The 68706-nt window shown below is 40.8% G+C and overlaps 8 protein-coding genes and 1 long non-coding RNA gene across 11 annotated transcripts; 4 read left to right on the forward strand and 5 right to left on the reverse strand.

Annotated features, from left to right (window-relative positions):
* Nucleotides 1-1107: 1107 nt before the first annotated feature.
* Nucleotides 1108-14711, reverse strand: LOC148338542 (uncharacterized). Its single transcript, XM_088294837.1, has 8 exons — nt 14621-14711; nt 14296-14453; nt 11609-11868; nt 11369-11456; nt 10254-10366; nt 8957-9106; nt 8791-8857; nt 1108-1280 (listed from the first exon to the last, which is right to left on the reverse strand). The coding sequence occupies exons 1-8, from the start codon at nt 14709-14711 to the stop codon at nt 1242-1244; spliced, it is 966 nt and encodes a 321-aa protein (XP_088150963.1). The 3' UTR covers nt 1108-1241.
* Nucleotides 14712-15266: 555 nt separating this feature from the next.
* On the reverse strand, nt 15267-18914 carry leprotl1 (leptin receptor overlapping transcript like 1). Its single transcript, XM_088294723.1, has 4 exons — nt 18766-18914; nt 17756-17831; nt 17440-17626; nt 15267-17363 (listed from the first exon to the last, which is right to left on the reverse strand). The coding sequence occupies exons 1-4, from the start codon at nt 18779-18781 to the stop codon at nt 17247-17249; spliced, it is 396 nt and encodes a 131-aa protein (XP_088150849.1). The 5' UTR covers nt 18782-18914; the 3' UTR covers nt 15267-17246.
* A 459-nt stretch (nt 18915-19373) lies between these two features.
* On the forward strand, nt 19374-25169 carry srp72 (signal recognition particle 72). Its single transcript, XM_088294542.1, has 19 exons — nt 19374-19537; nt 19982-20102; nt 20276-20396; nt 20804-20947; nt 21039-21150; nt 21363-21394; nt 21543-21667; nt 21770-21827; nt 22020-22151; nt 22241-22369; nt 22444-22516; nt 22581-22645; nt 22764-22859; nt 22961-23064; nt 23285-23362; nt 23464-23601; nt 24142-24179; nt 24263-24422; nt 24709-25169. The coding sequence occupies exons 1-19, from the start codon at nt 19438-19440 to the stop codon at nt 24878-24880; spliced, it is 1998 nt and encodes a 665-aa protein (XP_088150668.1). The 5' UTR covers nt 19374-19437; the 3' UTR covers nt 24881-25169.
* A 462-nt stretch (nt 25170-25631) lies between these two features.
* Nucleotides 25632-27769, forward strand: LOC148338545 (snRNA-activating protein complex subunit 1-like). Its single transcript, XM_088294216.1, has 2 exons — nt 25632-26382; nt 27236-27769. The coding sequence occupies exons 1-2, from the start codon at nt 25768-25770 to the stop codon at nt 27674-27676; spliced, it is 1056 nt and encodes a 351-aa protein (XP_088150342.1). The 5' UTR covers nt 25632-25767; the 3' UTR covers nt 27677-27769.
* Nucleotides 27770-28353: 584 nt separating this feature from the next.
* On the forward strand, nt 28354-32168 carry arl9 (ARF like GTPase 9). Its single transcript, XM_088292357.1, has 4 exons — nt 28354-28767; nt 29939-30116; nt 30274-30449; nt 31737-32168. Exons 1-4 carry the CDS (start codon nt 28492-28494, stop codon nt 31908-31910), a joined length of 804 nt encoding a protein of 267 aa, XP_088148483.1. The 5' UTR covers nt 28354-28491; the 3' UTR covers nt 31911-32168.
* A 4731-nt stretch (nt 32169-36899) lies between these two features.
* hopx (HOP homeobox) lies at nt 36900-41452 on the reverse strand. The gene is made up of 2 exons (XM_088295003.1): nt 41165-41452; nt 36900-37204 (listed from the first exon to the last, which is right to left on the reverse strand). The coding sequence occupies exons 1-2, from the start codon at nt 41294-41296 to the stop codon at nt 37127-37129; spliced, it is 210 nt and encodes a 69-aa protein (XP_088151129.1). The 5' UTR covers nt 41297-41452; the 3' UTR covers nt 36900-37126.
* Nucleotides 41453-51190: 9738 nt separating this feature from the next.
* Nucleotides 51191-64237, reverse strand: sec24b (SEC24 homolog B, COPII coat complex component). Of its 3 annotated transcripts, XM_088294968.1 has the most exons (25): nt 64030-64236; nt 63810-63927; nt 61868-62476; nt 61375-61515; nt 60996-61121; nt 60552-60635; nt 59800-59954; nt 59534-59718; nt 59339-59441; nt 58305-58431; nt 58099-58208; nt 57590-57702; nt 57372-57490; nt 56612-56667; nt 56332-56538; nt 56120-56243; nt 55877-56035; nt 55633-55806; nt 54978-55088; nt 54726-54901; nt 54491-54628; nt 54308-54412; nt 53414-53506; nt 52826-52929; nt 51191-51787 (listed from the first exon to the last, which is right to left on the reverse strand). In XM_088294968.1, the coding sequence occupies exons 2-25, from the start codon at nt 63889-63891 to the stop codon at nt 51676-51678; spliced, it is 3513 nt and encodes a 1170-aa protein (XP_088151094.1). In that variant the 5' UTR covers nt 63892-63927; nt 64030-64236; the 3' UTR covers nt 51191-51675. The 3 variants fall into 3 exon arrangements, with proteins under 3 accessions (XP_088151094.1, XP_088151095.1, XP_088151093.1); XM_088294969.1 differs by having other exon boundaries at nt 59800-59927; nt 63810-64237; XM_088294967.1 differs by having other exon boundaries at nt 63810-64235.
* Nucleotides 56549-62244, forward strand: LOC148338549 (uncharacterized). The gene is made up of 4 exons (XR_015842978.1): nt 56549-59420; nt 59500-59736; nt 60574-60691; nt 61892-62244. It is a non-coding gene; the product is annotated as an uncharacterized LOC148338549 (long non-coding RNA).
* A 3183-nt stretch (nt 64238-67420) lies between the features above and the next one.
* Nucleotides 67421-68541, reverse strand: LOC148338550 (uncharacterized). Its single transcript, XM_088293499.1, has 2 exons — nt 67686-68541; nt 67421-67592 (listed from the first exon to the last, which is right to left on the reverse strand). Exon 1 carries the CDS (start codon nt 68539-68541, stop codon nt 67894-67896), a length of 648 nt encoding a protein of 215 aa, XP_088149625.1. The 3' UTR covers nt 67421-67592; nt 67686-67893.
* Nucleotides 68542-68706: the final 165 nt, after the last annotated feature.

A 68706-nucleotide genomic window follows, 5' to 3' on the forward strand; every position in this document is an offset into this window, starting at 1 on the left:
ATTTGTTCATGCAGAAAGTTGTCCTTTCGGAACAGGAATACATTCGGCAGTTCCTTTAGGGAATTTAAGTAATATTTTAACACTGATCATGGGCCACACTGGAAAGAGCACGACATGAGATTATATATTACAGCTGCAGCTGTTGTGAAATGCGCGATAAAAATACAGTTGTATTGTATTGTATAAATATAGCAGAATAAATTATGTGGAAAAAAAGCTTAATGTTTTTTTTTCTTGTTATATTTTGACTTTAATCTCATACTATTATGACTTTATTCTTAAAAATTACAACCCCATTCTTGTAAGACAATTTTACAACTCTAAAAAAAAAAAAAAAAAAATTATTCTCATGAACTATTATGATTTAAATCGTCTAAAAAATATGGCTGTTGTAAAAAAGAACGCGTCATTATTTTTTTTAATGATTTTTTTCCCTGGATACAAAAGTGACGACTATAAAACAGGGTGACATTATTCTTTTAATATGAATTGTTTCCCACTAAATTATGAATTTATTTTAAAAAAAAATCCTATTCTTTTTATTGAAGAAATATGACTACTATAAGTAAGCCATTCTTCTTGTAGCGTGACAATGAATTTCTTTCCTATTAAAAAACATGAGTACCAGTATTTAAAAAAGCCATTATTTTCATTACCATTTTCCTTAAACAACAAATTATAAAAAGTACACCATTGTTTTTTATAAATAGGATGTTCTCTAAACTTTATTCTGAAAACAAATGTGCCATTATTCATCACATAGTATGATGACATTTTTTCCTAAATAATAAAATAATTAATTCTTGAAAAAAAAACTATTATTCTTAAAATATTACTTTTTGTGACTTTCAGTAAAAAAATTTGAAATTATTCTTGGAATCATATAAAAAAATTCTTAAAATATACAACTTACCACCGTCATAGATGTATTTTTCTCTCTTGCGTTTTGAAAGAGGATAAAAAAAAATAGACAATCAAGCAAAACTACCGTCATCAGACACTTTATTACATCAGTCAGTTTAATTTTTGGTTCTACTTGACACAAAAAAAAAGCAAAGCAAAGCACGCTTGTTGCCACAATGTGATGATAGTTTTGTTTGACTTTTGAGGCGACTTTTTCCCCCACAAAATTGTGGTTGAACACCAAATTGTAGCACTTTTGTTCGCCACTGTCGCTTCCACTGTATTCCACGATGTGGTGTGCAAAAGAAGAAGCGTCCCGGCTGCAGACGTTTTAATCTTCAAGGAGGTTTTTCATATCTGTTGATAGGTCTCTCCGCCTGAGGGCAAAATAATAATCTGTGAGCGAGGATGATCAAAAACAATAAACAGAAAATATGCGCGTGACGGGAACTCGGAATAAGAAACATGCGCGCAACAGATATGTGCCAATAGGCGCCGAGAAGACGAGCAGACGCGGCCTCTGCTCACAAATTTACGTTCTCATGAAAGCAAACAGCTTCCTCAATTAGGATTCCAGCAAAACATATTTGGCTTCACGTGCAACATTTTGATAAATAACGGAGAAAGTCCGGTGAGTGACTGGGTTAGGAAAATAGTGTATTTTACAACCTGGAATCACTGTTCGATGCCTGTTTCCAAAAGGCTTAGATGAACTTTATAGCAGGAAAAGTTCTGGTTTGTAACAGCTTCTCCACTTTCCAGTAGCTCAAGTCAGTTTAAAAACCACGACAGTAAGCCACTATTATTTCCAAGGGAGACCTGCCGCGAACAGCGGGGGGAAAATAACCCTTAAAAATGCCTTTATTAGTATTGCAAACTGTAAATACAGCACGTAATATAATTTTTATCATTTCAACTCATCATCTTGTCAGAAAATAATAAATTGCTTAAAGATGATTTGGGGGAAGAAATTCACATGAATATGGACTGCAAGTGAAGACTATGTAACTTCTGCTAACAACCCGGACGAAAATGAGCTCCTCCCCAACGTATGAAGTTGCTGAGTTTCATCACTTCAACATGTTTATTGTAAAACAATTACTACTTTCCTATTAGCCAGTATAATATTTAGCACACTGCTGTGGTATCTTAAAGTGCTATAGAAAAATAAAGCAAGAGCTAGTTTACTCCAGGTGGCACGATGACCTCACAGTGCAGAGGTCGTGGATTCGATCCCGGCTCCGGCCTTCCTGTGTGGAGTTTGCATGTTCTTCCCGTGCCTGCGTTGGTTTGCTCCCACATTCCAAAAACATGCATGGCCGGTTGATTGGACACTCGAACTTGCCCCTAGGTATGAGCGTGAGCGCAGAGGGTTGTTCGTCTTTGTGTGCCCTGCGATTGGCTGGCAGCCAGTTCAGGGTGTTCCCCGCCTACTGCCCGAAGATAGCTGGGATAGGCTCCAGCACCCCCGTGACCCTTGTGAGGAGAAGCGGTACTGAAAATGGATGGATGGATAGTCCACGCAAAAACAGTCACGATTCGGCAGCATGGTGGTTACTTGCTTACTTACACTAATATATGAAGACAGTATCTTTACTTACAAGTGACTCGACAAACAAGTTGTAGAGGCAAAAGAAGTCGCCCGTTTTTTTTTTATTTTGTTTTTATCGACTTGCTAGGAAAAATACAAGCACTATATGGCTATATATAAAATTTAACTTAGCACAAAGAGAATATTAAATTATGTATTTAACCAAACTGTGTAACGTGGTATGATGAGAGTCCGCTAACCGAATGCGAGCACACGACGCAAAGCGTCATTGATATGTTGCTTGAACTGGCACTGATGTTGCGGCATTACACTGCTTTAAGCAACTGATACTAGAACACAAACTATACAGCAGCACATGTTGACAGACAGTACAACTACTCTCAGGCATATGTTATTAATACTCTGTAAAAAAAAAAAAAAAAAAAAAAACCAACAGCTCATATACAAATTCTGTTTGCATTATACTGCCCCCTGGAGGTCAAAGTGTACACACACTAGAAGGAGCAGCAATGAATTAATTATCACAATATGATTTTATTAAGTGCAAATCATTTCTGTGATTTTTTTTTATTTAAAAAAAAACACCTTGACAAAATGCTGGTGTTTTATGGGTGACTGGAAACAATTAATGGCACTTCCATGAATTTCAGTCAAAGAGCGAGGACATTTTTTGCAAAACCTTGTATTTGCGTCTATTAGAGAGTAAATGAAACTACAGCATTGATTTAATTGCATGGTATCAATAATGATCAACACCAATGCGGGGACTGACATAATCGCAATCGGCATCACAAAAATCAAGCAAAAATTTCCACCAGACAGACATAAAACCAAAGAAACCAATAAAACACTAAGAAAACGAATCTCCAACCCAGAAGTAATTACTTACACACACTGTTCAGTAAACCTCTCGGAGATTTACAGATGTCAGCAGTGATGTCAGTGAGGACTTTAATGTGGCAAAAACTTCATGAAAGTCCAAAAGATGGAGCGAGCATAAATCGCGCTCATGAGTTCACAGTAGGGTCGAGGTTGTGCGCAAAAACAGGGCTACAAATGTTTGGCGTGTAAACACCTGAATGCGAGACAGTACTTGTGTCAAAGTCAATTTCCCTATTTCAGCTCTTGAAGCTGCAGACAGACGTTGGATGACGTTTAAGTCGGGGGTGGGGTACACGAGCAGTCATCAACATGTCAGTCGGGGTCTCGGTGGAGCTATTTTCATGCTGCCTCACGACGACGATTAGAAATATTACCTAGATGTCAGTTTAAAAATATGCTAGCATCGCGTAACGCTAATCCAGGTGTGGGCAAACTACAACCCGGGGGCTACATGCGGCCTGTTAAACGTTTTAATCCGGCCCGCCAAACTAAAATAAATTGATAAACAAACATTGTTAATATTTTATTTTCTAAATACTCTGGTGTGTCAAACATATATTTTGTTGTAATGCTTTTGTTCATTTTTATTTAAAATTAAAAGTTTTTTTTTTTTTCTCCGATGAGGTGAGGTAACCAAAACACTCCATCCATCTGCTCCTGGTCTGGCCCCTCTGTCAAATTTTAGAACCCATTGTGGCCCACCAATCAAAAAGTTTGCCAATCCCTGCTCTAAACGCTGCTTTTTAGTCATAATACTACTACAAATTTGAAATTCAAAGGAAAACTGGGTGACAAATTGGAAAAAGTGAAAGTAGATCACTAACTTGACATGGGCCGGTTTACCAAGGCTTTAAAACATCAAGGTTTTAATAACCGCTAATACTGACTGTCTTCTTTTCTTTAGTTGAGGGAACTTCTAAAATATGATTGGCTGCTCGCTACTTGAAGTAAATTGCCTCTTATTGACTTTTTTTCCCCTCCGCCTCGGTGAGCAGAGAGGGGAGGGGTGAGCAATCACTGTGCAAACACTGATGCCATTCTGCACTGTTGATTAATGTGAAATATCCAAAAAATAAAAAATAGTGCCAACCCCTGAGGACAAAATCGTCCTGCAACAGATTGAGTTGGTCTTGTAAAGGTCTAGGAATCATGTCTGCATCTTGAACTTTCTTCCATCCTAACATTTTCCCTCCAGCGGTCCCTGTTCCTCCAGCAAGATTGTCTTGCTCTCTATCTTGAAAAAAATAAAAAAATATCATCTGCACTCAATCTAAATAATTATCCCGAGCAAATGCACAGCAGAGCCAGCGTAAGAGGTGCGGGGGAATGGAGCACGGAGGCTATTGGCAAATCAGCAGCCTGTGCTTATTAGTCATCTCGGCTGCCTTGGAAAGATGGTTTGGGATACACGCCACGAGAAACTGATGTGGCTCCAGTGCCCGAAAATCAAAGTCTGATGACTCAAGCTAGCGGCAGACATCGGCGTTAGAATGTCTATCAAACGTCTTCTTATTTAGATATTTCAACATTAGCTTTAAAAAAAAAACAAACTGAGGAAAAAAGATGACAAACTAGCTTTACAGTTGCTGTCAGGGTGTGAATGCCTCAGAGGAGCTTTTGTACCGCATTCAAGTTTCAATCAAAAGCCGCCCCACACACGGCGTAAACTAAAAGCTCCGATTGGACTCCAGGGCTCTGAGTACACAACAAATCCACGGGGGGAAACTGACAGCCACTCTCAGATGAATATCTTCGTGTTAAATTTCAACTTCACCCCCAAGAATTGCGCGCCGTCGCGTTCCGAACCTCTCCGAAAAGCCCCTTTATAGTTGAAGGATGGTCCCGAAAAAAGAAAATAATCAAAAGTCCTCCTAGACTCCTCGTCTTTATTTACGCAGCGACCTTTAAAGGAACGTGGTGTCGTAATGCGACCTTAAGATAACACTTTCAAGAATCATGTTGTCTTGGCTTGTAATAATAAGTCTGACGCGACGGTGACCTCGGATCACCTGCTCTCGCGGTCTGGTGTGTTAGCATTAGCGTCAGCGCTAGCGTTCCAGTTCATAGTTGTGTGATGTGTGTGTTCACTAAAACAATAAGGGAATGTTTATTTCCAGACATGATGATATAACACAGATGCGTTCTATTAGCGTTTGGCTCGACCGTCTTTAGCTTCTGACTACGTGTTTGTCGGTGATCAAATACACATTTATCACTGCTGTCTATTTGTATTCAAAACTAATGGAAGCAAATTGCATCCCAGAGAAGGAGGAGCAGAAATGAATGTTCCACGATAGGCAATGGTGAGAAGTAAAAAAGTACAAATACTATTCCCACAATGTAAAGAAGATGGAAGTCAATATACACACACACAATTCATTTCAGATATCATTCGGACAGACGTGAGGAAATTGACAGCTTAGGATTTTCTGTTTTTATAGGAGTTTCTATCCCGACTGCAGTCCAGTGCCAGTTTAAGAAACATAAATGTCATTAATGATATACTGTAGTTTTACTTTATTTTTACTATAAGGCACACCTGTATATAAGCCGCAGCAAATCTTTTTTTAGAAAAAAAACAAACAACAAAAAAAAAACAACACGATATACAAGCCACATCAGGCTATAAGTCGCAGTTTTCTATGTTGAAAAAAATTGTTCTTTTGTGCATGTACAGAACGATTTTGTACTGTGAATGCACAGATACATAAACAGATTATTAAAACAGTGGCTTTTAACACGGCAACAACTTTGCTCATTAAAGCAGAACAGACCCAAGAGAAAAAAAAAATCGAGATTTATTTAGCGTATTTTCTGAACTATAGAGCGCCCCTAGTGGTGAAAGAAAAATGCACAGAAAAGCTGCACCGTTGTATTAGCCGCATGGTTCAAAATCTAGAAAGGAAAAAAGTAGCAGTTTATGGTCCGGAAAATACGGTATATGGTATTATCAGGAGTATTTCTTCAAGTTGGACGAAATACAACTTCACTGAAGGCCTCGGTGTGAAATGCACGGCCCACCACTACATGCCGGAATTACTTCCCACCACTGGCATGACAATGAAATCATAAAATATCGTCTGGTTGCGTCATGCGGGCGTCTCCTGCCTGCTGAAGACAGTTTGGACTTCAGAGAGTTGTTTCCTCACGAACATACGCAGCCGTCAGACAAAATAAAAACAGCTCTTGAAAGTTCGGCCAGTTCCGCCGGCTTTCTATAGAGCAACAGATGGACTCGTTCTCTCTGTGTTGTCAACCTGCTTTCTCTCTCAAGGTCAGACTTTGTAAAACCGCAAAGTTGAGGTCCAACAGGACACGAGGCGAGATAAGCGCAGGGTGGGGGGGGGGGCACCAGCTCTTTGGCTTTGCGTTTTGAAAGATTTACAGTACATCAAAGCCAGTTGCCAAACGCAAACGCTCCACAAGATGGACAGCCGCCAACCACCTGCGTCGCCAACTGTACAAAACAGAACATCTTTTTTTTTTACCACCTTGAGACTGACTCTGAAATGCACTTAAGCTGTTTTTGTTTAGACTTTTGGCTTCTCCCGTCAAGATTTCCACAGCGAGCCACTAGCATGATTTTGTGTAGTACTAAAAAACTAAGAATTATGTTTGACTTTCAATCAAATACAACGGAGAGCTAGCAGATAGTGTCGCCATAGCTTTCCTAACAAATCATTCGCAAAGCTGACATCAAACAAGTTCCTTTAAAATGGTGATGGACGGGAAATAAATAAATAAATAAATACATAAATTAAAAAATATATATATATATATATATATTTTTTTTTTTTTACCTTATAAGTCCACAAGATCTCAGTCAAATAATTTACCTCTGTGTTTAACTAAGGATAGACTGAAATCAACCGTACAAAAAAAAAATGTTCAGATACTAACACAAGGTACCACTTAAAGAATAATATAAATAAATAAAATAAATAAATAAAAACAAACAAAACAAAATTTACATCAAGTATTTGTACTACTATGAGAAAAGGTTTGAAAAAAGTCATATTACTGGTGCAACTTTGCATACGTTGAAAAAAAAAACAAGCTTATTTTTGCAAAGGGATAGAAAGTACTGATTTTTTTTTTTTAATTGAAGACGGTAAAAGTAAAAAGTTGTCAGAAAAATAAATACTCTAGTACAGTACTTTTCTACTTCCCACCACTAAATCTTAATTAACATAAAAGCTGTGAAGAGATTCCAGTGCCCGCAAAGTATCAAAGACCACTTTTAGGTTAGGAAACGCTCCGCCTCGGAATACTCGTGTTTTTTTAAAGTCTTCTATTTCATTCCCGCAACCAAAAAACCCAGACATTCTCCACCGGTCTGCTGTCTTTGAAGACTTGTTCTTTTAATATTCTGGAACATTTCTCTCTTTGGTTCTTTCACCGTGTTTTTGAATGGTTTTATTTCCGTGTCTAAACGACGGGCGCGTTCGGATTTTCCAAGTCAAAGTCATTTTATGATCACAAAAGTCTTCCAAAAGACAATCATCTTCCATTGGAGTAACTGGAGCTCAGGTTTTTGAGTTTGTTTCTGGTCTTCAGTGTTAATTGTCCGAGAATAGACCGGCTAAATACTTGAACGTTTGACTCTCTGGGTACTCCACCATGTTTTCATATGCTTTTTGAGGGGGGGGGGACCTTGTTGGACCTTCCAAGTAAAATTCCTTTTATGATTATCAAAAGTCTTCCAAAAGACCATCATCACTCATTCGGGTAAATGCAGCTCAGTTTGATTTTTGTTTCATTTTTTTATTATTATTATTATTATTTTATTTTTTTTTGCTACTGGTCTTAGATTTCCAAGAAAAGATAAGCTATATTAACTTGAACTCTCTTCCATCGTGTTTTTAATTTCAACATTTCCAATTGGAAAAAAATAAAAAGCAAATTGAAATCATGTATCATGAAACCTGTATTAACACGAATAAACATTTTCACCCGTCATACAAGGTAGAAGACCTTCACCACTTTCTAATGCTTAACTGTAGTGAACTCCTGAAATTTGAAAAATGAGAATTATTTTCCATAATAAACAGGGTGATGCGGCTTTCGTAATGATTCGAGTCTTAGATATGTAAAAGATAAATAACAAAACGTATTTTGCCGACTGGTACATTAGTATTTTATTTTTGGAGTTACAAATCATCGCTTTGGACACGTTTGTGGCAAAAATGCCTCAACAATATTTAATCTCCACACCCTTGCAGTCTAAAAAAGAGCTGCGGTACCCCCTGGACGGCAGCCGGACGGCCAATCCCAGGGCACATATAGACAAAGAAATATTCACACTCAAATTCACAATCATGGACAATTTAGAGTCTTCAGTGAACATAAGAAGCGTGTTTTTTGATTGTGGGAGGAAGCTGAAGTGTCCGGAGGAAACGTTCACAGTTCTATTCTTGCACACAATAACTGGTTCTCAAAACAGTATTAGATACCTGCTCGTGGCGCTCCTCATATGTGATCTTCACTTCGTCATCAGTGTTCCATGACGACATACCGCTTCTGAAGAGAAAATAAGGAATTGTATTAATTTTACACATTAGACATTTTAGTCATAACACTTGAATGGTTTCCCGTCAAGTTGATTGCTCTTCTGCTGACCCGTTAAAGCAGTCGCCGTCCTGTAGGGGGCAGTGTTCGGTCTGTTGGTGCACTTGATCGTGCGACTTCTTCCACTGTTCCGCCTTACTTTCCAGCGTACGAACTTGCTGAAGCAGACCGTCTCTCTGCTCCAAAAAATAGTCTTTAAAGCTGAAAAAAAAATGGATGCATTCAGACAAATGTTAATTTTTAGGATATTATTTTCATCAATATTAATAGTTTTAATATTATTGTTACAGTGTTGCCCATTCACTTTAAAAAATACAAATAAAAAATAATTTTTTTTTCTACCAAAATAAAGTATGTTCCAAAATATTGGAGAACAATATTGGTAAAACAATGAAACAGCAATTAAGTTCAAGCGCTGCTGGCAGGTCAATACATGTACACGGCAAATCAAATCACCACCTCTTCAGGAGATTTGCGATGAGAGATGTTGTTTTGTCTCTCATGAGGAAAACCTTGCATGTGTAAATATACTTAATTGAATAGTCACTCACAAATCAATTCTACTGGCCAATCCCCAAATGATGCGTTTACGCATTATGAAGCAATTTGAAAATACCGTGAAAACAAATCTGTTACCACTCCTGAAAGCTCAACAATTTGAAAAATGCTCCGTCTCTTCCCTTACTCTATGAGATCCTTGCAGCGTATGTCACCTCAAGATTGAAAGTGGGTTTTTTTTGGGGTTTTTTTTAGAAACGAATGAGTGACAAGTATTTAAGTTAGATATATATGCCAGGATGGCCGAGTGGTCTAAGGCGCCGCGTTCAGGACCCAGTCTCCCCAGGAGGCCTGGGTTCGAATCTCGAATTTCCCCATTGTGGGACTAATAAAGGCTATATTATTAGGGAAAGCTTGTTTTGTTAAAAATGGATCGCTGCAATTACTCTGTACAAAATGAAGCTGTCAGCCAAGAAATTAGGATGCTTAATTGATTTGCGCCGAGAACACCGCCTCATCAGCTCATCACTTAAGCAATTAGTTAGCGTTTTAAATAGGCGATTGAACACGACTATATGGTGCTGTTGGGTCGATGTTAGTGCGCAATGGTATATGATAGCAATATGACGTATAATACCAAATTAAAGGTTGCCACGTTGATAACTACCTAAATTTGACCGCAAAAACCTACTTGCCGGTTCATCTAAATCCAAAGTTCCAAAGTTACCCTTTGACAACATTGTACTTTAATGCAAAAAAAAAAAAAAAAAAAACACCACCATCCCTTTCCACATACAAACATGTCTAAACTATGAACATTTAACCTTGGGGTGTTGAGGCTGCATCCCACCTTTTGACGCACGTCATCCAGTAGCGCTGTTGTTGACACAGCCACTCAAACTCCTCTAGTGTTTCTTGGAGCTTCCTCGCACCGCTGTCATTTTCTCGTTGCAGAGCTCTCACCTCAGAAACATCATCAATCATGATTATTAATATCTACACTAAAAAAAACAGGAAGTAGTCAACAACAACTAAAGCAGCACTTTAAAACAGTTTTATGATCTCATTAGGCTTTTTTTTTTTAATGCACGCGACTTGGCTTGTGCACATGCAATGAATGATAATTGTAGATTTTGGACGGTTCGTGGTTTGATTGACTGGTTAGGAGTTGTCCAACTCAAGTGTAAATTTTCAAGAAGAAGAAGAAAAAAAAAATCTTGACGCGTAGGAATGTTGCAAGATTTCCCCGGTTGCTAATGTAGCGTTTCATCATTCCTGGATGAATTTGGCTTCACGCTTGACAAAGACAAATAGCTAACACTTGCACTTGAAACCTCCATTTGCAGGCTTGTCTCTGACAGACAAGAACAAGAGAGTTGAGCAACCCTGACATCTGCTGGACAAAAGAGGTAAAGCAGAATATTTCATCGCCTCTGAATGATACTGATTAGTTTTCTCCTCCTTTAGGATCAATTAATGTGTTGTATTGAGTGTTTTATGGTTTGCATTATTATGGCTCTATTTATATGATGGAAATAAATCATTCAATTCTGCCTTAACCCCCCTAAAAATCAGATTTTTGCAGCATTATAAGCCTCTAATATATTGGATCAAATGCATGATATATCTCATGTATGTATTTATGGGGGGTAGTATTTATCTGATGATAATAAAGCTAATTCAAATTTTTGGGTGCGCAAATATTAGATACACCAGCATAACCTTATGAAAAAGAACAAGAATGTTAAATATTAAACCAACTGTTCAAAAGTTTGAGGTCATTTAGAATTTCCCCAATCTTCTAAAGAAATGTTTTTATTTCCAGTGAAGATAACATTAAATAAATCTGAAATAGTTCCTAGATGTTAATGTAGCAGAAAATGTGCTTTTCTTTCAAATAATAAGCACATTTCTAAGTGACAGTTGTTTTCCTAATTTATCATTACGGTAGTTATTGTTGCTAACCTGTTCCTCATGTGCAAAACGCAAATCCATCAGCTCCTCCGCCAGCATCTTGTTGGCGTCACGAAGCTGCTCCAACTCCGCCGTCTTCCTGGTGGCGACATGACATGAGGACATCAGTACATATTCACATTCTTTTATTTGATCTGTTCTTCATATTAAGACCACATTAGAGGAGCAAACTATTAGAAACAGCTCTCAGTATGATGCAGTTCAGAAACTACAACCACTGCAATCGTTTACATTTGCAGCGCCTCCTGGAGGCCCTCGTTCAGTGCGTCGCCGTAGGGAGCGTCGGGCTGCAACTCCGCCCGGGGGCTTTTGGCCTCCTTGCTGTGGTGCATCTGCGGCTCGGCGTGCAGCTCCTCCACCAGGCCCTCCAGCTGCACCTCGGAGCTCTCGAGGCAGAGCAGCTCCGAGCACACTTGACGCAGCAGCTCGGCATCGCGCTCACTCTCTCCTGCCAGGATGATCACACGCTTCTGTAGCAACTCCAGCAACTCCTACATACATTACATGACATTAGATAAAGTAGATGGATAGATGGACAGGTAGATGGACAGAAAGAAGAGCAGATACAGCAAAGATACACATTCCAAAGTCTCGTTACCTAGACGTAATACTTCAAAATGATTTTGTGGAGAGAACGCCTCGAGGTCAACGGAGTTCAAGGCAAGCCTAAACCTGACGCATGAGTGAGTCGGTCGTGTCGGCCCAAATTCCTGTCAAATTTAAATGCTTATAAAAACACCAGCTTAGTGGGGGTTAAGTGCCAAACTGCAAACGGCTTTCATAAAACAGCTCATTTCCAATTCAGAAAAAGACAAAAAGAAAAAATAATATAGACAATACACATAATGGACTAATTCAAAATCAAATGAATTATTCATTCATACATTATTCATATTGGCTAGGATGTGTATCCAAAAATGTGCAAACATAAAACAGCTAATGACAAACATCTGCATTTACACACTTGGCGTTAACACTATTTCACGGAACACTCATCCTCATGTAACTACAGCAATTGAGATACATGGTGCTTAGTGTTTTGCAATTTGAGAGCCTTTATTCGTCCAACAATGGGGACATCCGCACTATATGGTCAATATGGTCTTTCAAATTATGAGATCGAAGAGGTAACAAAATATTAGTATCGGGAAGAACACTTATCTCGGGTATATTTTCTAACCCATACGTTACTAAAACTGTTGTGTGCACTAAATACTCCAAGGTCAAGGTGAAATTTATCATTGTTCATTATACAGCCAGCAGTCAAGATACTTTTAGAGAACACGCACGAATAATCCAGACACATGCAAACACAATATAGAGAATGTTATGCCACATTACTTAACTCATTCACTGCCATTGACGGATATAGACGTCAAAAACTGCATTCTTTTCACCTGGCCTACTAGTGAATGAGTTAAAAGGCCAATGGAAACTGGTATGAATGAGTTCTCACATCTGTTTGCCCCACACATGAGCATAATGGATCTGCACCCTGCAAGCACTTTTTGTACATAGAAGGGATCCAAATCAGCTGATAAAAGAAAATGCAAACTCAATAAAACAAGAATATAATATTTTCATATAACCAGAGTCTACATCAAAACCTCGAAGCGTTCGATAAAAGTGCATCCGCTGATGGGCTTTAGCACAGAGTCAATGGCTTGGTCTCATGTATTAGCCCCGAGTATTTATCTCCACAGACTGGCCTTGGATAAGGACAGGGGGAGAGGCAAAGACTTCATTCAACTCATCATTTAGCATTTCATTCGTTTTAGAAACATTGATTTCGAAATCGATAAAAGCACTTACCACATGACCATGATCGTCATTTAAAAGCGTCACAATTACAGAATGATCAGCAAATATTATGACGAATCCACCCCTTTGATGACTCTGACACTCATTTGTATATACAACAAATACAAGTGTTGAGAGAACACAATTCCTGAAGGGAGACGGTGAAAGATAAAAGAACATCTGATAAAACACTTTCTTTTGTATTGTTTTCACTTTCTGTAGTCTGTAATAACTTCAAAAGTCCACTAGGCAGAAAACTAGACTAGTCAATAACTGCTGGTGCAGGTGAGCCCATCTGCTAAAATGTGAGGTTGCGTGAAACTAAAAGCTCAAGAGTAATCAATAAAAAGCTAAATTGCTCGCACCATCCAGATGGCTTTGTACAATACTTTGCTCGGTTGAAAACATACTACAACCTGACAATGAGGCACTGACGTATTGGCGTTCCTAATATTGAGTGGGGATAGTAGCTATGCTGTTTGAAATACGACACACAAGTAAATAAGATAATTTAAAAAAAGATCATTTGACAATTTCAAGAAAAAAACAAAACAAGATTAATTATTTTAGATTGTTTATTTTCATTTGGAGCACCTCGGGGCTCCTCCTTAGATACCCTCCTATTTTATGTTTACTGTGCAGTTTAAGTGGAGTAAAGAAGATCTGCCTTGATTAAAATATTTTGTAATATAATGCATGTTTCATGTGCCCTGGCACTCGATTGCTGCATGCAGTGTTTTTTTCCCTAGGTCAGTGCTGCAACGATTGGATATTTAATGCAGGGTACCCCAAAGCTCTGTCCTAGGTCCCACACCGGCTTCACTGTAAAACTTTCCGCTATACATGTTTTTTTTTTCCTTAGTGGGGAAACAATAATCCTCCTGTATTATTTTTTTTTCACAGCCTGTTTACAAAGCTCACCATTGAATTTGAATGTATTGGCCACGCGCGCCCTTCTAAAATTCTTAAGACATATCACAGATTTACTTTTTTTTGTGAAAAAATGAATGAATCTTCATAATTATCCCTAAAAATGGTTTGGATACCTATGAAGGTGTACAACATGGTGCTGATATGAATTAGGATAATTTAGCCAATTTTACAAAAGCAGTCTGCACCTGCTGCTGGTGGATGGTGCCGATAAGCTGGTCCTGTGTCCTCCTAAGATCCACGTTGCTCTTCTCCAGGTGGAAAACTTGAGCGGCCGCAGCTTGGAAGTCATTCTGAAGCTTCTTCTCCTTTTCCCTGAACAGCAGGACCTCCCTATCTGACAGCGCTGCAACCACAAGAAAGCGTGCTCAAGCACAGAATCACTTTCACAGGATGAACGTATGACTGGAATGTAACTTTAAACATTCAAATCGTGTTCCCATGTTCACACTTAAATGAAGGCCCACTTCTAACATCGTTGAACATTTAAAGGCTCATAAAGCATCAGCTTACCTTTGTCTCGAGCCAAACGTGTGCACTTGGCCGTCAGATATTGGATCTGACCGTAGTCTTCATCCCTCTGCGCTCGGAAAAACCTCCTCATGGCCCGTCTTTTCGGTTTAACTGTCACCACTTTCCCATGATTCTACAGCTTTCAGCGCCCCGGGAGGTCAAACCCTACCAGACCTCTCCTTCAGAAGTTTGAAAACAGCACTGGAGCAATTTGACTGAAGGCACACCAAAGGTGTTAATCTGAGTGAGCTATTGACAAAACAAAAAGGCGAGGCCGCTGGACGTGTTTAGGCCTACAGCTTTTTTTGTCTTTCAATAAAACAGACTTGATAAGTGACTAATAACTAAGGTGTTCTGCAAATTTATAAAATGTTGGGGCATGTTGTGTCGAGCATGCGGGGCTTACAGTGAGTCACGAAGTCAGTTCCTTTCCATTGTAAAGCATCAAATTAAAATCCACGCCTGAGGGAATTGCAGCTGGCAGGTGATTAAAATCATGAGTCAAGACGTTAAATGAAACAACACTTAAATTAGGAAATTTATTATTATTTCATTTTTACTCATCTTAAAGAGAATTGGATTGTGTTGAAAATTATGAAAAATGCATACAGTAACTATTGTATTGAGACTCTTGAGGAGATTCGTCCAGAATTGAAGGTGCTTTAATATTCTTTCTTCCAGCAGAGGGGGACAAAACACATAATGAAAAAAGTCATTTTGTACAATGAGTATTGTAATATTACTTCTTTGCAAGTTTAACATAATCCCATTAAACTCAAGTTGATCCATTTTGTGTGTGTGTGTGTGAGTGAGGGAGGGGCTTGTGAAAAATCTATAGTTAAGTAATAATACATAATATCGCCACTGTCTTGTGAAAACACGCATGTCCTATTTTGTCTTTTTTTTGTTTTTAATTTTCTGATGAAGCCTGATGCGGAAACCCCATTAATGTAAAAAATGTAATTTTTTTTTTTTAGGCATTTCACAGGAGCGCGACGATAAACAATGTATGTTCATGACTGCAGGCCAAGCTAAATTGTTTTTTTTTTTTTTTGGAAGACAAAATGTAAAATCAACTTAAATGATCGAATGGGTCAGAGAGAATGTCCCAAAATTGCATTTATTTAAAAACAAATACTCGCCATGCTGCCTACTGCCATCGAAGAATAGCAACAAACATGAGCTGTTCTATTAGACAAAATCAAATGAATGCGACATGACTGCCAGTATGGGAACAAACTGCTATTAACGGAAAGAGAGAGCGGCCCAAGCTATACGCAACACACTCGGCCAGACTACGTTGGACAATTTTAAAAGGAAATTCTTAGTTTTCTCTTTCACACACACCTTTTTTTTTTTTTTTTTAAACATCACCAGTGGGTACGTCTCATTTTCAGCGGGTTTCGATTGACTTAAAAGCATTAGTTTTGCGGAACAAAACACGCAAATTATGTCAGTAGGTTTTCACAGAGCTGCCTTCATTCCAGTGCTTCTTAGTACAATCAAAGCCTTCACTAAAGTGATGATCTCTAACATAAGAAAAATACATCATAGGATTAGATGGATGTCAGTTAGATTATTGATCATGAATTTTTGTTTATTGTGTTTCCATCATGAGCACAATGCAACACGAAAACAACTTTTACTGATATGGCACCACATTGTCAATTGAAAGCTTGCTGAGCAGAGGTGGGACCAAAACAAAATCAATACCTTGATATATGGTAATTTTATCTTTCAGAGTCGGTACAGTATTGATTAACAAGCATTAGATATCAATAATATCTTAAAGGGGACATCGTATGGAAATGGACTTTTAATTGCTCGCTATTCGTTAGTCAGTTATGTCTCTCGAGTGCTTGCCCAACCATCAATTGTAAAATGGTTACATTTGCCTGTGATTGCTTTGCACATCCGCCAATCATCTGCAGTCTGGACATGGAATGGTGAGCATCTTCTTTTCAGTCTCCAGAAGTTTCCATTAACACCACACAAGTCATAGGATAATGAGTGTAACATTTTGAGCAAACAGTTGATCAAACCAATAACGTACATGGATTGTTGTGTCATTTTTAGTATAGCATTAACATCATTTTGCAAGATACTCTGTGATTCCCACCCCTGCTTCGATGCATTATGTCGACTGTTGAATGTGTGTTAGCAGTTGGCAAACCAGCAAAGAGGAAAATGACTGCAAGCCACCGAGTTGACTGGAGTAAATGCACTCAGAATGACACAAAAATGAATTGACATTGTCATGGAGGTCTTCTGAGACATTCAGGTAATGTTCTTTTCAGTTTTCACAGCATTGCAAGCTGTTGTCGATGGCAGTTTGGCTCCAAACACTCAAATATCACAACAGAAGTAGTGGAAGATATCAGACAAAAATTCCCAAAAATGAGAGGAGAAAACAAACCAACTTTGTCAGTTCAATATGAAGCAGGCCGGGATATAACAAAAGCTATTGTACGGCTTAGGAGAAACTCTATTATAAATAATAAAAACAACAAGGACCAAATAATAAGACCATCAATAATGATGCTAACAATAATAATAATGATGACAATAATGATAATAATAATATTAACAATAATAAAAATGGTTCAGACCCCCTCGCTCTGCTGGTTTACCACTGCTGCCAGCTGAAGTCATCATTAGATCCGAAGACGAGGAAGAAGCCCAGGATGGTTCCAAAGATGACAATATTGCCCGTCGAAACGAGCGCACACGCCCCCCAAGCGATCTGCAAACAAAAGCGGCGATTCCATCTTAACGCTAAACGTCTCATTCGGTGCTCCAAACACTTGTCAGTGACTTACGACTTCAGCTCGAGCAAAGACGATGGGCAGGCCAAAAGCTGAGATGACGATGCCTGTTGTGAAGAATATGGCCAGCTCTTTGCAGGCATTGCTGGCCGAGTCTGTGTCGTCCACGACCCGCCGCGAGATGCAGTATGGGAGGGGCGAGAGGATGTAGAAGAAGAGGAGGAACAGCGGCCAGTATTTGCTGCGTGCAGAGAGAGATGAGAGGTACATTGCAACAGAGTTTAACAATTTTCGACACTGCTAAAAGTTTCAACCGTTAATACAATTCAATTAATGTTCTATATTAAAAATTTTGACGCAAGTTCCTTACTCATAAACAGGGAGGGCACATCCCAACATGAGGAACATGAGGCCGATGGCCCCTCCGAAGGACAGCGTGATGAGAGCTAAAAGACAGCAAGGACAATTAATTAGCGACACCGACAAGTAAATACATTGTAATTTCTGTATCACTTTTTATAGAGAGGACAAACAAACGCGCTTCACACTGCGAAAATACAATCACAAAGACAAGTCAAGTGATTTTCACTGCTTATCAAAGTTGTCTCCAGAAGTGGCAGCTCTTAACCAACGAACGTGCATTCAACAATTTGGTGCACCAGACTGAAAGACTGTCACGTGTAGTTCTTAATCTCGTCAGAGGGAAATAGAGAATATATTATTATTCAGAAAATTTTTGAAATGACATCAATTTATCTGAGTGTTTCAGATGCTGTACTATAGTTTGTGTGCTTGAGTATTGTAATTGACACGCACAGTACTTTTTGTAGAGGACTCCAAAAAATAAAATATTACGGTGGTGGTCGGGAACAAGCCCAACCCAAACCCAGCCCCACAATAAGCAGAGTCCCACGCTACCTATCATGTGACTAATCAGCTGGTTTGACGACAATAAGGTAAATAACGCCCCTAGTGAGTTTTAACATATACAACGACAATGTTTATATTATTACACACATTGGCGTCACCTAATTGTCACCTATTCGCCCAACTTTCGCTTTAGATAGCCGTCGCTTCTTAGCATTGCTAAACGTAATATAAACCCCCGAAAAAGCGACGTCATATGAGGTCATGTTTTTAACAGTAACAACAAACAAGACGATTCGTTAATTGGAAAGGGACAGCGTTAACAGAAACGACGGTGTTTAATTTTGAGCTAATGCTAATGACCATTGTCGGCCTTGTGGCTATACTTTTCCATGAGCTATCTTAGAATATGCAAACGCGTGCGTAAGGCTTGCGTCAAGATAACACAGTGGATGCCGTTTTTTTCTTCCCCATTTGTAGTTATGTCATGGATAAAAACGTCATTTGCCGCACCTTTAATCCCTGCCATCTCCCCTGGACAAAGGATCGTCACACTATAGCCGAGCCGGATGACAACAGCTCCCCCTCACATCCGCTGCGGACTGCGTCGGAACCTGGAGCATTTCGGTGTCGACCGAGATGCGTTCAATGACTACCACAAATGTCGGAATAAAAATAAATAATTCGATGGCTCTAAAAAAATCATGGTAATCCCCCCCATTTTTGTACTCGGTCAGATATGTGATAGCGACCTTTGTGTGTTAATAATGTCTAAAGACACGGTATTGCTTTGATTGGAACTTTCGTGTACAGACCTGCTCTTGACATTTGTGCGTTGATAACGCAAAGCTGTCATTAAAAAAAACTAACAAAACCACACTGTAAAATAAAACCGTACTAATTATTAAAAGACCAATAAAATCCCGAAACATACGGTTTTACGTACATATTCGTGTTACGTTGACATCGCAGGGATGGAATTCCGTCGTAAAGTGAGGATGCCGGTGGGATTTCCATCACAAAAACTCTGAAGCAATCCGTTGGATGATGAGAAAATAATTACAACAAATATGATTAGATATGAAAAGAGCCGGTGGTTGAAGTTGAAGTTTCAACTCGTTTGATGTTAATCCGGATGTACACGTTTCTACTTCCGACTGTCGCCCAATCGTCCACTCATCAAAGATGGCGACCGGGGGGCTGTCCACGGCGTCGCTGTGGACCGAAGTGAACCGCTGCGGACAGAATGGAGATTACACGAGAGCCTTGAAAGCGCTTTCAAAAAGTGGGTGGCCTTGTCGCGAGCGAAGTCGGACATGTTGTCGTTTTGTGGGTCGAGCGTGTGCCAATTTGTGGCTACTGTCAACGGTACTCCGTCGGCTAAGCTACTGTTAACTCCTTGGGCAGCTGTTAGCATGTGGCTACGCTACGGGCCCCAAGTCAGCCTGATGTCACTTTTTTGGTTCCTTTTGACTTTTTTGCGTGTGTGCCCTTTTTAAATATATTTACCAATGTAGTTGTAAACATAGTTTGCATGTGTTTTATGCGACGTTGCATGCATGTTGCACCGAGTTATCGTAGTTCGTGACGTGTCAGATTTCATGACAGTGAGTTCTCAATTTATTTTTTGACATGTAATGCAATGTTACTCCAATCAACAAGATTGCTTCCACGATAATTAGATTTATTTATGTTTTAACCTTTGTGCGTCCTTCTCCTTTTGTCACAGTTTTGCAAGAAAATAGGGAGGATGTGACAGCCCTTCACTGTAAAATAGTGTGCCTTATCCAGAATGGCACCTTCAAGGAGGCTTTAAATGTCATGAACACACACAGCAAGGTCCTCGGCAGGTAAATTATGATCACATGGGGAGACTGTGTCACACCTGCTTATATTCGATACTTATCAAATGTTTATTCCCATTTGGAAGTGGCCTGATCATATTTGTGTCACTTGTGCCACTTGCAGTGGAAATCCAACCTTGGTTTGAAACTTTGCATTTGTGTCTATTTGCCTCCTCCAGCGAGCTTGTGTTCGAGAAAGCATATTGTGAGTACCGTTTGAACAGAGTGGAGAGCTCTCTGAAGACCATTGAAAGTGCTCCAGAGCAGACGGACAAGTTGAAGGAGTTGTATGGTCAAGTGGTGAGTCTTGTCGATTTGCCATTTATAAAAAGAACAAAAAATCCATCTGGTATTAGTTGCTATAGAAACTCATTTGAATTAACGTGAGCAATACTGTACTCCCAATTACATCTCGCTTGATGTGATGCCCAAAAAAACATTTTTAGGATGCCAAATATTGTGTTATCTACGTGTGTATATATATGACTGAATTTCAAGAAAACATGAATGATATAATCATGTAGAATTTTATATTTTAAGCTGTGTTTAGTCTACAAAACTAAAAGTGGCTCAAAATGGGACCAACTTAAAACCTTCATAAATAGCGAAAGTTTAGTAGTATTTTGATGTTGTTAAAAAGAGGGATAAAAAGGAAACAGGACACATTTCAAATATGTAGTTTTATTTCTACCTTTATTTTCGTGTAGTTGTACAGACTGGAGCGCTACGATGAGTGCAAGTCAGTCTACACAAATCTGATCAGGAACTCCCAGGACGAGTATGAGGAGGAACGCAAGACCAACCTCGCGGCTGTCATGGCCGCCATGAGCCAGTGGGAGAAGGCGCCGTTGGTTAGTGTCTCTTTGAACAAGCATTCACGCATGGTCTTTTAAGGATCTTATTAAACGAGGACATTTGTGTACCCCACCCTTCCCTTTGCAGGAAGATTTAGGCCTTCCCGAGTCGACGTACGAGCTGTGCTACAACGCCTCCTGCATGCTGATTGGCCAGGGTCAGCTGACTGAAGCGTTTAACAAGCTTCAACAAGCTGAAGGTAAGGTTGCGTCCAACTTTTTAGATTCTAATAATTTTTTTATTTATTTTGCCAAGGCCTATATCTTAAAAAAGAACAATTCCACGCCACACCACCCAAATCAATTTCACACGTTGGTTGAGTGAAAATTAGATAATTTACCATGGCACAATGGAACAATAATGTGGGGGTGGTTGAAGATCTGAACATGTTTTAATTTTCTTGTATTTCAGAGCTTTGTCGGCTGTCATTGGCTGACGATTCGGTAAGTTCCTTGTTACATCTGATGTGCAGTATAGCCTGCATAAAGTATAGCCTGTATTTTATGTTAAAATTGGCTACATTCATAATGTTCTAAATCTGCTTCATTTCTTTTCCTCCTTCCTTCGTCTTAACGGTGCCATCTTCTGCAGGACATAACCGAAGAGGACATCGACTCTGAGCTGGCCGTCATCCATTCTCAGATGGCGTACGTGATGCAGTTGCAAGGTCGAACAGATGAGGCGCTCCAGCTCTACAATCAGGTCATCAAGCTCAAGTAAGATGAATTTGCTTTCCTTTACAAGCAGCGATGCAAGCATTTGTTTGTGTGCAATTTGTATTTATTTTGATGCTCTGATTTATTTTTTACTTCTTTTAGGCCTTCAGATGTGGGCCTGCTGGCTGTCACTGCCAACAATATCATTACAATAAACAAGGTGGGCCCATGGTAATCCAGTGTTTGATTTTTGAAGGTTGCATAAAAAGAGACAATAATTAAAGCGTCACACAGCAATGCGATGAAAGGGCTTACTAATTTTTCTGGCTATTCATTCATTGGAAGAAGAATAATAAAAGGCGACAATTCTAAGAGGGGCTTCCCATTGATGATGTGTCGTGTTCTTCCACAGGACCAAAATGTGTTTGACTCCAAGAAGAAGGTGAAGCTGACAAACGCAGAAGGGGTTGAATATAAGCTGGCCAAAAAGCAGCTCCAGGGCATAGAATTCAACAAAGCCCTGTTGGCCATGTTCACTAACCAGGTGAGTTCAGAGAACCCCCTTTTTAGGCATCTCATATGCTTTGTTTACATTAAACATTTATTATTTGATACGTTTTTGCCATTCAACAGGGCGACCAGTGCAGAAAGCTGTCCTCCAGTCTTCAGTCTCAGAACCCGGGTCACCCGCGACCTGTACTGATCCAGGTGGCTCAACTCTGCAGGGAGAAGCAGCACAGCAAAGCGGTTGAGTTGCTCCAGGTAGGACAGTTCTTGGGTCGGGGCAAACAGGCTGCTATGACACCTGTGGGCCTAATTTGTGTCCCAATCTTCAGCAATTTTCAAATCAGCATCCGGAGAGCGCGTCAGGCATCAAACTCACGATGGCACAGCTCTATTTAGTTCAAGGTACGAGTATTTATTGTAATGTCTGTTTGTCCTCAGTATATAATGCTTTTTTTTTTGTCCTCAGGTCATGTCACAAAAGCCTGCGATGTCCTGAGGTCCATTGAAGAGTTCAAGCATAAAGCGGGGATGGTAAGCGTGCATTGATGGACAGCATCGTTACGTCTGCATTCTAGTTTTCAAAATGGGAGATTTATTGAGCATGTTGAGCAAATGTCCGCCGAAACTAAACATGCTATTGACGCCTCAGGTGTCCGCTCTGGTGTCCATGTACTCGCACGAAGAAGACATTGATGGCGCTATTGACGTTTTTAGACAAGCAATTCAGCATTACCAGTCCGAACAGGTTGGTTTCTTATCACTTGTTATAATTCATCAGCTGCAGAAAAGCATTGCAATTTGGTTTCTCAAATTTCTTGGGTGTTTACCTGTGTTGATACTCCGTAGTCGGGATCCACGGAACACTTGGCACTGGTGCGAGAAGCTGCCAATTTCAAACTGAAGTATGGGCGGAAAAAGGAAGCCATTAGTGACCTGGAGCAGCTGTGGAAGTGAGTTTACTCCAATATAACAAATCAACAGACAAAAAAAAGTGGCCATTGTCATGCACCACTTCCCAAGTAGGTGGAACCACTGAAAGGCCATTCATTTGTAGTTTTTAATCTATCAGCATTTTAAGATATAATTGATGCAAACAATCTTTTTTTTTTTTTTTGGTTGTTTTTTTTATCTTATTTACATATGTTAATACTATGTTATTTATTCAAACAGGCAAAACCCGAAGGACATTCACACGCTGGCGCAACTCATCTCCGCCTACTCTCTGGTGGACACGGACAAAGCCAAATCGTATCCTTTAAAAGCAAATAACGTCTTTTCTTTCAGTTTAGCGAGCATGTCTCTCATGTCAGTTTGAAAGATGTTGCATTTTCCTCAGCGTTCCCCTGCAGCCTGAGCAAGCACCTCCCTTCGGCAGACACCATGTCCTTCAAGGTGGATGTGGACGCGCTTGAGAACTCGCACGGAGCCACGTACGTCAGGAAAAAGGCAGCCAAAGTTGGGGGAGAAACTCTTCCCAAAGAAGAAGGGTAAGTATTTGCTCTCATCCTTTTATTTTGACTTCAAATAAATCGGTGGTACCGCCTAAAAACTCCTTAGCTTCGCAAGTACCACCAATATTACAATAAATTTGTTCAGAACACCCAATTATTCATCATAAACCACAAACTGTGACCCATATCACTTTGTTTTATGATCACCTTACACGTAAAAAGTAATGGCTTACAGAATGCACAGCAAAATTATTCACATGCTGTGAGGACTCCCGAACGACCTAGACTACACCTACCTCCTCCACGACATGCAACGTTTTTGACACTAATTAATACTTGACTATTGGTAAGAGCTTTGGCACCGCCATGTGGAATACTGTGATGTTTTGAACGAGATTTTTGGATTGTTAGGTGTCATGGACTAAAAATGCAAATCAGTGATTAAAACATTTATATTCCTGACCAGCTTCATATGTAAAGTGTCTAGACAATGACAAACAAAGACAGTTTTGAATTGGCAACAAATAAATAAAATTGAACTAATAATTTATGGATGCATTTGTTTTCTTTTTCCAGACAAGGGGATATTAAAAAGAAAAAGAAGAAAAAGAAGGGTAGGTTTTGCTCACTGATTAATCAACCATTTTGGCCTGGCAGGAGGTCCTAAGTGCCCATCTCCTGACCGTTTCCCCTCCAGGTAAACTACCGAAGAACTGTGACCCCAAAGCCACCCCTGACCCAGAGCGATGGTTGCCAATGAGGGAACGCTCCTACTACCGAGGCAAGAAGAAGGGGAAGAAGAAGGAGCAGATCGGTAAAGGCACGCAGGGGGCCACGGCAGGGGCCTCGTCAGACCTGTAAGTAACTGAACAGCATCGTGATGTGTTTTTATATACCGTATTCAGTACTAAATTCCATTGCACTCTTATTTATTTATCTAATTTATATATTTGTCTGTATTATTGTTGTATTGCACTGGAGAGGGGAGCCCTCTAATCTCGTTGCACACTTGAGTACAATGACAATAAAGGGATTTCTAATGAGGTGGCCAAAAAGATGAGTTGTGCCCATTTCCCATCATTTATGGTACTGAATACAGTGAATTAATGAGCCTAATTCGGTTGTCGTCACCCCCTGTGCCAGGGATGCCAGCAAGACTGCCAGCAGCCCACCAACGTCCCCTCGACCGGGATCTGCGTCCAGCTCGGTCCCTACCAACGTGGTCCCGCCGCGACAGCAAAAACCCGCGTCGTCCGGAGCCACGCGTAAGAAGGCACCACAGAAGAAGAAAAAAGGTGGCAAAGGAGGCTGGTAGCCAGGGAAGAAAGGACCATTCTATTGAAATCCCCCGCTCAGCCTCGATTCGCGGGTCCTATTTTTCCTTTTAATTTACAGACAGAACCTCCAACTGCCCTCCACTTTTTGTCTTATTTTTACCGTACTGGACACGACACAAAATGGACTCTTAATGGCGGTTATAATGAAATGAAAGCGTTCGTCTCCACGAGCGTTCCTTTTATTTTAGTCTTGTGACCTGACGTCGCAAAACAAATTGTTGTATTAAAAAAAATGAAACTCATTTGAATTAAAAAGTATAAAACCAATTTCACCAGGCTGGCGTTTCTGTCAATCTTTAAATGTTTTCAAACCATGTCACTGCCTTCAATTCTACCTCCCAGACAAAAAGTTGGGAAATACGCTTATTGATTTTAATGCTGACTTTAACCAATTAGAGCATTCAGAATAATTAGCATAGCATGAAAGGGAATAAACCTAATATACATAAATATTTTAGTACTGATGTCATTTTACATGCAAACAAACATGTTATATATTTTACAATGTTAACGTCAATCAAGCAAGTAAGTAATTGTTAAGGAATTTTTCAATTTATTTTAAAAGGGGAGCATTGGTAACAAATGTCAATATCTCGTATCTGAATGCTGTTAAAAGTGAAGAAAATGTGCTAGCAACAGGAAGTTGGCGCACGTGATTTGCTCTTTGTGGGCCACATAAAATGAGGTTGCGGGCAAGATCTGGCACCCGGGCCTTGAGTTTGACACCTGTGCTTTAATCCACATTTCAATCAGTTAAAAATCGCTTCGGTTGGTCGTAATTGGACCACGCCCATTCGAGAAATGGCTTCAAAGTCACCGTAGCACCTCGCTTGTACCCACCCACCTGCACACAATTTGCTCCAGGATGCCTCGCATGCCTCCAAAATATAGCGACAACTTCTACGAGCCTCTGACCGAGGACGTGGAAGCCCTCCTTGGCCGCTTCCAGCACAACGACTCGGTTCGTCTGGAGCACTTCACCGCCCTGTGGAGGGAAGCCCGCTTCACAGACGTCTTCCTGGGCATCCATAGCGTGAGCGAGATGAGGCGCTTCTGCCGGGTGGCCATGGCCACGGCCGTCAAGTACTTCCTGCCGCCTTACTGCTTTCAGGTGCGGGTCGGTGGTCTGTACTTGATGTATGCGTTCTACCACACGCAGCTCGCCACCCCTCCGGTGCGTATCCGTCTGGCTCTCGGGGCCTGGGACGACGTCCAAATGTTTTTGCGGGACTCCATGGCATGCAGACATCTGGACGTGATTTACGTCTACCGGAAGCTGGTCTCCGTCAAGGCGATGGAGTACGCCGCCATGCCGCATTTTCTCGTCTTCCAGAGGTCCAAGAAAACCAAAGGGCAGAAGGTGTCCTCCGGGATGCTGGCCAGGGCCACGGCGGTGCAGGAGCTGCTTACCGAAGACTACATGGAAGAGGTCGCTAACGTCCAGAACCACTACCACAAGATCAAGAACCAGCTGGTGGAGGTCCGTGCAGTTGCTGTCACTACGGTGGCCGAGAAGGGCAGAGCAAAACTTGCAAAAAATATTTGAACATACACAGAAAAATAGACGAAAAGGTAATGGCAATAAATTCATTATTGTTTTAGATTAGTTGGAGGCACGGTATTAATTATGATAATAATTTTAACGGAGAGTTCAATAACTGAGAAACAATTGGTGTTACTGCAATACAATAAAAACGAAAATGCTTTAAAAGAACATGAAAAGTGAACCAGCATCTTTTATAATAACTGTAACGATAGCAAAAATGTGCATTGTTTTAATTTTTGTCAATTACTCTCTTACCTGAGCCTTTTCAGGGTTCATTTTGAATGCATTTATTTCGGTATTGTATCTACCTACAGAAGAAGGAGGGGTCAGTTGTTTGAGAGTTAGTTATTGTTAACGTTATTACACAGAACTTTTTTTATCTAATACTCCATATATTTACTTTTAAAAAACAACAAATAAACCAAATAAAAGCATTCATGCGGGGGCATAAACCTGCTCTAAAAACTAATTCAAACTAACTTAATTAAAAAAAATCATAATGAATACATGCAACTTTTTTTAAATTTATGTAGCGCATTGCATCACAGCTGGAGCTTTAACAAAACACTTTGAAAAGGTGGTAAAGCCAATTTTTATATCGACAAAACTTAAAATATTTTGTTGAAATGCCCAACTTAAAATGTTCTCAAAGATTGTTGCCTTGAAATTTTGAGTTCACACAACCTTTTTTTTTAAACAGTGTGGCTCCCATTCGCAGAAATATGGTCATCCTATAATATTTAAAACGGTACTATGCTCTAATTTTGTTTGTCCTTTGCCCTTATAGGTCCGCCTCCAGGCCACCATGACCCATGCAGACTTCGCTTCACGCCTTAATGACACTGTGAGTGACTTCCTCACATGGCAACAGACGACTTTTAACCAAACAAAAGACACCAGCAAGGATAAAGCCGAGCCCACCCAGCAGGTGGACTGTTGCAGTCGGGCCGCCCTGCTGGCCTCCATCAAGAAGAAGGGCTATGGGCAATGCCGGGGGGACTCCAGGTCTGAGAGGAACTGCCAGGAGGTGGCGGAGGCAGCTGTGGATTCATCTAGTTTGGCGCCTGAATGTGAGGGTCACAAGTCGCTGTCGCTCAGGGCCCGCACATGGAAGGCTCTTGGGAAAAAGACAGAGAACTCGGAGTTGCAGACGTGGCTCCTGAGCGCCCCGGACCAGGAGAGGGTACCATTGAGACGAAGGAACCAGCAGAGGCGTGCCAATCAATAGAAAAAGGGTCATGTGCACTTATTTGTTCACGTATTTGTTGTTGTTGTTGTTATTTTTTGGTCAGAAATAAACTTATATTTTACATGCATCACATTACAAGCGTTGTGATCTTGGGCCTTCAGTTTACACTTCCTAATCCATCTCTCAATACCGCCGTTGACGTTGCAGCTCTAGAAACCGTCAATATTATACAAACACACAATATAACAGTGTGCAATTATGCCTCATACATCTGGAGCAGCTCAGAATCAATACTTATCTGATAACCTGACAAAAAAATAAATTAAATCCATTCCACTGATTTGAGATACCCATTATTCTTATTAATCGGTATAGACGTGTTTTACTTCATGTTGTCAGGAGGTTAGGTTAAACTTTTTTTTTTTTTTTTTTTAAAAAGGAATTTACAAATCCTGGATCTTATTCAGCTAGAATTGTCTCCTGGGTTCTGAACAACACCCAACAAAAGGTCGGGTATTGATCACAAATAAGTTAATTTAACCGATCAATTAGTCGACTAGAGACGCAGAAAATCCAGTAAATAGTCTTTTGTTTATTTTTTTTACGCGTTTCAATCTTTCCAATTGGAGTTCGTATTACACAGCGCCGGTTTTTTTTTTTGCCCTCTATCGGTCAGACTGAATAACTACACCAACAAAAGACTCGAGGCCGGAAGTATGGTGAAGAAGTTCCGCCCGTGCTTCCGGTCTTGTAATCCACTTGTTGAAGAAAGGGAGCGAGTCAAGAAGGTTCATTTTAAGTTAAATTGACATGTTTATTTAAACAATTAATCCAGTCTTATTTGAGTGAGCGCCATGTTAGGCTTGAGGGAAGCCGGCTTCATCGGCGTCTCTGTGGCTCTGGCTGCGGGACTGGCCTATGCCGTCTGGAACTACTCGTTCTTCTCACGGGTGTCCGGTGAAAGTCGCCCGGGAGACGAGGATGAGAACGGCCGGGCGAGGCGGAGGTCCGCCGGAGAAAAGACGGAGAAAGAAGAGGGGGAGGAGAGTGCCAAAGGCACCGAGGAAACCGTCGTCGATGCCCGCGTTGAGACTGTTTGCTCCGCCGGGAGAGAGCAAAAAGTATCCGAGGTATGCGTCACCTCCGGCGGGCACACTTTCGACACGGCTCGGTGATGTTTCAAAGGACCTGAGAGTCTCACACAACTTTATCATGATGTAGTCATGCCATTCAACTTTATTTAGAACTTAAACTACCATGAAAGTTGTTTATGACGCTTTCCAAGCATTCAGGCAACAGTTGAGAATGAAAAAGTCTCAGATGAGGCGGCCATCTGTCTCCATCAAGATTGGCGAACACAGTAGCATTTAATTTAATCAACTTTCGCTTGAGGCACTGCCTAAAGGTAAACTTCAAATGCAAGTTGTTAAAAATAAACAAAACAAAACACCAAAAAACACTTTAATGGTTTCAATTAAAGTTGGGCGAGTTCCAATACCAGTATTGGGCCCAATACCGAGTTTTTAATGTATTCGGTACTTGTGGAGTCTACTGATACAAACAACCGATACTTAAGGCAAAAAATACTAATCTGACATTAAGCGCTCCTCGGCATTAGGTGGCACTATATTGCGGCTCTCTGACACATGCTTGAATCTTCATCTGCTTCAGAAAGATAGGATTTTTAAAAAATTTTTTTGACATTGTCCATCCATCCATTATCTATACCGCTTCTCCTCACTCGGGTCACGGTGGGCGCTGGAGCCTATCCCAGCTATCATCGGGCAGTAGGCGGGGGACACCCTGAACTGGTTGCCAGCCAATCGCAGAGCACACAGAGACGGACAACCATCCGCGCTCACACTCATACCTAGGGGCAATTTAGAGTGTTCAATCGACCTGCCATGCATGTTTTTGGAATGTGGGAGGAAACCAGAGTACCCGGAGGAAACCCACGCAGGCGAGGGGAGAACATGCAAACTCCACACTTGAAGCCCGGAACCGGGATCGAACCCACAGCCGATGCCGTCTCTCACTGTGAGGCCATCGTGCTACCCAGTTGGCCAGTTGTGTTCGATTAAATTTTAGATATCTAAATTACTTGCGGTATCTATTGATGCACAATATTGGTGAGTACTCAAAGAGTGAATTCTCATATTAGTATTGGTCTGGAAAAAAGTGGTACGATGACTATGCTATTTGTGTGAATCTTGAGTATTGAACACCCAGAAAATTCACCAATTTCCATATCTCAACGTCAACCTTCACTTTTAATATGATTTGCGCTTGTGTGTGCTGCAGTCGGCGTCAGTGAAACCACAGGGGACCCAAGTTCTGGTTTTGGGTCTGGATGGCGCCGGTAAGTCCAGTCTGCTGTACTGCTTAGCCATCGGCAGCCTGGATGTGGACATTGAGCCGACGCAAGGCTTCAACGCCGTCTCCATTCACAGAGAAGACCTGCACATTGAATTCCTTGAGAGTAAGTCCACTTAAGAAGCAGTATTGTGTCTGATTTTCTTGATGAATAGTTCTTAAATTATTATGATTTAGTAGACGACAGCTCATTTCGTCTGTTGCCTTTTGTAAAGCCAGCAACTAGTTTGTCATTCACTGCCTCGTCCTGTATATGTCATCAGTCGGTGGAAAGGCAGAGCTCAGGCCTTACTGGCCGAGGTACATGTCCAAGGCTCTGCTGCTGGTGTTTGTAGTGGACTCATCGGCGCCACAGCTTTTCGGCGTTGCCAAGGCGCAGCTGCATGATCTGCTCAACGCCGACCCCTGCTTGCCTCTTATGGTGCTGGCCAACAAACAGGTGAGGATGACAGAAACACTCAAAAGCTACATGAGGTTGAATGAAGGGGTCGTGATTATAGCCAGTCAGAAACTTGAAGAAAGTCTATTCAAAATGGAACTTATTATTTGTCATAGAATCTGCACATTTGATACATATTTGTTTGTCCTTTTATAAAGTTCCACATACATAAATACAGTTATACATTGATGTACAAGTGCCCCAACTGTTGAATTTTCCCAGAGCTGCCACTTGGCTTTATTTATTTATTTTTTTCTTTGTGTTGCAAGAAAAAAAAATGCTTTGCGACCGAGTATCAGATCTGCTGCAAAAAATGCAGCAGTCAAGATGCTCTAATGCTCTTAAATGTGGATAAAATGTGCTCACACCAAAATTAGAAATATTTTAAGGTATAATTCCACTGTTGGCCTATAGATGGCAGCATGCTATTTAGTTGAACTTGCAATTTCAAAGAATGAAAACACAAAGTATTTCATGATTAGTCTTATTTTGGCTGAATATTATTGAATGTGAAATCCTCTTTAATCCTGTTTTCTTTTTTATGCCTACAGAAAATTACAGCTGTAAACTCATTCCAGAATGTACATCATTGACCATGATTATTGGCAGATTAATATTATTATTATTATTTTTTAACAGATTAAAACTTACAACAAAGAAAATGCCAATTAAAAAAAGTGGTAAAAATGAGTAAAATCTTGCCAATTTTCCTTTGTTTTTAAATTTAGATACTTTAGGACAAAATTCTGCACAACAGTCAATTGTTCTGCTTTTAATTTATATCATTATTGTAAAAAGAGATACAAAACCTAAGAAAAAGTTGTTTTATTTATTTATCGGTGTATCATCTGATTAAGTTATCAGAATTTTATTCTACCAAATAACGGAATCACCATTGCCCCCACAAAAAAAAATATATTTGTCAGTGCCTAATTATTGATGTACAAACAGCATTAGTGTCATCACATAGAGGGATCAGTACACGGTGCACTATTTAAGGACCTACAAAATGAGCCGCAAATGCTATGAAAACATGTGAAGGAGTATTTAAATAGGGTCGATCTATAATACGGATTTAAACTTATTGAAGGGCGCAGGGGAGTGCAACCCCCAAGATGGAGGGTCTTCACCGTAGACCCAAAAGTCAAGGTAGCATTGTACATACTTGACAAAATCCTCTTTAGACAGGCCTCTGGCGCCAACTAGTGGCATTTTATAGATTAGCACAAGTAATAATAAATGACTTTTTCCCCTGTAAACGGCACACCAACAAGTGTTGTCTTGCAGGACCTTCCAGGAGCTTGCAGCATCACCGACCTGCACGACGCCCTCGAGCTTTCCGAACTGGGAGAGCGCAAGATGTTCCTCATCGGCACGTGCGTCAAGAAAGGTGAAGCGGCGGTCGGCTCGGGTGTGCGGGACGCCCGAGAGCTCATCATTCAGATGGCCGGCGGCAAGTAAATGTCAGCGACTCCTAATTTTCTTGTTCCGCTCGTTCGTGCCCGTCGGCCATTGGTATTGTTTTGTTGGTCTCATTGCACCTTGTTCATTGGGGTTCCGCTAAACCAGCGTGACTGAAACAAAGTTGAAACTTAACCAAAGAAGTTTTCAATTAATCTGTAGTAAATAGTTCACGTTTGGACCACATTTTTATGGGTAGAATTATGACTTTTATTCAATATGGTGACTTTTCTAGGAACAATTTTTTTCTCACAAATACATATTCCTAAATATAGACAGCTGTAATTTCAAGGAAAAAGTTCAAATTTTGACAGATTATAGTTGTAATGTTGCAGTTCATTCAGACCTTTTTGCATCTCATATTGTGACTTCCCCCCTCATAACATTTCTCAATATATTATTCTGGAAACGTGATTACTATTACTCTTTTATTATTACAGTTTTATTTTTGTCATGTTGGTACTTTTTATATTACAATTTTTTTTTTCCGTGTGGCCCTGATAGCCTCACGTTCCATTTCAACTTGCAGCACGACACCTTTCAACCACTAGATGTCGCCAAAGATCAGTGAAAGATTTGCAGGAACAAAAGCTCTTGAATGTATTTTTTATTTTTTTACAACAAGTGAGGGAGAATATATTGCGTGTGAATTGCTATTTGATAGTTTATTGACTTTAAGTTACACAGATTCATGTCACTATTGTTTACTTAAATTAAAAAAAATGCATGTATTAGGGCTGCAGATCATTAGAAAAACATGCGATACGAATGTTGACTATGGCGATATTGATATTGTGGTATTTATCATGTACCTCAACTTTCAGATTTTCAAGACAGGACAGGATTTTTTATGACAATAACATAATTATTCTGGTTTACATTTATGTAGTTGCAAAAAAAGTGGATTTTCAAAATAAAAAGTCATATTAGATATTAAACTCATATTTTTGAGAAACACATATACAATTACATCTTTAATTTTTGTTGTAACTTATTTTTTTCCTGTGTGACTCTAATAGTACTTTGTAGTACTTTGGTACGTTTCGGGGCGCTGAAAACAAAGGTCAACTGTTTTCGCTTTTCTAATATAAAAAAAATAAACCCCAAGTGAGGCAAAAAAGTATTGTTGTAACCGATTTTTTTGACCACTTAAAATTAAAGAGTGTTGTGTAATGAATTTGCTGAATTTGATTGTATTTTATTATTTATTTGACATCCTTCTGTAGAATGAAATGAATTGAGGCATGAAGAGATGGCCTCAGGTTTCACCTGTGTGGTTGCTAAGGACTCGCGTCTCCACGGCAGCAAAGGCAGATAAGCGCGGCTCCTTCTTCCACTTATGTTTGTGTTCTGGAAAACGAGGTTAAGTTAGAACTTGATGTGCCGTGCGCTTATCTTTAAATATTTGTTTGGTATTATTTGCATTGTCTTGTGATTTATTGCACGGATCAAACAGGTTCAATATATTTTCTTACCTCCATTCTGATACTTTGTGCTGCTCGCTTGGCGTGTTATCTACTTAGAGCTGCGAATCAAATCAATCTTAAATTTCACATAACAGTTGGCGTCGCCCTTAAATGAACTTCTGATCCTCTCTGCAGTTGTCTCTACTTCATAACAATAAATGTTCAGCGCTTTTAGCGTTTGCGTCTCAGCTGGATCAATTACTCGTAAAGAGACCAGAAGGGGAAGAGGCTAAATGCGTCTTTATGGTGGACAGACAAAGCTTTCAATGCGCCAAATTGACATTTTAGTGAAGGTCAGTTCGGCAGGATGCTGTTGGACCAGTGCCTGTGGTCCCATTAGATGAGCATAAAACCTCCTAAAAAAGTAGGTGGCAATGATAAACTTAAGAAATATTGTTTGGGGCGGCACAGTGGACGACTGGTTGCATGTCCGCCTCCCAGTTCAGAGGTGCAGGGTTCGATCTTCAAAAAATAAATGTGATCACCTGTGTGCCTAATATAGTGTCCCACCTGCAAAATGATGTCCCTTTAACATACTTGCATTATTATTTAACGGTTTTACACAAAAACACACACACACACTGGGTGTGAATTCTTTTTCTGCGCTTGTATTTTGGTCATCACTTCCTTCCCCTCTGCCAGCCAGTCACATTAAAAGCACAGGAGTGCGCCATTGTAATCGGATCAAGAGCCCACACAGGAAGCGTGCCTCCTGGGACCGATCCTTCCTCGCTGTAATTAAACACGACATAATGTCATTTATTAGCATGATGGCTGACGGCTACGCGACGATAAGACATTGTGGCTTTAAATCACGCACGGAAATAATCCAATCACAGCGGTGTCCCGCGATTCGCCTGGCGGTCAGATTGACGTTCATAGACGGTTAGTGATGTTCCTCTGAGCTGTTGTAATGGATGTCCCTGGGTTTGATGTTGTGTTGAGTCCAAATGTCATGGAATTATGAGCCAAAGATGCCGCAGCAGATTTTGCTGAAGACTCTCTGTAATCTCTGTTTACTATCCAGGCTAAAACTGGCTTCTCCCCAACACATACCTCCAAGAATGTTTAAGATATATAACTTCATCATACTTCTTTGACACCAATGTACTACTTTCCTGTGTGATAAGGCTTTAGCATGTGCGAGTGATGATTGTAATCAAATTACAGCAAGTTGGGTTTTGTTGGTGTAATTAAACAAGAAATATCTTCTCCTAAAAGACAAGGTGAAAGAGAGTGCGTAGAAAAAGTCAACGATTAAAAAAAAACAAAAAACGAGTAGCTTCCAAGTGACAAATTCCTCACAGGTCGCTCGCTCCTCTTAGCAACAAACAAAAAACAAGGCGTCATTTGCATTTGTTTTGCATTTTGTGCTCCTAAACATCACAACATGCTCGATCTGCACGTTTTGTGAGAAGTCACTTTACTCTTAGCTGGAATGAATTACATGGGCAACAATTTGTTGTAAAAAAATAAATAATAATAATCAATAAAAATGCTTCCATTTCAATTCCAATTGTTAAGGTGGGGGAACTTCTTTTAATATAGTTTAGAAAAATAACATACTTGACAGTATTTTGAGTCTTGTAGCCTATAGGACACGAATTGTAATATTCAAGATGGCAATATTCAAGCCCTTAACAATGCGTGCAATACATTATCAGATTTTATTACCTTAAAAATGCATTTAGTAAAATTATACCTTGCATATTTAAAATGTATTTCATGCTATTAAAATAAAAAAATGCCATTGAAATAGAAGTACACTTATTTCTTTCACCAGAAAAAAAAAAGTTGTTTCTAGCGTTTTACATTCTTTAGTAGTCAGCAGTAAATAATAGATTGGTTTCACCAAAACCAGTTTTTTGACCAAAAAGCAGAGCAAACAAGCTTTTTTTTTTTTACAAAGAACCATGTCAAGCACAACAGTGATGTTGACAGTAATATTTCTTAGCTTTTTAGATATTTGACTGACAAAGCGATTTTGATGGCAAAATCGTCTCAACTAAGTAAAGCATTAACTCAACGCATGAGTCGGGTAGAACGTCACTGGCTTTTTTTTTTTTTAACCAACCATTACAACACACACTGTTTACACTCTTTCGTTCAAGTAAAAAAATAACAATTGTATGCTGTTAAATAATTGGCTTGCTATAATCTTCTAAAAGACAAATTGATACAGATTGAATAACATGACTGATTAATTTTGACATTGTGTGCGTTTCTCTATTGTGTGTACAGTAGTAGCTATGGATAATCTAAATTTACACAACATTGCCTCAAACGTGGTGTTTGTCCAAATGAACTCAGTGCATGTTTGTGGCATTAACGCAATACTGCAATATTACACACACTTGGCGAGCAGCATACCAGAAGTACCTGTTAGGTGGTTTCAGCCAAGCAGGTTGTGCAGGCACTTTCTTCCCGCATGCACTCTCAGCAGGAAACCTCAACGTCGTCATGACCTTCACCCTCTGTACTTTACACTCACTTCAGAAACAGCTTCACAGTGCTCATATTTGGCAACATCAAGAATGCAATTTTTCACTATTTCAAACTGTTCCGAGATGTCTCTGCAACTTATGAAATTCTGATTGAAATCATGCTGTTTTGTGGGGGCGGTTCTTTCTCATACAAATGTGTCAGGTGGTATCGGTCTCATAGTATCGTACCATTTTTATGAGTACTAGTACACATATAGAATCTGAATCCCTTGTTTAAATTCAGTGGCCTGGCATTTTTAGTGACCTCCAGTGTAAAGCGCTTCCTTCCTCATTGTCTCATTGACGTCTGAATTATCGTTATAAGAACCCACCATTGGCATCAGAACAGCAAAGCATCTGCCAAAGACGCTAAAGAATTCTCATTGTTGTACATTTTGTTTATCAACAGTATTCCGAGAGAAAGAGTGGGCCAAAACTAGCACACGACTATGAGCTCACATCCTTTTTACAGATGAGCGGACAATGGAATGACATCACCTGTCATTTGTTTGTCCCGTGATGCCGAGCGGCGCGTCCGGCTCGTGTTTCTGTTCATCTCGTGGGCCACCGCAGACTTTGAGTTGGGCCCGCCAAAAGACAAATAACATGTAAGAGGAACTGTTAAAAAGCCAGAGGTGGAAAAAGTACTCACAACTCTGTACTTAAGTAGAAGTACAGATACTTGTGTAAAAGAAAGATTCTGGAAAAGGACTGATTCCACTCCTTCACCTAATTAAAAGAAAAAAGTTCAGTGCAAGAGTAAACATTTTGTTTGTACCTTAAAGGATTTGTACTGAGTGACTTTCATCACTGGAAAAAAGTAACTTATTTTGACCAAATCTGAATTAGAAAGTCAGAAAACTTCAACTAAAATACAGACACCTGACAAATCAACAGTGCCGTGAGAAAATATTTCACCACACAAAAAATAGTGAGTCCATAAAATAGAGATACCTGAAAAATACAGTTACCATATATTTGTACTTTGCTTCTTTCCATTACTCTTGCAAAGCCCCCAAAACATGACACAAAAACCAGGCTAGCCATTTATTTGATTTATTTTAACGCTTAATTTATTTCAACAATAATCTGTCATTTCATGTAAACACATTGGTTATATAGTCAACAGCACAAAAGAACCTTCACATTCCCAAAGTTCAAACATCTTTATACATCAAATGAAACGAGGCAGGAAAAAGAGGACGTTCCAGGAGAAAGGTCCATGAAGGAGTTTGGGGGGGCTGGAATGATGGGTTGGGGGTGTGTCTCAATCCAACACAGAGCCCAGCTCAGCTGGAAGACCCTCAGCCTGGCGCCACTGTGACATGCGCAGCCTGAACCATTTCTGGAGAGAACACAGAAGAAAGCGGGAGGTGTTAAAACTATTCTGGTGTCCTCCCCCCCCCTCCCCCTTTGGCCACAAAAGCCTTGGCAGAACCTGAAAGATGAGAAGTGATGATGTAACACGGCATGAATAGTCCTGAGAACAGGTACACTTGTGATTCCCTCTACAGCAGCTTCTGTAAACACACACCAGGTACTCCACATAGTAAGGACTGAATCTGTGGGTCCTAAGTCCTTTTTGTTCCCTGAACTTGATGACTTACATATGGACTAAGTGCTAAGTCGGATGGTGTCGTTCTCCATCGCTTCTAAGCCAGTTTAGTTGATGGCTAAATGGGTTCTGGGGCATTTGTTCCAAGACTAAAGTAGGATCTAAGTCTGTTTGTCCAAATCTTGTGTTTATTTTGGCGTCCAGAGTAGAATCCAAGTCAGTTGGTCAAAAGTAGCCACGAAATCTATTGCCCCAAGTCTCTAGTGGTCTTTTTCTGTTGATCCACATCCTCAGTAAATTCTAAGTCATTTGTTCCAGGACTGTCGTCTGTGGAAGTAGGTGTGTAAAGTAGGGTTTAACAGTGTAAGGCATTTGGAAATCTAAATTACGATCCAAGTCACTTGATCTAAAGAGCTTTTAGTTCTGTTGATCCAAATCTTAAGCAGGTTCTGAGTAGGTTGGTTGATGTCTAAAGTAGCTCCTAAGTTGAATGGAATAAAGGTTGCAAATCTGCTCAAACAACGCCTTATTACAGGGGTGGGCAAACTTTTTCATTGACGGGCCACCATGGGTTCTAAAATTTGACAGATGGGCCGGACCTGGAGCAGGTGGATGGAGTGTTTTGGTAATCTCACCTCATCTGAGAAAAAAATACATTTAATTTGAAATGAAAGTGAACAAGAGCATTAAAACAACAATATATATGTATTTGAAAAACCACAATATTTAGAAAATAAAACATTCACAAGGTTTATTCATTTAATTTTTTTCAAGTTTGGCGGGCCGGATTAAAACGTTTAACGGGCTGCATGTGGCCCCCGGGCCGTAGTTTGCCCACACCTGCCTCATTCGGTTCTAAGTCCGTTTTTTTTGTCCCCGAGTCAAAAGTAAATTAAAAAACTCTTCATTTAAGTCTTAAGTTGCTTCTAAGTGATTTGTTCCAGGACTGAAGTATGAAGTATCCAAGTTATTTGGTCTAAAGAAGCGTTTAAGTCGGTTGGTCCAAGGACCAAAACATGTTTTGATCAGATAATAGAATGCAAGCTATTGGTCATGTCTTCGTACAACAATTCAATTACAAATTACTTTTGTGAAGCTCCAAATTTGACAAAAATATATTTTTGGGGTGAAAAAAGTACTCCTATTTTTACTGCATATGTTTTCGCACGGTGACACTGAGAAAAGAAATGTTGGCCTTTGGCTATTTTGGAACACTGCTTTACTATATTCGTACGTATATAAATACCATGAGTGGAAATAAATCTCTGGGCACTAATTCAGCAACAGTTTAATTTGTTTATATTTTTCTTAGTGGTTGTTTTTCTTGGCCACTTGTATGTGGTATTATATGTCGCAGGGCCTCTCGCTGTTTCATAACCGAGACAAAGTTGACTGCTTTTTACAGTGTCCACTCTAAACAAACAAGGGGCTCAAACATGCAGCGCACAGGGGCCGCGGCACATTGTAAATTCTGTTTATGTGAAACGGGGAGTGGCGCGCAGCCTTGTGTGTTACTGTGTGTGTGTTGTGTTTATGGAGTTGAACCTTCCCCAGTTGAGCGCTTTGTTAACAAACCAAAAACACTTGAGAGGAAATGAAGTCAAGTCTTTTGATCAGGTGCCACATGTGAACCTTGCACCCCGCCTAGACCGCACCGAGCCCTCTCGCACAATGAATAGAAGCACTTGGAAACACCTGATTGTGTATGTGTGGGAGTACAAACTACGGCCCGGGGGCCACATGCGGCCCGTTAAACGTTTCAATCCGGCCCGCCAAACTTGAAAAAAATTAAATGAATGAACCTCGTTAATGTTTTATTTTCTAAATACTGTGGTTTTTCAAAGACATATATATTGTTGGAATGCTTTTGTTCACTTTCATTTCAAATTAAATGTATTTTTTTTTCTCCGATGAGGTGAGGTTACCAAAACACTCCATTCATCTGCTCCTGGTCCGGCCCCTCCGTCAAATTTTTGAACCCATTATGGCCCACCAATCAAAAAATTTTTTTTTTTGGTCACCAATTAAAATAAAACGGTCAGCAAATAGGCTGCAGGTAAATTTTTCTTGGGCGATCCTCAGTTTATGTCCATGTCATGACAGAAAGGTGTGTCATGTATGTCTATTTGATCAGGTTTATTTACGCTGCAGATTCGTGCTGGTAAATGCTGTCAAACCTGGACTAACTGGTTTGTTGGCTTAATGTGGAGAGAAAAAAAACTGCACAATTTGCAGAAGAATTCAAGTGCTTCAAAAACACAACGTGTAAGCGAAATAGCGCAGCTAGCACAATTTTGCTGATGTATAAACTTGATTATTTACGTGAGAGGAAGAAGATGATGGCGAGCGATATCGGATGTGTCTGCAACACTCTGATACCTTTGCAGGGAAGTTAAGATAAAGAGCATTTACGCCTCTTTATTTTTTTTCTTTTCACCCCATTTTCAGGCTTTGTGATTCCAATTGTTTATACTTTTACGCGAAAATAGCTTTGAAATCCAAACAAATAGTCTTTTCTAAGATATGGATAACCCTCTTTGCTTTTATTTCCTACTTGCTGACTCAAATCATATCATTCCAATGCAACTTTTTCAACCCAAACTCAATTCCAAAACTGACCACAAGAGAGCTCACAAGGGCCAAATTGTTGCACAACATGGTCATGGATACTGCACATACAATACATAATTAACTACACTGTATCTCATGTAGTGTGTAGGTGTGTCATACCACACTTCAAACCGAAATATTTCAATCTATGTTGCAGTGTACTTTATTAATGGGGGAGGGGGGGGCATTCATTGAATATTTGAAGCAAGTACTTCAAATGTTTTTGTTGTTGCTTGTCCATAGTGAGTTTCCTTGTGTATGAAATTTGCTATAAACCTTCTGTTATTATATATTTATGATATGTTCTTCAATCAATAAAATATAAAATCCATCATCTGTTCCGCTTCTCCTCACAAGGGTGGTGGGGGTGCTGGAGCCTATCCCTGCTGTCTTCGGGCAGTAGGCGGGGTACACCCTGGACTGGTTGCTAGCCAATCGCAGGGCACACAAAGACGAACAACCATTTGCACTCACACTCATACCTAGGGGCAATTTAGAGTGCCCAATCAACCTGACATGCGGAGGAAACCGGAGTACCCGGAGGAAACCCACGCAGGCACGGGGAGAACATGCAAGGCCTGAGGCGGTATCGGTCCCACGACCTCTGCAATGTGAGGCCATCGTGCTAACCAGTCATCCACCGTGTTGGCCATCCATAAATCATAAGTGTAAAATAAATAATAAAGTCAATTTATGTTTTTTTTAGAAACTATAATAAAAGCATGAAATGGTCTTCACTAATTTTAACTTAAGATCAAGTGCTGGTCACGATTAAACAGGGATATTTGCCAGTCCCACTTATGTTAAGTTAAAAAAAATATGGACAATGTGAATTATTCCATTATTTTGTAATGTGAGAAATGAATTTATTTCCTAGTACATATTTTAGGGTGTAAAATATAAAAATCATTATTAAATTCAAATATGCAAAATGTCCATTAAAAAATAGAAATCTACAAATATCGAATTTTTTCATGAATCAATTTAAGCGTTAGTCGTGATGAAATAGGTCGATAATTGCAGCTGAAGTCAAATATAATGACATATAATAGTAATTTAAAAAAAAATCCAAATTAAAAGCTGTATTGGACTTGACATAGTCGACTTGTAATGTCCGAATCGTTGCATGCATGGACTCGCCTGCGTCTCTTCCTCCGTGAGTCCACACTCGGCAGCAACCAGCGCGAGCGTCGTCTCGTCGGGAAACTTGTCTCGTTTAAAATTCTCCTCCAAAATTTTGGCCTGGTACTCGGACAGCTTCATGCACTCCATGTCGTCGGTTCAGCCCGGGCTGGAAGGAAGGAGGGAGGGAGGGAGACTTGCTGCGGGCTGTAAGTAGCGCGGGCTCGACTGCGTGTTTTCGGACGACTCGCCGCCGGCGTGTGCGGTCCCACTGGCGGCGTCCGCCGAGCCGTAGTCCTGGAGGTCGGAGCGCTCCTCTCGCGGGGGTGGAGCTCTGACGTCACGGGAGAGCTGACACCCGGCGAGTGATGTCATCATTTCTTTGACAGCTAAAGTGGTCGCAATGCAGTGATGTCACAAGTTAAGTCATTTAACTGGAAGTGAAGAACGCGCAATGATTCAATAGTTGTATTTTTAAACTCGTTTGAATTGAATTTCACCCAACAATGAACTGAATGTTATGTAGACTCACCAAGGAAGAAGAAGTGATGTAAGCGACTATATCATTAATATATATATATGTATATATATATAATTTCATTTAATATATTTTTTAGGGACTTATGGTCATTTGGATGTGACTGCAAAACTATTGTATTTGAACTTGATAAATGAAATACTATCCGTGTATGCTTACGGAGTTGTATGTCACCATGACGACAAATTTGTTCATTGACGTGTTGAGTGAAAGCGTCAACTTCCTGATTTCACCCAAAATAAAACGATATTTTATTGCGGCGCACGTGCGAATAAGTCATACATATACTATTAGTACCCATGGTAACACAGGATATAGGTGCTGATAAGATGTCAGTTTATGATGGTCAAACATTGTACAATGCTGAGGAAAACGGTTGGAAAGTGTTACTGAGGTTGTGATAAGGTAATCTGCTCTCATGACGCTTTTAGCAAATGAAGCACTTCACTGCAACGGTTGCTCACTAGACAACATTTGTGACGTTGAATGGCGATAAAATGACTAACGTGCCTCGTGGTTGCCTTTAACATTGTTATTTTTTTCGGTAATATCGAAATAAGGTTACACATTTGAGACGCTGCTCAGTGAGATGGTATACAATCATGAACATAATTTGTGTTAGTAGCCAACCCAATCATTTATTTTGAGCGTTTGTGTCAAGCACACACAGCAGTCGGTGTTGCTGATGAACCCAGAAGTGGAACGAGCGAAACGTAACAATAAGAGCCCGAGTGTGCGAGTCCTCAATGGAGAGTGCACATGACAGGCCTGCCTGAGTAAAAATAACACAGGTCGTGACCCTTCACTTCCTGCACTGTACATTCACTTCATTTGGGAACAACAACAACAACTTCCGCCCCAGGAGATTTCTTGGTGTTTTTTTTTTTTTTTATTCCCTCCAGGAATGTGGGAAAAGCAACATCCCAATTTCTTTCTCACTGGGAAAGAAAACCAACTATGTATTGTTATTTGTCAATAAATGACATTTAAAGTATTATTTATTAATTTGTCACGCTGCAGCTGCAACTGTTTATTTGGGATGAAAAAAAACCCACAATACTCCAACAGAGTTCAACGTTTGAAAACTTTTAATCTGATTATTTTTATGGTTATTATAAATCTTAAAAATATATTTTTTGGACTGCTCGTCCTATTAATCTGTTATCAGAATTCTATTCTACCAAATACTAGAATCAACATTGACATAGAAAAAAAATCCTTAAGGGTCAAGCCTGACAAAAACTGCATTCAGTGTGTCGCTTCTAAGTCAAGACGGTTGACTGACACCCAATTTTGTTAAAGTCAGAAAATGTCATAAAATATTTAAGTGATAAAATAAAACAAAAACAAAAAAAATAAAATCTAAATAAAATAGAAAAAAAATTAAATAAATTTTTTTATTGAAATAAGGGAATGCACATATTTTCTTGATTTGTTTTTTAATTTATTGAATGTCCTTAAAATAAAGTCCACCCCCCTCCAAAAAAAAACTGTGGAAAACCCCCAAAATATTTGACATTCCAATCAGCTGTCTTTAAAGAATGTTTAGCAATTGTGAACTAAAAGAACTGCCTAATTAGTTGAAAACAGATTTTTTTTTTTTGGAGGGGGGGGGCACCATTTTGTTTTCACATGAAATAAGACAACAGCAACATTTGCCGCTATTTGCTGTCTTTCTATGTTTCAAAGCCAACCGAAGACACATTGTTTGGTGTCCCACAAGATAAGACAAGTGTATTTACAGCTGCGGCGTCCTCGCTCATTAGTGCGATCGCAGATAAGAAACGATGCGTGTATCGACCCCACTGTCTTCCTCTTATCTGCTGTGATTCACTCACACATTTTGGGGGTGGGGGTGATAGGAAACGCAGAACCGGTCAAAACTTTGGAAACACTCTGAAATTGTTTTTTTTTCTTTTAATTGAACATTTACTGAATTGTAGCTTAATACTTCAACATTATGAATATATATGAATGGGATTATTTGGTCAAGAAAAATTCGGGACATCGCTGGAGCTGTTTATCACAATAATGCCATTCTTCACAAGAACATTTCCAAATTGAGATATTTCACACATCCTCATGCCACATACCCCCACTAATTCAAACTATTCCAACTTCAACTTGTCTCAAGTCTAAATTTCAACAATTCATTTGCGTTGCATTTTGGATTTAGCGTCGGCACCGCAGCATTCACACGTAATTTGTTGGGGAATTGCATCCTTCAGATTCTGCTTTGTTTTCCATGTGAGGAAAATAAAAACAACCCGTGATGCGGTTGCCGTGGTGACGGGGCCTGAGTGAATCACAATCCTCCTGCCGTGCGTCGCTGGAGCGAGACATCATCTGAGGCATGGCTTGCAAGTGACATTATTATGCACCTGCTGGCGTTTTTTAATTTTCATTTACAAAATAATTTCATTTATAAAATGCACTTGAAAAAGCAATTTTATTGAGTCAACTATTTCTATACAAAATGCAATTAATTACAGTGGCCCTATTATTTTCACACCACTACTTTTTTGTTATGCTAGCATCCAAAACACATTGCAAATTTGCATACAAGTGCAGCTGGTAAACAGGAGCTAGTAGGCTATTGCAATAAATTTTTCACGCTAGCACTCGCGGATGTTAAATAGCCGGCTGTCGAGCAGAAGGAAACGACTACTTGATCCAAAACAAACATGGATGTGCTCAGTGAAGAGTTACTCTCCTAAAGAATCTGATACGAGCGCGACTGTCTGTGGTTGCTGTGGGAAATGGGGGAAGCCGTTGGACCCCCCCCCCTCTCTCCTTCCCACTTCGGTCCCCACCTCGGTGACTCATTATGTTCCACGAAGGAGTGCAGCACATGGACGTTACATAACCCCCAAATCCTGGTCCTCCCTTGTCTCCGTTCCAGGTCGCCCACCCTCCCACTCACGCAAGCTAAAACATCAGGGAGTGAAGAAGCAGATTCCAGAGGTGGCAACTTCTGGCTTAGCAATTAACTTGTATGGATTTGGATAGACAGTACACGGTGCCATGAATTTTGTGATTTTAAATTACACTAGTTAATAGCTAATTTTAATTTGTCCTTAAATTTATTTTTGACACCAAAAAGTCTTTAGTTTTTGTCAAGTTTTGGAGATTGCCATTTTTTGTATTTATTTTACCAAGTGTTATTTATAGCTGTGACGTCACCGAAATAAACTGCTGAACTTAACCCTTGATTCATAAATATTACAAAATATATTAGGTTATATTATTGTAATTATGAAAACATGACGTGTTAGAGGAGGAAAAAAACAAGGGCAGATTCGGAATCAGAAAAAAAACTAGAAACAATTTTGTAAAGATTTGCTGACCATTTTTAATCAGTTTTTTTCGTCCTGGTTAAAAATAACGGAATTAAATAAAATAAAGTAAGGATGTATGCCTGCGCCACAAACACTGCAGTGTTCTGTATGAAGTGCTGCCTCCATGAGTGAAAATACTTACGTCCTTATGAGCCTTCACTTTTTTCCCCATATTCTGCGACACAATTAGACACTGCTCGAGTCAGGGTTTGGCCCATATCGAAACGGGCTAATTTCAGCAAGACAAAGCTTGCGGTGTTAAGTGGGCTATAATTTTTTTTATTCCTTATTTTTATCATTTAATAAAAACATTTCACCAGCGTATTATCATGACCACTGGGAACTGTTTTATGACTTTTTTATGCACCATATATCTCCTTTCAGCCGTAGTGAAGATATTGGATTTCCTGTTTGCTAATATTTCAGAGAACATGTTTGTTCTTGGGCCACAGGATGTTAACATGCCCTCTGAGGAAGCTCTAAAGAAGTATGGAGCAGCTCGAGAAGAAAGCAAAGACTTCCTGAGCATATAGTCTCGATTCCAAAACAAAACAGAGGAAGCCTTCACAAAGTCACTGTACAAAGACCAGAATGTCCAAAAACTTGGGCGGATTAAAAATGTTCCACATCAAAAAAGGTGGAGGGGGAAGGCCCCTCGCTGGGTCGCTTGTGCAAGCCAAGTTTCAACACTTGGAAATTGTGTGACCACATTGTCTCAGCGGACTTCTAGTAGGAGTGCTGTTCCTCATTTTTATTTATTTATTCATTTATTTGTACGCTACCATGTTTGGATTGACCTCAGCCCCTCGTGTCCCACAACATTCTCTCCACTTATTTTATTTATTGATTTTGAAACAAGCTCTAAATTCGAAAGCCCCAAGTCATCCCATTTGGAGTTGAACCAAAATTTCCTGGAAAAATATGCCTCAAGTCATCATGTTAGCGAATCTTCTGAGACTTCAGCTTGACGAGCAACTGAAGCAGTGGTTCTCAATTTTTTCCACCATGTGTAAACCTAAAAAAAAATACAGTATAGAAAAGAAAAATAACAATCTGGATTAATTTAAGATGTACTACACTTTAATTTTTAAAAAATTAGAAAAAAAAACTAAGGAGTTCCTTAATATTAAATGCAAACATATTGCACTTTAATTAAATACACCTGAACTGTACTTTAGAAGTTATTGTTGAACGAACCACTGTGATTGGCTAATTTGTGAAAAGAGGCGGATCTTGGTGTTGTCACACAAAGCTTCACAGAACTCTTGTAAACACTGAACAATGACCAAACCCAATTAAGTTAGAGTGCCAGAGGAGACAAATCCGGAAATTGCGGATCATGAGACTGACTTGTTATGAGGCGAAACGAGAAAATAAGAAAAGGCAGGAAATTCATTTTTTTCTGGATGAGTGGTTGCCCATTAGTAATGCAGTGAAAATATTTATTTTTAGAGATGTTCTAAGGATCTACCAATTCAGTCTTGATCCGATAACTCGAATAACAATAACAAAGAAGAAAAAAAAACAACAAACTTGTTTCTTTTAATTCTAATAAAAGTTTCCCAACATAACTTTTTCATTGACTCAAAGTCAGCAGTGGTTCAAATCAACTAAGCAAATATTTTTTTTTCTTAACTGTGGAAATGGAGAAATTTCAATGTTTTTCAACCAATAAAACATTTTCTTCTTGACTTTAGAAATTAAGAAAATTACAAAAATATATTTTTCAGCCAATACTGATCAGCTGAAAAACACGTGATTGGCCCCGATTTCCGATCACATGATTAAAATCTGTACAACCATTTTACAAGTTAATTATGTTCCCTCTAAGCTACGCCCGCGAGCAATTACGCACGGCTCTCACCCTCTCAGCGCACATGGCGACGCTGGTGTGCACCACGCTTACACATACACTCATTCTTTCATTTCCGCCCCAGTTGAATCTACAAACAGGACGTCTTCGTTTTGTTCGATGACATGATTGGAATTATTTATGAGTGCCACATTGATACACATTGGATTGAGAATTATGTTTAAAATGACCAAACATTTTTTCTTTAAGTAATGAAATAGAACTGATTTTATGCGTTTCATAAATCACCATTTGATTAGTTTTATTTTCACATGCAGTTGAATATTTTTCTAACACATTTACATCATGTTACTTATGCTGTCAGATTTTGTCCGGGTTTGGCCGTCGTGTGCGTATCTGATGCTCACCGTGGGGAATACCCTGGGAGTTTGTGTGAATGTTCAGATGCATGGAAAATTAGAGGGGAAATTACCACTGACTGGCCCGCCTCTTAAAGGGATGCATGCATTTTCTATTTATTTTACGCTTTCATTTTCGTTCAAGCACGTTTACAGTTTGTTTTCAAAGTGTTTAAAGCGGATGAATTCGCGATTTATCTTAAAATAAGAACTTGGAAGTTAACCAGCTTGTTCGACAGCGACACAAAACAGCCTGTTCTTAGTTTGACACGCTTCTGAATTGAGGACACGACTGGTGATTTAGTCGGCGTGAACGCTCTGTGGTGGAGGCCCAAGCAGATGAGAGGAGAAAAGCGGCAATGAAAACCTCCACTGGGGGTTCTGAGGTCTTCACCAGCGGCGCCATGTTCGCATTTGCGGCCTGTGAAGTGGTTCCCGTGTGCGGTCGGTTTTGCGAGGAAGGCTCAGCCAAATGAACCAATGAACCCCAGCCGAGGTTCCTCCTGACAAGTCAAAGGGGGGGGGGGGGGGGGCGATGCGGCAGGGCGGGGTCGCTGTCAAGCCGCAGGGAAGCTGAACAAACAGCAGCGATAAGTACGGAGTGACGGAAAACACGGGCGTAATTATGAAACCGGGATGGGAGACAATGATGTGGTGAAATCTCAAGACAAAACACTGGAGTGCATTTAGAAAAGCCAAATGGCGGCCCTCAGGGATAAAAACAAGGCCCACAGCTGCTCATCTTTATTCAAGAAAACTGTTTCTTCTCTATTTCGAGAGCTGCTTGTTTGCATTGAAGACCCCCGCCCCCCCCCCCCAAAAAAAAACAATAAAATGTGAAGAACTCCCATTCAAGTAGAAGCACAGATACAGCACGGATTCCTAAGAAAAAGAAAAATGTGTAGCCGTGATCTTTAAATGGAACGTTTACGCAAGTCTCTGATGTGCCTGACTGCCGAATTTCAACACAAACGTCCAGTTGATTTCTTGTGGATTTCACATGAACACAACAGCGACTGGACTGTCTTGAGCGTAAACCTGATGAACAATACGCAGGATTAGCACATCAGTTCCTCCTGGTCCTGATTTAGAATTTGTAGAAGCAACAGGCGCTGTTACGCAAGCTAAATCTTAAAGAAACAACTGACGAGCGCCAAACTTAACACTGTTCTGCTTCAATCACATTCTTCATTTGTTTTTCTACGTCATCTTCCACAAAGTAGGTACCCTGTCGATACTATTTGAGGATGGTTGAAAATAGTGTGGTAAAATAACAAAACAAGTTTAAATTTTGTGGACATTTGACTTTTGTTTGTGGGTGTGTGTGTGTGTGTGGGGGGGGGGGTCATCAGTTCATACTTGGGAAGAGCCTGGAGACCCTTTGTTTTATGTTAGCATTGGTGCTAGCGTTACCTTATTGACTGTTAATTCTGAACTCCGCTTGTAATTGCTAAGAATGCTATGCTAACATTGTTGCTCGGTTGTTGCTACTTAAACAGTCTTAAATTATTTAAATGATGTCTTTCGTAGGATCGCTGGAGACCTTGTACAATTTTGCGTGAAAGTCCTTGATTCAGATTGAATTGGAGGATGAGCAATTTGAATAATGGCTGGATGGATAGGTGCAAACAACTGTATGCTAGCAGTCCAGATAACTACATTAACAGTGCTCTAAATACCTCTCATGTTAGTATATCGCAAAATCCCATGCTAAAATTAACGTTGGATTTAATTAGGTTTGTTAGCTCAGTGCTTAAACAGGCTTACATTATTTTGGGGTATGTCTTTAGTTAAAGGTATTGGTTTAAGATGTTTGGACCTGGGCACGGCTTGTGTTGTGTTAGCATCAATGCTAGCATCGCTATTTAGACAAACGATACTCAACTAACTGTATGTTGACACTTCTGAACACTTCTTGTGTTGTGTTGGCACTTGAGTCAATGCTACCATTATTGTTAATGACTTTGGCGTATTAGCGTCGCGCTCAAATGAGTTATTTTGCGTATGTCATTAGTAAAAGGGACCACTGTGGTATTGTTAGTCCAGCCTGGATGCAGCATGTGCTACTATCAATGCTAACATTGTGAGTATATTAGCACGATGTTTAAGTAGTTGCCGATTATTTTAGATATGTCTATTAAAAAAAAAAAAAAGTCATGCCATTTCTGTTTAAATTTTCCTAGCGTGTTGCTTTAATGTCAGTTCGCTTCACACCTGTCTGGAGAGCAAATATAAAAACCTGATTGTTCCTTTAAGTTTTTTTTTTTTTTTAAACCTAATTATACATTTTTGCATTTTCCACAACATCAGGAAAATGTGTTAACACGTTTCTACTATCTATGTGAATTGGATTCAAAATCTGTCCGTTCCCATTACTTTCAAAGGAAGTTTAAAAAAAAAAAAAAAAAAAGGGTTCCATGTATGAACTCTGTAATTTCCCGAACATGTCAAAGAGGCTTTTTGTTGGAACGAGACGACGGGGCATCTGAGGAGTTTTTGGGGTGTGTGTGATATTTTGAGGCGTGTGGAGGGTCGGACCAGTCAGTGTTGATGTTAAATATAGCTGACAGCACAGCAGGCTGGAAACAATGAGGCAAACTGAGAGAACCTGAACAAATCACATTCTGGGCTATAAAGCATGCATCGAGGCCAGGTTGGAGATTTACACAATTTCCAAACATTCCCAGATGGATTTGCACTACTTCTCCAGTTTTCTATCATTTTTTTTTTACCAGTTCAGAATGCCGTTAGAAGCATGAGAGGATGTACATTTGAAGCCCAAAGTACAGTTTTCTTTCTTGAGAACATAACTTGTTAGCAAATGGAGCATGTTTGTGTGTTTACACGCTATTAGCTTGATAACATTCCACAGTGACGACATTGTTATTGTACTACTGGAGAGAACTCCAAGCTGTTTTGTCATATGACACATTTAAGTCAAGTTACTCACACTCTCAAGGCATCTGGCACCTAATGGTGATAAATGGAAAGGCAACATCTGCTTTCTTGATCTTTTTGCTAGTAGTTAGTCACGCTAATATGGTATTTACTTATCTAGAGCCAGGGAGGTAAAAAAAAAAAAAAGGTTTTTGAGATTTGATGGCTAAATAGTATTGCTGGTACTTAATGGCCACACCCTTTTCTATTTCCTGTTTGTTTAATTTCCCGAATCACTGATACCCTCTCACTTTTTGCTGTGATGACATTTTGTTTGACTTTAGAGGCATATTTTAATGGAGCTAAAACATTTTCACTACTTTTCAGAGGTAAAAGTAAATATTTTCCCCTTTGAGTGATAAATGATCAATATATTTTCTAGTTTTAATTACAGCAAATCTAATTAAATTGAACTTCCTATTAGTGATGATAGTAACTTTAATATTAATATTACTAATATTCATATTTTCAACTTATATTAATTACAATGATTAAAAACTTACCCATGAGCCATTGCACTAAGTATCGAAAAAAGAAAAGATAAATACAAATCAAAATCAAACTGATTATAATATGATAACAAAATCATAGTTTTATTTATTTATTGTATGAGAACGTATTGGCTAGCATGACCAAATTTAAAATGCATCCTAATGTTTGCCACTCGGGTGGAGAGGCCGGTCTTGCAGCCCTCAGTCTCCTCTTGGATGAAAGTTGTAATTACAGGAGATCCTCGTTCTCCTCAATTGTCGTTTTTGTCAGCATGTCTGGTTATTGTTTATCTATTTTGAGAATGAAAAACTTGAATGAAAAAAAAAATACCTCAGGAGAGTTTATGATATTTTTAAGAGGTTTCAACTATACCAGTATATCTGTTTGTTATGAACTCAAATGTATGAAAATGGCTGCAGAAGCTATGAGGTCAAGTTGGGAATGGCAGATGACGTAAGCGGCGATCGCTCATGATGTAATGACAGTGTTTCGTTGACAAAAATGACCGTGATTAAAAGTCTGTCAGAGTTGGGTTTGTCATTTTTATTTAATAAGTTGCTTCATAAATTATCGCTCGTAAAAGATTCTTTTCAGTAGTTACAAAGAGGATAGTACACTTAGCGCCTGGATGAGGGGGGGGGGGGGGGGGGGAGTTCATTGACAGGGAGAGGTTCCTTCTTTTTCAATGATTGGTCAGTGAGTGGTATCCAACGTCCCATCGTTATCAGTTCCCCGTGATAGGAAAATAATCTTCCAGAGTGTAAGCATCTTCAGTGTTTTTAGTTGAGTAAACACTCAGTAAAATCTTCTAAAATGGAAAAAAACGAAAAAAGGACAGCACTACAGCGCTACGACAGAAGTGGCATCTTCTTGGCTCCATTTTCCCTTCTAGTCCCATTTCGAGGAGAAGCTACAAGGCAGCGGGAGAGGTTCCTTCGTGGTTTACGGTTTTGCCCCCCCCCCCTGCATGGTCCAATCACACTAGTGTTCCCACGACGATCCCGTGCTTGCGACTAGGATACTTGCTGCTGGATGTGCTGCAGGAACTCACAGTACGAGGATGCCGACTCGGACCGATCTTCCACCAGGTGCTGGAAGAAGGTCGCTTTCGCCGTGGCATCGTCCCTACAGATTGAGAAAGAAAATAGGCACAGCTTTTAATAGCTACTCTACTACAGCCTGTATGTTATTTAGTAATTGATTTGATATGACTGCTGAAAAATCAGGTCGGAGTCTAGAAGCATTCCAAGATTTCAGACTTGGGTCTTTGGTTTTTAAGACAGTGACTCCAAGTTTTTACCAAAAATTGTTACACTTGATCAGAATATACTGTTGAACGAGTTAGAAAATGAATTACGGAAAATAAATATGCTTTGGTTTAGCTGAAGAAAATTTGGGTTTATCCAGTTGTTAATTGACTGTAGACGGTGACACCACACGTTCGCAGAACCGCTGTCATTTGATGTCATGGATAAATAAAGCTGTGTGTCACCGAAATAGCCATGATAGCCGACATTGGCCCAAAGGTAACAGACTAAACAAAAGGGGTCCAAAGACCGACCCTTGAGGGATCCCGCGTCATGGCCATTCGATCAGATTCGAAACATCCAATGGGCACAGACTAATTCCCTTTTTCCAAGTAGAACCTGAATCATTTTAGAACTGTTCCATTTCGACCCACCCAGGTTTCTAACCTGTTCAAAACTATATCCTTATCAAGTGTAACAAAGTAAATTCAAAGGAAATAATGGAAGTTGTTCAAGAGACTGTAAATGCGCACGGCATCTGTTTATCAATCCAAGAATTGGACGACAAAATTGCTGAGCAAGACAACAATGGTGCTCAGGAAGGAGAAGGAGGAGGCGGCCCAAACAATAGACTCCCTGAGGAAGCGGTCGCCCCCGTCATGGAGAAGAACTTCCTCTCAAGTAATCACTGCGATTGTGATAAAAAGATGATGACGACAACACGTGCAGTGTTTATTATTCTGTTCCGCAAGGAATTCAGCATAAAATGAAGTTATGTCGCGTGAGCCTGACACAATGGAGACAGGGACAAAAGTACCGCCTCGTGTTTATGCAGAACAGCGACACAGGTGGAGAATACCTGCTTTAACAATCGGCAATAAAGCGGGTACCGTTGACGCCATGTTTGAATGCTTACTTGATGACGTGCACGACCGAGCTGAACGCTCTGTTGTCCTGCAGCCAGTCGAGGAACGCTCGCACCCTCTCCGACAGCAGCGTCTGCAGCTCAGGAATGCAACTCTGCCAGAAACAGCATCGCCACAAACGGCAATAAAAATCAACAACAACAAAAAAAAACACTCCTTTCACTGCCACAAATGGGATTCAGCCGCACAATGCGGTGCAGGGTTTGGAATGTTTGGCATGTAGGTGGTTCTGGGAGGCATCAACCCGCTTAGTAGAAAAGGGAGATAAACACGCTGACGGCTGCTGTCCGCCCAGTTGGCCAGAACATTCTCGAGTTGAAAAAGCAGCAACAGCAGGTTTGATTTGCTGCACTTGTTTTTTGTTTTGTTTTTGCACACAAATATAGAGCACCTTCCACAGAACCCGCAGCTGTTCTCTATTCACCTACATCCTTTAGTTTTTGCTATTTGCGGCAGCGCTTGTTCGCTATTACAGATTGACATTATAGCATCACTTGTGCATGAAGGGCTCATTTCCCCGACGCTAACTGAACAAGCTTTTATTTGAATGTAGCGTGTAAAGATGTCTCTTCACTGACCATATTGGGGGGGATTGAAGCGTAGTTGGGGTAGTCCAGAACGTCACGGATGAACATCTCGTTGCAGCATTTGCCAACCCAAAGGTAAAACACCTGCACAGATGAGAGAAAAAAAAGCGAAATCAATAAAACTATATGAATGAAGATGACAATTGCATCACCAGGTGTGGGCGTAAAATGTTGCACAATTACTACTCAAGAATTCTTTTTGTAATCTAAGGCATTTGTAAAATATTATAACCATTTTACTCAGTTTTCTTCTCTACTTTTCAGTCACTCCTCTCAGTGACTCGAGTTTCCGTTTAATCTACTTGCGCTCTGTCAATTGTTGGCTTTGAAGTCATTGTTGATTCAACATTGAATAGAATAGATTTGGATCTTTATAGGGGCACGACTGATGGTCGAGTGTGCATATATGGAAACAAATTTTCTTGTTTGTTTAGTTTAAATAGACAGAATTGATATTTGGCCAAAATACATACTAAAACCAAATACAGTTCACGTGTGATTCCACAATAAGTAGTTCAACGGAAAAGGGCAATCATCAATCATTTGTAGATTTGAAAGTTCCAATTTTACGTCAACTTTACTGTCATACTTTGGAATCCTTTAGTTGTTTTTGTAAAAGTAAAGACAAAAGTAGTAAACACACTCGACTGATTGTGATATTTCTAATGTAACTGATTATTTCTTCCAAAAGACAGAAACTCATTAGATGTCATACTTCATCTCAGTCACACTGCTGATGACAAAAGAAAAGCAGGTTAACTCTTGCCTCACAGACAGCTGAGGTGATGCAATTAAAAGCAGAACGAGCCAAAATCAACCATGACAATATAAATCTGTGAACGCACATCAGTTGATTAGTACGAGGACTCCAAGATGAATACGTACACTGCCGCAGTCCATGAGGAAAGCGCCATCTCGGCTCAGCCTCTCGGCAGACAGGTGAAGGAGAGGAGGCTGTGGGACCAGCGTGTCATTGAGGTGGAGCGCCCCCTGCAGGTCCAACACAGCCATTGCAATCAATTCGGCCAGGGATTATTATTTTTTTTCCTTTTGTTGATGTTTCCTCACCTGGTCCGACATGTTATCCAGGCGGTACAGGTCGGGGTGAACCATTCTCATCAGCTGCTGCAGCGGCTGCGTCTTGAACTCGCACATAGCGAAGACGCGCTCGTCCAGGCGTGTGCTCGTTCCCGTACGAAATGCTTTCTGAGAAGCAAAGCATCAGCCAGCGAGATTTGTGACAGGTGAGCGTCGACATAGTGGAGGGGCGCTGCAATGGCATTTGCATAAATGTGAAGCTCACCTGTTTGAGCAGAGAGAGGATGTAAAGCGGGAAAAGACGCATGGCGGCGGGCACCACGAGACCAGACTGCTGCAGGTTGGACACGTTGTTCTTGTAGGCGCTCAGAAAGTCCACCGCCGCGTTTGTCAGGGCTTCTCGAGCATCCAACAAGCTGGATGACACGGAGCGGTCGATTGCTTTAAAAAAAAAAAAAAAAAATAATTTAACACCACCGTACGCAGAAGTCCAAATCGGCAAATATCGGCGACTTACCCATGTTTGCCAGCAGGCAAGTGATGGCCTGGACATCGGCGCCGGCGTACACGTCGCTCAGCTGGTTGACCACAGGCAGACAAAGAGTGTGTACCCGGATACGCCTCTTCCCTGCAATAATATAGAGACTAAAACGCAACCATCTGACATCCATCAATCAATCAATCCATTTTCTCTAGCGCTTAACTTTATGAGAGTTGCCGGTGAGCTGGAGTCAATTCCAGCTGACTTTATACAACAAAAACCTTTGTATGTCCATAACAGCAATTTGGTAAAGACCATAATGCATTTAAGTGTGGAGTCTTTCTGCCTGTTGGTTGTGAACTATTAGCGCGTGAAGGGTGGCTCGTTCAATTATGCGGGAGAGATGCCAAATGTTTAGACTTGTTACACTCGAGTATGTTTATGATATACAGGGTGTCCCTGAAAAATTTTTACACATTTAAGTAGCTATTTTATTTGGGGGGGGGGGGGTCTTTGTTGGTTCATGTTGTTAGACAACAGGTGCTGACAAAAACTGTAAATTCTATGACTTTCTGAGAATTGAAGCACGCAGCCTGTGAATTTGGACACAGCCAGCATATTCTGTGTGTCTTAAATAAAGAGCTGAAATGATTTAAAACGTAATAACTCTACTTTGAAAAACGACGCTTACCTTTACTGGAGGTGTAGAGCAGAGCCGCCTGAAAACATGCCAGAGAAGAGTCAACCAGCGAGTCATCGATCGACATCTGGACGGCGAAGGCCGAGTCCGGATTGACGTTAGCGAGGGACAGCAGGTCAGTGGAGCGCACAAAAAAGTTGCCGTGGAACGTGTGGATGGATAAACCTGAGCAGAAAAAAAAATGTGGAGTTATTCCAAGCAGCGCACCAGACGACCTATTTTTGGGGAGGGCAACCTTTAGTGCATCGTATTCTCATGACTGCCTCGAAGCCCATTTTCCTACTGAGGTAGCGCTCAAGATCCTTCTGGAACTTCTCCAACTGCGCTGGGTTGTGGATGTGATGGAAGGAGGGATAGTAGAAGATGCTGCCAGCAGAGTACTTGGAGATGCACGCTGTGAAGCAAAAGGGAAGGAAAACAACAATGAAATGATTTCTTTCTCACGCAGGAGGCCATCATAGAAAGTTGAAACCATTACCCAGCGAGGCGAGGTCAGCGTACTGCGAGCTGAGAAGGAATAGATCAACACCGATCTGTTGTCCTGAGCAATCCAGTGACAATTTTTTGTAGAAGTCCGTAGCGGGGCCAAGATGCTGCACTCCCTGCAAACATACAAATACAAGTAGATTTTTTAAAAACAAACTTAAAAAGACCTGTGGAAGCTTTTTTCTTTCATGCGTGTTTCTATACCTTGGCAGTGGCGCGCTGGCTGGGGTCCTCCCTGGACTGCAGCGAGCCGGCGCCCAGCGTGGGCAGCTGCGTCTGGAACACGCTGACGCGCCCGCCGGTGGGCGTCATGAGCTTGAAGGCGGCTTGCAGGGCGGGGCCCAGCGCGCTGTGCGTCTCCCTGCTCTGGCTGAATGTGGCAGGGAGGGAGGTCAGCAAGTCCTTGATCAGCTGCACAAAAGAATATAATTCAGACACACGTTTACACGAATGTCAGGGGAGATTTTAGGAAGTGAGAGCCTACCTCTTTACTTTCCTTCCAGTTCACCATTAGACTGTCATGAGATGGTATGAATATATCTGCAGTTAAAAGAAAGTTTAATATAATTACACTTTGAGGAGTACTTTATAAATTAAAGACATTTTAATTCCTGATTTTAGCTTCTCGCCAACTTTCTCCACCTGTGAATTGAAAGCCAATTAGGCAAAGCTCTGTCTTTTTTTTTAAGCCACAATTGAAATGCACTGCTTGAAACACGATGTCCAAGCTAAATGGTAAGCAGAGCTGCAATGACATTTTATGGATGTACTGATTCGTGTTAGTTAATTAGGGATAAAACGGGGGTAGGACTGCGCTAAAAGTTCAAAATAACTTTAAAGAGGAGCAATTTCGGAATCAATGACTTCGTTTGAAGTGCATTTTAGTAATTTTGCAGAGCGATTTATTTATTTTGGCAGGTTAATGCCAAAATAAGGGTTTTATTAAACAATAAGACTATGAAAATGTAGGACTACAGCTGTCGAATATTTCAGTATTCGAGTATCCTACTGAAAACCCTGTACGATAATTGTGTGTCCGGATGAAATATTTTATTTAACATTATTTCACTTAGCAATGGACAATCAACTGGTTTCAACCTTTTTTTTTTTTTTTTTGTATCTCCAGCTAATTTCTTAAATTCACTATGTGCTTGTATCGGTTTTAGATTGTGAAAACAATCAAAACAGTTTTTCTGTCTCAAAGAAAAGGAAACGTTGATGATGAGATGTCCAACTCTCCTTACCGTCGATATCGGTCACCACCAGCATCTGTGGCTGCGACAGTCCCTCCTGTAGGTTGTAAAAATGGACGCTGCTGTCGAACGTGAGGAATCCCACCTTGGTGCGCGAGTCTCCAGGTAACCTAAGGAATGCACCTGCTTTTCAACCTCTGCAATCTATCAAGCGTGATTGCTTTAGGCCGAAAAGCACACAGCTTTTTCGCGACCACCCCGGCACTCACTTATCCAGGTTCTCCAGAAGCGACTCGCAGAAATATTTCAGGTAGCCGCTTTCCACTGCACTGTGTGAGACATCCAGCACGAACAGGTAGACTGCTGGCTGAGGGGGCCGCAGCTGTTGAAACAAGTTTATTATTAAGATTGGGGTTAAGTTCATCTAGAAAATTACTCAGTGGCCACAAAATGATATACTGTACACCTGCAGACAATCTACATCTAATACAAGAGCAGTTTAAAAAAAAAAAATTGCTGACAAATACAGGCGCAACGCAAAAAGTAAAACTCATTAAATAAATATAAATATATATCCTTATGAATACAGGCCGCCCTCTCTATTTTCTTGACTTTGTATATATGCATGCAAAACAAAAAATTTGCATGACAGAACAAGACCTTCCTGACTATCAAAACTGAGCATCAGCAGCTCTTATTTTGCGTTTCAGGAGTTCATCTGAAGTGAAACGAGACTGCCATCTAGTGGACGCACTCAGAGCAAGGAAGTGGTCCTCACCATGTAATCTGAGGACGCAATGAATTCTACGGTAGCGTTTTGGACTTCTGGTCGCTTGTGAGGTTCGCCGTACGACCTCGTCACCGGGTTGTACATGAACTCATCTGGAACTGGGGGGGAAAAAAAATAAATAAAGGTGACAGAAGATCAATGGCGTGAAACGCAAGAGAGCTACATGAAACAAAGCTGCGTGAACATTTTCGTACCATCGTTAACCCGGTAGCAGAGGTTACACTTCCACCGGCGCTGGTCCAGGAAGGTCACAAAAGGGTTGATGTAGGTGCGGCAGTAGCGACAGCGGACGATGGTGTTGGACGTGATGACTGGCAATTGCTGCAGAGAGACGTTTATTTAAAACACTAACTGACGTGACCCACCTGCGCAATGACACCTGTTAATTGGTGAAATGTTGAAAGGGGACACATTATGGTAACGTCACTATTTTTTGCATACTAACCACTCCCACATAGTGTTTATTTTTTATGATTATAATTTTTTTTATGAATTCTAGATTATTTAATGTATTTGAACTAAAGCATTTGCAGATGTGTTACCGCAAATGCATTAAATGGTATTCTAAAAGCACCCTAAAATGTGTCTTTGGAGTCCAGAGAAATTAATGCTGGAGGACAAATGTCTACTTCTATCAGTGACCCTCTTATCAAGTAGCACCTCTAAAAATAAACTCGCTTCCCGCACATCGTTCTGCTTTCTATGCTGCTGCCACTCAATCTAGCCAAACCTTCTACTTCCCCGTGCAGGTTTGTTTGTGCAGAATGTCACAATGTTGGAGTTTCCATTAGAACCTCCAAAGTCAAAACAACCCACTCTGTGACGGTTGACCTCAGAGCTGTTCTTATTTTCTCAATTGGAAACAATATTAAGTGAATTCATTAGTGAACACATTCCCATTGTGAAACCTTGATGAACAACAACATATTTGGTCACAATGCACAAGAATATAAAAAGAAGTTGACCAGGAAAATACAACAAAAATAAATGGAAAAACTACACAACCCCAGAAGAACACAATGACAGAGATTTTTTTAGACTGAAATTTTTACACATTTCAGCTTTTTACGTCATTATCTTGATAATTTCATACAAAAAGCCAATCGTGCTTGTGGAGTTTCTCCTTGAGCTATCATTGAACATTGTCCCTCAAAATTTGCAGCTGATGATATTGTAAACTCCAAATTGTAAAACGTTTTTGTTCACAATAAGTTTTTTAGGTCTCTACCTGTAGATCTCTGAAGGGGTGAAGGAGGAGGCCAAGGGGCAGTCTGGCTTTGTTGAGCAGAGCCTGCGTTTGAGGGATGCTGGTCAGGGTACACCGGAATGTCCTAAGAGGGGATTGAAACATAAAATTTATTTGCATCTTATTTTTTTTTCCCTCTACAGACTTTTTAGGAAGCGGTCAAAACGCTTTACATACTGCGGGCTGCAGTTGACCTTCCTCAGCTCCGAACTCAGATTGGGCTCGGGAGGCTCCAGAGTTCTTGGGGGGAGCAAATTCCTCTCCTGTAGCAGGTTGAGAGGCCCAAGAGCCTCCACCTCCAGTTCCGGCACCCCGCTCAGGCCCCCCAGGGCCGCAGAAAGCTGGGACAGGTTCGGAAAAGGCTGAATGCAAACCAGAGAGTGAGTATGGCAATTGTTCTGCAAGTTTAAAAATCCAATTACGTAAACGCGAAGGGGCCGAACCTGTGAGTACTGCTGGTAGCCCGTCGGCCCAAGCAGGTCCTGAGAAGCCGGCGATTCTGCGAGTGAAGTAGGCCCTTGCCGATAAGCCGGCTGCATGGCGGGGTAACCATAGCTACTGTAGGGGGGTGCTTGATTGGTCAAAGGTGGCAGAGAATCTGCATGAGAGTTCATTTTGCCATCAAAGGATTACTAAAAACATTTTTGATACAGACTGAAAGTATTTATGTACAGTATAGTGAAGACGCCATCATAAATATTGTTTTAGCAATAATATGACCAGAACAATTATTTATACATTATATTCACACATATATTAATAAATATACTTAATTAAGTGGGAAGGAAAAAGTTTAATCCAAACTAAAAATATTGGGAGTGGGCAAACATTTGTGCTCAAAAGTCACATTATTTTACCGAACAGATTGGCTACATCAATTTTAAATTACGTTAAAATTAATAAAAGTTCATATAACTTAAAATGAAATTAAAGAAATAATATATTGTATACCAGTAACTATAACGATGCATGCAAACGTAAAGCAGGTCATTTAAAAAATTAAAAATCGAAAAAAAAAATAATTAATTATATTTCATTCTCATTTTAATTGTACTATTTATAATTAATTATAATGACCGAACAAATTAATTAATAAGTAAATAGCAATTGTTAATTTTATATGCAAAAACAAAAAAAAGTTTATATTGCAAAAATTTTTATTGTATTATTTACAATAACTGTACCCTGTACATACCCGGATAATTGCTCCCTTCCAGGGAATCATAGCTGTTGGGCACCGGTGATGCACTGCCGGTGGTGGACGAAGACGTGTCGCCGCCTGAAAAAGCATCACGGTGACACAGATGAAATGAAGAAAGGAACTGGAAAAACAAGGTGTGAAGGATGTTGGCATTTCATATACGGAGAATATATGCTTAAATTTGTTTTGCTGTGGGTTTGATGTGTGTGTCCTTTGGAATCTTGTATGAAAAGATTGACTCTTTGAAAGAAAAGATGATGTGGCAGGCAAGAAAAGCCCAACAGATCCAATTAGTGCCGACTAAATTGGATATCGACTAGTGGATTATGTGCTCTGGTCGGTACACTGAAGACACCTGAATGGCCGAGGAACGTGAACAATGGAGGTCACTGGGCTGAAAAGTGACAGAATGATGAATGTTAAAAATCAAAAGCACACCTGCTTCCTCATCCTCTTCCTCCTCATCATCATCCTCATCCTCCTCCGAGCTGGATGACGAGGGGGCTGCGGTCGGACCCGAAGCCGAGCCAGCGCCGCTACTAGCGACATATCCATACTGCGCGCCTGTTCGAAATGGGCAGAAGTTACCAGGAACGTCGTCCTTCATGTAAAGAATAATTGCTGTTTGGACCTGCACTCGACTATTTGTTGAAAAACTCTGCAATTTTGTTCTCATTCTAACTGGGTCCTATCACAAGTGACTAGTGGAATAAATCTGTAAACCGTAAATCACACAGTGAGCAATGTTCAAATCAAAATCAGGCGTCACCTACCTGAAATTGTATCACGCGTAATATGGAGAGATTAATTTATTTACCTTGATGATGGGCTGGTGAGGAATGCACTGACGTTGTCGGAGTTCCTGAGGGCGGTCCCACTCCGTTTGCGCTACCGCCACCGTAGGAGTCATAGTTTAGGGAAACCTGGCGATCGTGTTGTTGCTGGGCTGTGTTTGCATCTACGATGGGAAACGGGAAACAGAAATGAATGGAAAGTGTTACATTTTAAGCCCTAAAAAAATAAATGAAAAAAAAAAATCATGGATGGATAAACCACATACAGTATAATGGGTGTGCCACAAGGCTCCATCCTGAGATCACGGTTTTTTAAAAACCAGAACGCAGTCAGTGTCTATAGACACTCGCGCAAAAAAGTGCTGTCGCTTTGACAAATAGAGGAGAAATTATTTATTATTATCAGAACATACTAGACAGATTTTAATTTGCCTTGCCTGTACTAAGCTTCACTGAACTATTCTACAAAATGTCACTCAACAAAGCAGAACCAAAATTTTAAAAACAACCTTATACCTGTGTTTCTTTGACCATTGACAGCTGGTGCCATCTGAGTGGGAGGAGCCACATTATACCCAGGGTGCACTGCTGCTGCTGCTGTTGTAGCAATAGAACCCGGCTGTTGGTTGCTGTACTGTGTCACTCCGGGTGGCGCGGCAGTCTGACTTGAGCCAAGAGTGCCATACTGGCTCGTCCCAGGCGCAGACGGGTAGGAAACGATGGGGTAGATAGGAGCTCCGGGACCACTAGGTGGCGCCGGCAACAAAGTGGGCTGCTGCTGCTGACACTGAGCTGGGGGCATGTGGTATGACGTTTGTCCATAATATGCTCCTGGAGTGGCAAAGGGCGGATGCTGCTGCTGGATTGGGGCGTAGTGGCCACTTGGCGGTGCAGAGGAGTGTATGGCGGCGGCGTGTCGCTGGGGAGGGGGCGCCGAGCAGGGGGGTGCTACATGACGGTGATTTGGGTAGTAGTTGTTCACATGGTGGGCTGTGCTCGTGACGGGGGGTTTGCCGGACACACCAGTGCACTGAGACGGCGGGAGGGTGGGGTAGTTCTGTTGCTGAGGTGGGGCTCCATAGTAACCCATGGCAGGATGTGTGGCCGTGTATGCCTGAACTGGACCTAAGAAGTAACAAGAAGAATGCTGTCAAAAAGAGTGTGTATCAATGTAAAACCGATGCTACCTTTACGACAAGCAACACTTGAGACTATGTTATGCCTATTTATTGTGTTGTACAGACAAGGTCTAATATAGTTAGTGTTGTTTCTTCTTGTTCGTTAAATTATTGTAACTTGGTGAGACCTTAGCAACAAAGGTTGGCAGTCAGTGCTATAAATATTGTAATGACCTGCGTTAAGTGTCATCAATACTTTTAATAGACAAGGTAATTGCGAGATTCAAATGTCATAGATGCGGTATATTTGCTGAGAGCCGCTGGCCGGAAGAAACTAGTGACTGGGGTAGTGGCCCAAATAACATACATTGCAGCCAGGCCTAGAGGGAATTCACCAGAACGTCCAGATTACTCACTCCGAGCCTGCCTTCTGTCATCAAGTAAAAAGCAATTAACTGTTCTACCTATCACTATAAGTTATATAGAAAAACAAAGATGCATTATTTGTAGTAAATAAATAATATTTAGACCAATTGTGTGAAAATTCATATAATTCCCCACAGCTCAGGTCATATCACACTGCATACGCTAATCTGTGAATAAATTGAGACAAGATCATCACTATTTTAGTAAACATATGGCAGTTTTTGTGACATATCGGGTAGTATTCCTTGATATTTTTTTCATGTAAAAAAATATGTGAGATTACTCAAAAAAAAAAAAAGAGTTGGAAAACTTGATGTAGGGTGTCTCGAATGCAATAGAATGGAAGTCCTGCACCTGTTCCACGTGAAAGCCTTTGATTTCATCTTTTCTTTGATCAACAAAAAAACATAAAAGGACTGTTGAAAAGGACTTCAATAAGATTTCAAAGCAGGCTAAATAGCTGTCTGTGTTGTCTTAGCTGCAAACAAGCTTCATCAGCAGCTGTTGGTTTAGCAGCTCTGTGTACTGCTAATGCAAACATGACAGCCCTGACATTAAATGCTTCTCCACGATCTGGTTATCATATCAGTTTCCAACAAAATACAAAATAATGACAAATTGTGAAATAAAGCATCTCAATGTGGCGCAAAGTTGTCAGCTTGCACGCCCATCGACGCTAGGCTAATGTTAGCATCTTCCTTTAATTTGTTAGCATCATGGTGCATATCGAAGTCTTATATTGGTTTCATCTACAAAAATCATACAAATCTAACACTCTTTGAAGTCCTTTTCATTTCGAAGCTAAGTTTATGATTGCATGAATGTTGCAGGTGACGAGTCCTCAACTATCTTCATTAGCATTAGCATGCTGAAACCAAGGGAGCAGGCTAATTCCATCATCCGGCCTGCTTTACCATTCTGTTGCGGGGGAGCAGCTCCGCCGTTCGGCGTTGGGCTCTGACCGTAACCGAAGTAGCCGTTCACCGGCGCCGACATCACTCCGGCGGCCCTCCAGTCCTCACAAACACACTACTAGATCAAAAAGAAATGAATCACGTAAGTGTCATCCAGCGCACAGCTGCAAGTGCCGTATGCCCAGTTGGAGGCGAGGCCGTAGATGGTGAGAGAATATACCCGCTTTTGAGCTGGGTCAGTGGCCGAACTGAGTGAAGGTTCCGGGGGCAGGATGTTGACGAGCCTCACTGTCTCCTGCTGGTCCTTTCGGTGTGTTCCATGGTAATCGGAAATCAAATCACCCTTTGGGGAACAAGTAACTGGAACGCCATTCAAATTAGCAAATCTGATTGGACATTGATTTCCAAGACATCGCCTTAACCAATTAAAAGTGGGTGGAAATTCCCCGGATTAACATTATTGTTGGTTTTGACAAATCGCTTCTTGTATTCTACTGGAACATTTTTAAATATCTGGAATTCGACTTGGAAATGGGACGTGAACGCAACACGAATTTTCAAGATGGCACCTGTAAAAAGTAAGCGAAAACTACACTATTGGACACTTGTATTTACTTAAATATCGCCAAAGCATTAATATATGTACTACTGCAATACGTATATATCTGGAAGTGTGGTTGTCGAGAAAGAAAAAGAGTCAGTTTACGTGTGCGATATTCTAAACTTTCATGATAACCTACGCAGCTGCGGCTCCATGTTACCATTTCAATATCAATGACATGCAAAAAGTATGGAATAATATTTACTTGAGGAGTTGCGTCAGATTACGATATTACTTTCGTCTGCTTTTTGTCAACTGTGTCCGAACAAAACTCAGGGATGTGAGATTCCGTTTGATTCATGCTGCAATACTGCCACCTTCCGCATAAAGATTCCCATTACAACACGACCTGTTTAGCACAAGCACAGCGCCAATTCAGTGCTGTATTTTACTAAAAGCACAGAATGTTTAATTTCAATTATTGATGCAAACGCATTAGGGGGGGGATGCCATAAATAATCCAACCCAGCCAAATGCAATATTTACTCCTTTTATACAGATTTAATAATTTTAATACGGCTTATGTACTTATTTATTTATAAAGTGTTCTAAGTTGTCATCAAGAAGTTTCATATAAATCCATTCATCCGTTTCTGAGCCGCTTCTACTCACAAGGGCCGCTCGCGTGTTGGAGACCCGTAATTCTAATTTCAATTAAAATGAAAAAAAAAGTGCTCGTTTAGTCACCTTTAGTGACCTCTGGTGGTCAATTCAAGCAGTGATTTTTAAACAGTTTTGGGCTATTGCTGCGACTTCAACTATATTTTTGGGGAGCCTTTTTCTAAAGGTCTAGTAAATCCAAGGTTGACCTTTTTGGCCATTATTCCAAAAGTGTATGTTGGACGCAAACAAAATACTTCTTATCTCCAACTACAGAGAACTACAATGAAAGTTGATGAACAACCCCCCCCTAAAAAAAGAAGAACTCAGGGAAAGCCTACTAGAACATCTGATTTATTTTTGGGTTAATCAGAGACAAAACAAAGGGTGGTAATTGTGTGTTGTTGACTCCCATTTTGCATAAATTTGAATGTGGTTGTAATTTCTGAACACAGCTGAACACAATCTCGGTTATGAGAGAGCGTGTGCCCTTGAAAACAATTTACAAAACGTTTTGGAATTATTTATTATCTTAAATGTATAATTTAGAATTTTGTAACAGAGGCTCACATGATTCATAGCAAAATGTGCCTACTGACTCAAACTGTGAAAAAACAGATAACAGTGAACATTATCATTTTATCAGTAACCTTATGGCAACTTTTTGGAACATGTTGCTGTGAAACGCTCCATAATTGACATATAAAAACAAAGAGCTGTATGTCCTATAAAAAACAGAACCCCGCCACGCACGGCAGCTCAGGGACCCGCTGCAGTAGTAAAGGGCATCGCAGTTAACGGCCCTCTCCGCGTGGGGCCTGCGCGTGACCTCATCTTCCATTCAAACACTTTCACGTGTGCGTGAATTATTGCCAACTAAGTCCTATACAATGTGCTGAAATTCTTCCAGACCCCACTGTGCACGTGGCCCCGCGCCAAGGCCATTGTAAATGTTTAAATCAATCAACAGTGCACCCTGGCAGTGCATCATCGACCACGGGGTTGTGCTGCTTGAGGCCATCATAAAAAAAAAAAATACTGTGCGGGAGGAGTGAGGAAAAAGGGCGACGTGTAAGCTTAGTGTGTAAAACACGGTGAGCTGATGACTGTAACATTAATGTTAAGTGCTTGTAAAATGTGTCTTTACTCGGCATTACCTCAGAACGAGGGGCCAATGAGAAATGCGGTAAATAACGGAGCTGTTATTTTCAAGGTTTTTAATGAAAGAATCCAGAACAAGGTAACCTGAGAGGAACACCGAACACCCCGCCCAAATTAAACACCACCAATGATGAAATACTCACAATTCAGCCCACACACGCTCAGCTGACTTCCAAATATTTGAGTGTACAGTGAACTTCTGTATATACGAGGTTAGAAAAATTCACGTTTGTAGATTTTTATTCTTATTTTATAAGTGTCCTCCTTTTGAGAAAAAAATGTGCTGTTTTTGTGCCCAGGTCAAAGCAATAACAGTATTCTGGTAGAATTTTGGTGCCATGGAAACAGTTTGACTTGAATTTTTTTTTTTTGACAAAAGCTCACCGACAGATTTTCAGGAATAGGCAGATAAAAGATTCATTTTTATTATAATTTTTTTATTTCACACTTCATGAAGAAGATAAGACCTCCTCTCTATCTGTATCTGCGTTTGCTTCATTTTCTGCATTAACAGAATATGCTGATAACATTTTGAGCCCAAACCAAAAACATAACGGAACAACAAAAAGGGGGGAAAAAAAGCAGTTTGGAAAATAATCTCAGCTACAATGGTAAGGCCATTAGTCATCCAGACATCAGTGAACATGAAATCTTTCCCTGGGAGAGGTGGTGGAAGCACCATCACTCTTAAAAACATTTTCCTCCACAAATGTTATGACATCCATGTCATTTTTCAGCTTGTTTTTCATACCACAAAGTCTTAAATATTTTTTTCTTGAGGGGGGGGAAAGTCTTTCGGTGCAGCTTTTACCATCCGTTCACTTTCAGTATGTCTCCAACTGCTTTCCCTCCCCAAAATACCTGCTTTTACTCCCTTTATCCATTTACACTCCCCAGACACAACATTAGGAACACCTTTAGACAGTTCTGACATTTTGAAATAATATTAAGCAATATTAACTCATTCACGACCAGCCCAGTAAAAAAAAATGGATTTTGACGTATTTATCCGTCAATGGTATTGAATGAGTTAATGGTCACTTGAAAAATATCTTGCGAGGTATAAAACAAAATAATAAGACTGTTATTGTCGCGGTTCTACGAACCGTGTGGGAAGGAAGGAGGACCCGAAAGCGACAGGTGAGTGGGAAACAGGGTTTATTGAGGGCTGGAGTGGGGATGCGAGCGGGAGAGAGTCCACCACACGGCAGGCGTCGTCCAGGACAGCGTCGAAGGAAGCCGACGGGCAAGTGCCGGGTGGCGCGGACGAGGGTGCGGTCGAGCGAGACGCGTCGGGAGGCGAAGTCGGGCTGGCGTGGTAGCGCGAAGCACGGCGGAGCGGAGAGCGCTGGCGGGATGTTTGCCGGGCGGGATCTCGGAGGCGCTGGCGTGCGGAGCGGGACCAGACGGGTTCAGGTCGGCTAGAGGGGGGAGACGGCAGAGCAGGGGTCAAGCAAGCACGAGAGCAAGGCGAGTCAGGCGAACGGGAAACAAGACGAGACATGAGCCAGTACCACGTGAGGTGACAAGATAATCCGGCGTCGGACTCCTGGCGTGGCTGGTTCTTAAGCCGGCGCTGATTGCCGGCAACGAGCTGCAGGTGCGCCGGAGCCGACGCCCACTTTCTCCGGAGGAGGGCCTGGCTGGGTGGATCGTGAATCTGTAAACAAACAGAACTGCCACGCCCTCCTCCCCGACCCGAACCGTCACAGTACCCCCCCCCTAACGGACGCCTCCTGGCGTCCTACCCGGCTTGTCCGGGTGAAGTGCGTAAAACTCCCTGATGGGGGCGTCGGTCAAAAACAGTTTTCGGGAGATCCAGGAGCGCTCCTCCGGACCGTAACCCTCCCAGTCCACCAGGTACTGGTAGCCCCGGCCCCGGCGCCGAACGTCCAGGACTTTTGCCACCGTGTAAGCCGGGTGGTCGTCTATTATCATGGGGGGTGGGGGGGGTGCCGCCGGAGGGCTCAGAGGGCTGGAGGATACCGGTTTGAGGAGGGAGACATGGAATGTGGGGTGAATTTTCAGGGAGTCGGGAAGCTTGAGTCGAACAGAGCATGGGTTGATGATTCTTTCGACGGGAAAGGGACCGATAAAGCGAGGAGCCAGCTTACGAGACTCGACTTGTAGGGGAAGGTCGCGTGAGGAGAGCCACACCATTTGGCCAGGCACGTAGTCCGGGGCTGGGGACCGACGGCGATCAGCCAGTCGCTTGGTCCTCTGGGCTGTTCGGATGAGGGCGGCCCTCGCTTCGGCCCACACCCCCCGGATCCGGCGGAGGTGCTCCTCCACGGAAGGAATGGCCACGGTATGCTCCTGGTCCTTGAAGAGAGGTGGTTGGTAACCGAAACAAACCATGAAGGGAGACATACCTGTGGCCGTGGTGGAGAGGGAGTTATGGGCGTACTCGACCCAGGGTAGTGCGTCACTCCAGGAGTCCGGGTTGCGGGCCACCACGCATCGGAGGGCGGCTTCCAGGTCCTGGTTGGCCCGCTCCGTCTGGCCGTTGGATTGGGGGTGGTAGCCCGAGGAGAG

The sequence above is a fragment of the Idiotropiscis lumnitzeri genome, chromosome 4, assembly GCF_059441095.1.
Source record: "Idiotropiscis lumnitzeri isolate Australia: NSW breed Sydney's pygmy pipehorse chromosome 4, RoL_Ilum_1.0, whole genome shotgun sequence".
In the NCBI taxonomy this organism is placed as follows: domain Eukaryota; kingdom Metazoa; phylum Chordata; class Actinopteri; order Syngnathiformes; family Syngnathidae; genus Idiotropiscis; species Idiotropiscis lumnitzeri.

What these genes read in the sequence shown, in the direction of transcription:
- LOC148338542 (XM_088294837.1), bottom strand. Translation starts at nt 14,711, where the DNA reads ATGAGGAGGTTTTTCCGAGCGCAGAGGGATGAAGACTACGGTCAGATC. An exon ending in GCACCATCCACCAGCAGCAG is followed by an intron (nt 11,869 to 14,295) that starts GTGCAGACTGCT and finishes TAATGTATGTAG; the next exon opens with GAGTTGCTGGAGTTGCTACA. An exon ending in ATGAGGAGCGCCACGAGCAG is followed by an intron (nt 1,281 to 8,790) that starts GTATCTAATACT and finishes TTTTGCCCTCAG; the next exon opens with GCGGAGAGACCTATCAACAG.
- leprotl1 (XM_088294723.1), bottom strand. An exon ending in TGTGCCCTCCCTGTTTATGA is followed by an intron (nt 17,627 to 17,755) that starts GTAAGGAACTTG and finishes CTCTGCACGCAG; the next exon opens with CAAATACTGGCCGCTGTTCC. An exon ending in TCTTTGCTCGAGCTGAAGTC is followed by an intron (nt 17,364 to 17,439) that starts GTAAGTCACTGA and finishes TTTTGTTTGCAG; the next exon opens with ATCGCTTGGGGGGCGTGTGC.
- srp72 (XM_088294542.1), top strand. Translation starts at nt 19,438, where the DNA reads ATGGCGACCGGGGGGCTGTCCACGGCGTCGCTGTGGACCGAAGTGAAC. An exon ending in ATATCATTACAATAAACAAG is followed by an intron (nt 21,828 to 22,019) that starts GTGGGCCCATGG and finishes GTTCTTCCACAG; the next exon opens with GACCAAAATGTGTTTGACTC. An exon ending in AGCATTACCAGTCCGAACAG is followed by an intron (nt 22,860 to 22,960) that starts GTTGGTTTCTTA and finishes GATACTCCGTAG; the next exon opens with TCGGGATCCACGGAACACTT.
- LOC148338545 (XM_088294216.1), top strand. Translation starts at nt 25,768, where the DNA reads ATGCCTCGCATGCCTCCAAAATATAGCGACAACTTCTACGAGCCTCTG. An exon ending in TCAAGAACCAGCTGGTGGAG is followed by an intron (nt 26,383 to 27,235) that starts GTCCGTGCAGTT and finishes TTGCCCTTATAG; the next exon opens with GTCCGCCTCCAGGCCACCAT.
- arl9 (XM_088292357.1), top strand. Translation starts at nt 28,492, where the DNA reads ATGTTAGGCTTGAGGGAAGCCGGCTTCATCGGCGTCTCTGTGGCTCTG. An exon ending in GAGAGCAAAAAGTATCCGAG is followed by an intron (nt 28,768 to 29,938) that starts GTATGCGTCACC and finishes TGTGTGCTGCAG; the next exon opens with TCGGCGTCAGTGAAACCACA. An exon ending in GCACATTGAATTCCTTGAGA is followed by an intron (nt 30,117 to 30,273) that starts GTAAGTCCACTT and finishes ATATGTCATCAG; the next exon opens with TCGGTGGAAAGGCAGAGCTC.
- hopx (XM_088295003.1), bottom strand. Translation starts at nt 41,296, where the DNA reads ATGGAGTGCATGAAGCTGTCCGAGTACCAGGCCAAAATTTTGGAGGAG. An exon ending in TCACGGAGGAAGAGACGCAG is followed by an intron (nt 37,205 to 41,164) that starts GCGAGTCCATGC and finishes TGTTCTCTCCAG; the next exon opens with AAATGGTTCAGGCTGCGCAT.
- sec24b (XM_088294968.1), bottom strand. Translation starts at nt 63,891, where the DNA reads ATGTCGGCGCCGGTGAACGGCTACTTCGGTTACGGTCAGAGCCCAACG. An exon ending in TTGCGTCCTCAGATTACATG is followed by an intron (nt 57,703 to 58,098) that starts GTGAGGACCACT and finishes TTGTTTCAACAG; the next exon opens with CTGCGGCCCCCTCAGCCAGC. An exon ending in GGTGGTGACCGATATCGACG is followed by an intron (nt 56,668 to 57,371) that starts GTAAGGAGAGTT and finishes TTTTAACTGCAG; the next exon opens with ATATATTCATACCATCTCAT.
- LOC148338550 (XM_088293499.1), bottom strand. Translation starts at nt 68,541, where the DNA reads ATGTCTCCCTTCATGGTTTGTTTCGGTTACCAACCACCTCTCTTCAAG.